Here is a 72,089-nt window from a genome sequence, read left to right as displayed (position 1 = left end):
ACTTACTTTCTTCTCGATGCACTAAACAATCCTACTATTTTTGTACCTTGAACTACAGATCATTATATACGAAATTTAAACAACCAGATTTAGTAGCCAATGAGGATATTTGAGACACTAAGGGCCAGATGTACAACCCTTTTTTGCGGCCGCAAAAGGGAGATCCGCCCGTTTGCGAATGCAAAAAAGGTTCCAGGCATATACAAATGCATAATAGCATTTGCGTCTCCCGCTATTAGGAAAGGGTGTTACTTCCTAATAGTGAGTCACCATGCCATGTACTGTTGTTTCGCAACCGCATTTGCGGTCGCAAAACACTTGCAGTTTACCACCTACTTCAAGTAGGTGGTAAACCACTCACAAACGGGAAGGAGTCCCCAGGGGATCCCTCCCCCTGTGTGAGTGTGTGCGTAAATATTTTTTAAGAACAACAGTGGTCCCAGGGACCACTGCCTCCCCTTAAAAAATGAAAATGAAAAGATTAATTTTAGTTTTTTAAATGCATACCGTTTTCCTTTAAGGAAAAAGGGCTGCATTTAAAAAAGCAGTCAAAGACATGGGGTCTGCTGACCCCAGCAGGCCACCATCCCGGTGAGCATGAGCCATTCCCAATGGGGTCGCAAATTGTGACAGCCTCATGAATATTAATGAGGCATACAATTTGCTACCCATTGGAATCGCAAACAGTGTCTGGGACACTGTTGTACATTCATTTTTGCAAGTCGCGTTTTGACGCAATTTGCGACTCGCAAAAATGAAGGGTTTTACATCTGGCCCCATACTTTGTATCTGTAAAAACACTTGAATGCAACTAGAGAAACCTGTGTACAGGAGAATGCAAAGTAGCACTGAATACTGCCTGTTGAGGACTTCCTCCTGCTCATGAGAAACATATTTATCATTTAGTTGTGCTGCCCTTGCACCACGCAAGGGGACGCAAAGACAACACAACCTACTAGGTCAGATTTATCAAGTCACGCAAGGCCACCTTTCATTGGGTGCATTACTCTGCCCCAGGGAGGCATTCCAAGTGTTCCCCTTGCATCCACCTATGGATTTTGGTACATTCCATGATTTACCATTAGTAGTAGACATGGGAATGCATCAAAATGCAACACCTCCCCAAGTGAGGCGTAACAAAGAGAAATATCTTTATTCCTCCTCGTTATTTCCTCTTTGTATGTGTGATGCTTTCTGCATAGAAAGAGGAAAATGCCTGTGAGGATTGCTTTTGTGCAGGAAGATGTCTCTTTCTGTCCAAAAACAATTCTGCCTGCAATGCAGGCACCCTTGCACCACAAAGCAAGGGTGCCCTGTGTTAGCACTAGTCAGCACATTGTCCACCAGTGCAACGAAAGGGCAGGAATGCACGTATAATGTTAAATATGGCACATTACTAACCTTTCCCTTTCATGTGGGGCAGTGCAGCAAGGTGCATTGCGCCAAAGCTTCATAAAGATGCCCAAAGTATATTGTTAACCTTCTACACTTCTGCTGATGACTGTGATTGAGATGTGTACTAAGGGTTCTATTAAGATGGTGGGCGGATCCCCACCGCCAGCATGACGGTGGCAATCTGCCCTACATCATACCCCGCCCGTCACCCATTTCCCCCCGCCATATTAGTATGGCGGGGGTGACCCCGGCGGACGGAAAGACCGTCCGCCGGTTTTCTACTGGTTGACCAGTCGACTAGGCGGAAAAGGGGCTGGATATGGTGGCGGTGTCTGCTAGACACCGCCATCCATATTAGAATGGGCAGCGGTGCAGGGCTTTCCATGCCGGAGACACCGCCATGGAAAGCCAGGCGGAATTAGCTTTCGGGGGCCCATTGCGGGCCCCCAGGGTATTGGGGGTGGAGGGTGCACATGGGGGTACCATACCCCCTACATTGTCACAGACAAGGTGGCAGGTATGCACGGTGCCTGTCACCTTGTGCATGGCAATGCACAACGTGCATTCCCAGCATTGTGGCGGGCGCTGCTGTGAGCACCGCCTGCCACAATGCTGAGAATAGAGGATGCAACAGTGGCATCCTAATTGCCGGTGCGGGACCGCCCCACCACTGGTGGCCGGTCCCAGCACCGCTAGGCCATCCTAATCGGCCCCTTAATATTCAATAATGTTTCTCTTCACAATTGAATTTCCAGTGTGCTCCAAAAACCTGCTTGTGGAATATACAATTACCAATTTTCCTAAAGCCATCTAGCACCTGAATATGTATTTTATTGATGAGAGAAATCAAGGTATAGCTACAAGCAACAGTCTTCAGGAGAACCCTAGCCTGTCTATATAATTTAAAGTTATATATTTGTCAGTACAGCCAGGTTTAGTTTCAGACCAAGCAGAAAGAATTGTATAGTAGAGGTTTGTTTATGCATGGAAGGCTAAAGTATTCTGAACGTTTCACAATGATATGTTAGTATCTGAGCAGAATTGTGAGGCATTGTGTTGACTGGTAAGGCTTGCGTCTCTAGCCTAGGGCTTGTGGTCAGGATCTTTAACAACTAGTATGGAGCAGCAGGGAAGAAGGCTATATTAGAAAAATGGAATGTTGAGAGCTCCATTGAAAATAATTTAGTGGTTCAGGACCAATAATGGCTGGCATAAGCCTTCTGCTCCAACATTTTGATGATTATCTTTCTGTTTCTACATTTTTAATCTAGAACATTCAATCATCAGTGGGTGGAATGTACTAATAGCTTCTAATAGGTTGCAGCTCAGGTCTATAATTATGATTCTGGTCCTTTAACAATGAAGTACTGGGGTATTTAGGACCCCAGCGGTGCCAGGGGTAGCACCCTATGACTTCGAGTTCTTCCTGTCTTGGACCACAGAAACACAGAGTCTTGTGGTGGCATCAAAGATCGATTTTATTATGACTGCAGTCAGTAACAGGTATCCTAGAAGTACACACGAGTATGTTCTCAGGAGACTGCTCCAAGAAACAAAACTAGTCTTCTCCTTATATACAAAATATCATGCTTCAGGCACACATTCCTCGTTTTACGATATGGTTATTCATATGTATTCATTACAAACGAAAAGGCAGAGTCATGATGACCATCCCACATTTCAGTTCAGCCAGCCCACAATTATTTACCCAGCGAGGCTCAGATCCCTCATCAGATATCAGCAGACCCCAATAAACACGGGCACCTCCTCCTCGTAAAACAGGCGATAAAGCAGGAAGCAGAGTCAGGTGTGAAAGAGATTAGTCGGGGCTTGTGTGGGATGAAAGGCTTTATGGTGTGTCAAACCCTGATGCTAATCACAGGTGGCCGTAGGAAGGGGAGCTCGTGAGACCAGACTGACCTCGGGCAGTGGAGCCAGTTCGCACAGGTCACAGAGAAGTCAATAGAAGGTACATGTGTTCTGAAGGCCTGTGCATGTCCTTAATGTGCAGCCTATGTGAAGGCAACCATAAGATGGCTACCGCTCTAAAATGGAACCCACGAAGTCAATGTGTAATATCGTATACAAAGTGAATTTATCGAATGAAACGTTATGCAAAACACTTGTACATACCGCATTGGCCATTCGCGGTTCGCTGATACCGAAATAGGCAGGGTAGGGCCGTGCCTCCTACGTGGTCCCAAAATTTAAAGTACCACAGACCCTCCTTTTGCCCTTACATAGGCAATTACTATACTCATATTAATCCGAGTCCAGGTCTATATTCATAAGGTCATGGAGATGTTGCTGTAGCATCATCCTATTGCTTAGCTCGTCCCTCGATACAGGTTTCCTTATACACGATGTAGCACAGGAGCCACACACTGTAGGAGCACACTGTACACACAGACAGACCAGGAAAAGAATGGCTAAGATCATTCCAATGACCATCAGAATCTTCCATCCCCAGGCAGATATCAGTTCCCAGAACCACCCCATCAGTGACCAATCTCCTTTATCCATGTGAATAGATTCAGATATTTTATGCAGTTTGGAGATGGCTTGATAAACTGTTGGAGTGTTATCTGGTATGAAAATGCAACAGCTAGATTGGATGACCTTACATACCCCACCACGGTCTGCAAGTATGACGTCTAGAACCATACGGTTCTGCAAAGTCATGAGGCGATCCGCTTGGAGCTCAGCTGTCAAATTACCAAGGGCACCAGCCGTTACATTAACAGTGGATTCAACCACACGAGTCAGTTGTCTTAGGTTCCCACTATTGACCATCGGTCCCCAAAACGGCAGGAAACCCATAAAGAAGTCTCCCGCTTCCTGACCGGCAGTATCCTCCTGACTAACAACGCCTCTCACAACTCTGGTCTTGTGATAATCAGAGGCAGCAGTAAATGTTGGCGGTAGCAAGTTTGCAATATAACATGTGCCCGAGAAATCAGGGGGCAACCATGTATGTGCTCGGTCATTGCAGACAAAATATGTACCCTTGGCAGCCAAAAACGCAGGGGAAAACTGTGATGAAAAAGTGTACGTATCAGTACAGTCACTTTTCCCCAGTTGAGCTCTTGGATTCTGACCATTGCCTTGTAAACAGAACCGACCTATGTGGGGTACGACCCAAATTGGGGATGAAATTTTGCGCTGCTTTTCGGCCAGACTAATGCTATACCCCGTCGCGTTCCAACCTACATAAGCTCGGAATTCATTCTTGGGAATAGATGATTATGCGTCGATATCTCTGCTCATATCAGCAACTCTATTAAGGCCTTATTGTTTGTGCTAGGTCTGATGGAACGCGGTTGTCGCGGGGAGTAGGCATCTAATGCAAAAAGAAACATAGTCTGGAATGCCCATGACGATCCATTATAGCTAAACGGCAGCACTAGATATGGGATACCCTTATTAATGGTATGTGGCATTAAACCACACACCCAACAATTGGTTGTATTCATAATTAGTTGGTGCTGGTGCAGGAGTTGAATAAACGAGTTGTTTACGAACTCAGACCGTCTAGCTTGTTCGTGTTCAGGCAGAGGGTGGAAAGAGTGTAAGGAGACAGTAGGAGGAGGTATAGGCTGTACAGTGGGTGCAAATGGCACTTGAGAGGACAATAATACATAGCCCACAGTAAACATCATCATACTAACTAGTGCAAACAGACATAATAATACAAAACGTTTGCTTTTCATTATTTTACATATTTTTTTCTTAAAGTTCATTTCCTCAGCGGGTCTCTCCATCTTGAAAAACTCCATCCTCTAATCGTGCTGTTTGCGGCGGGTGAGTTTCTTCTGCTTAGGAATACACCTGTCAGTCCAGGGAACGCCCCAGACTAACCAGAACCGTTGACCTAACGTCTCCGGCTTGTACCCCAAAGTCTTGGCACCGCGACCCTACAGCTGAACCCGGATGGTGGTTCGAAAAAGAAAAACCAAAAATAAGAAAGTTTCTCAGATGAGAGAGAGCTGTACTGTCAAAAATATCAAAGAAAAATAATTTTTATTTGTCCATAGTTCTAGGCCTCAAGTTATAGCGTTCTCGTCCGGGTACTGTCTGATCTTGAAACAAAAGTTCAGGCTCTGTAGTATCCAATCGGATTGACGGTGGCACAGCTTCTTGCAGAATATTGTCACTTTCTTGCTCAGAGCTTGTTCCTTTCACACGCGCATCGCTAAAAGGCAGAAAACGAGGCACGGTCTCAGTTTCAGAATCAGCGATCCCCTCCTGGACCCACCGGTCGTATGGCAAAGGCAAAGGGACTCTTTTACAGTGGACACCGTGGATCCAGTTCTTCTTTCCTTTTACTCGGACAGCCGATCTTGTAGAAAGAAGGACGAGATGGGGGCCGGTCCAACGGGGCTCATCATTCTTTGCCCGTTGAAAATTCTTCACCAGCACCCACGTTCCAGGATTGATAGGGTGTCCTGGAGCTTCAGAGGCTTGAGGCAGAGTATCGTGCACCTGTTGGTGTAAAACACGCAATTTAGCCATCAATTCATGCAGATAATCAAGCAGTATTGGATGTTCGATTTCACTGAATTTTGTAGGCCTTGGCACTCCCCATATATTGGCCGGGCGGCCAAACACTATTTCATACGGACTAAGTCCCATTCGTGAGTGCACAGTCATTCTTGTTGACAGGAGTGCTAAAGGCAGCGCGTCAGGCCATTTAAGACCAGAGCTTGCTTGAATCTTAGCCAATTTAAGTTTTAAGGTGCCGTTATAGCACTCTACTAATCCAGCTGATTGGGGGTGATTTGCAGCGTGAAATTTCTGCTGAATCCCTAGCCCCTCACATACTTCTTTCATCACTCGACCCACAAATTCACTCCCATTATCACTCCAGACCATTCTCGGCATTCCAAACCTAGGGAAAAATTCTTTGACAAGGGCTTTAGCTGTGGACAAGGCAGTATTGTCTTTTAAGGGGTATGCTTCTATCCACTTTGAGAAGGCACAGACAACAACGAGTACATATTTTAGATTGTTGCACCTTTCCATGTGGATGAAATCTAGCTGCAAAACCTCGAACGGATACGTTGGAGGTGCAAAATGACCAGCTGGAGTTGGGGTTCCCCTACCAGGATTGTATTTCAGACACACCATGCAATTCTTGACCACATTCTCTGCACATTTGGGAATTCCAGCATTTTGCCATACTGGAGCCAACAACTTGCAAATCCCTTTTACACTAATATGGGCCATTCCATGAGCCATCGTCACCACTGCAAGCACATACGCATCGGGTAACAACCAACGCTGATGTTCTGACAAATCGACCCAACAACCTTTTTCATCCAATCTACCCGTACTTTCTCTCCACTTGCTCAATTCTTTCTCTGTGGCTTCAGCTTGAAGGGACTTCACGCTCTCTATCGTGTCTTCACAAATTCCAACATCACCAACCCATCTTGCAGGGCCTGCAACATACATTCGATTATTTACATTCTTTGCTGTTTCTTTCGCAACTTCATCAGCAAATGCATTACCACGACCGACATCATCTGTAACTTTCTTGTGTGCACTGCATTTTACAATCGCAACTTGTAGCGGCAAGGTCAGTGACTCAAGGAGATCATTCACCAACTGACCATTCTGAATTTTGGTTCCATGCGAAGTCAGGAATCCACGTTCTTTCCACAAGCGCCCAAAACTATGGGCCACGCCAAAAACATACTGACTATCTGTGTATATGTTCACCCTCATACCTTTCGACAACACACATGCTCTCGTGAGTGCAATTAGCTCTGCTGCTTGAGCCGAGTAATGTGGTATACGTGCGGTTTCAACAACCGTGTGCAAAGTCGTGACAGCATATGCAGCAGTTGTATCACCATTCGGAAGCTTGAAGCATGAACCATCCACCCATAAGGTACCATCACACTCAGTCAAGGCAGTATCTTTAAGATCCACTCTCCCTTTTGTTTCTTCTTCTGTTCTAAACAGACAATCATGCTGTTCAATCTCATCTGTGTCTGCTGCAATTGGCAATAAGGTAGCTGGATTCAATGTGTTGCATCTTTTTATGTGTACATGACTCACTAATAGTGTCAACTCATAACCTGACAATCGAGCACTAGTTAAGTGCTGTGTCTTGGTGCTGTTCAACAACGTGTCCACTGCGTGCGGAACCATCACAATTAACGTGTTATTCATTACTAACCCAGCAGACTGTCGAATAGAGACAGCTGTTGCCGCTGTGGCTCTCAAACAACTTGGCAAGGCCTTAGCTACCGGATCCAAGGTCGATGAAAAATACGCACATGGGCGCTGTTTGTCTCCAAAAGACTGTGTCAACACTGACAATGCACAACCTTCTTTCTCGTGAACATACAATGTAAAAGGCTTGCTGTAGTCGGGAGTGCCCAACACAGGAGCTGAACATAATGCCTCACGCAATTCAGAAAAACTTTTCTGACACTCTTCAGACCATGGGACGAGATTTGGTGTATCTTTACATGTCAATGCTATTAAAGGTTTTGCCAGCAAAGAAAAACTCGGGATCCACTGCCTACAGTAGGAAGTAATACCCAAGAAAGCACGCACTTCTCTCTGTGTTCTTGGCACGCTCAGTTTTGCAATGGCCTGAATTCTTTCTGGGGTCAGTTTCCTTCCCTCCTTCGAAAAGAGATGACCTAAGTAGGTCACTTCTTGTCGACAATATTGCAGTTTTGAGAGAGACACTTTGTGATGGAAGGCAGACAAATGACGCAACAATGACACCGTAGCTTCTTTACAAATCTCCTCAGTATCCGCGGCGATTAGTAAATCGTCAACATACTGGATAAGGGTGGCACCACTAGGTAAAACAATTGCATCGAGCTGTGCTTTTAAAGCTTGGCTGTATATTGATGGGCTTTCACAGTAGCCTTGAGGAGCGCGTTTAAAACGGAAGCTACGACCTCCTAGGCTAAAACCAAAAATGTCCCTACTTTCCTCTGCAATCGGGATGCTAAAGAAAGCATTCTTTAAATCAACCACTGAGAACCAAGCAGCGGACGCTGGAATCATAGTTAACAAGGCAGTTATATCAGGGACAACTGGAAACTGTGGCACAACAATCTTATTTACCTCTCTAAGATCGATCACAAATCTGTAAACAGGTGGCTGTGAAGGGTCAGTACGTTTTAAAACAGGCAAAACAGGGCTATTGCAAACGTTACCTCTTGTCTCTTCAATTACATCCTTTTCAATCAGATCATAGATAATCGCTAGCAACGCTTTTTCACCTTCATTAGAGATCTTGTACTGGGGAATGCGTGGCAATTTAACATTGGCTTTCAAAGTTACCACGCATGGCGGTATTTCCAAAAGGCCCACATCATTAAGACCAGAAGCTCAAAGAGCATCCGGAAGAGACAACAATTCAGCTGGCAGTTCATTCCTTGACAAATACATTGGAGAAATCACCTCCCTACCAAGTGTAAGTTGTACTCCCGAGGGGGAACAATATAATGTCGCATGTAATCTCTTCAACAAATCTAATCCTAACAGGTTTTCACCACAACCTGTCGTTAGGATAAGGGGTGCTTTCAGCTCACAAGGTCCAACAGAAAGGGGCATAGGACTAGAGATCGGGTTCCTAACCGGGGCGCCAGAAAAACCTACTGAAACATTCATGTCGCCAGACAAAGGTGCGCCAGGGAGTTTTGAATGCATAATTGAACTTTTTGCAGCACCAGTATCCAACAGAAAAGGTTCTGACACGCCCGCTGTAGTCACCTTGACATACGGTCCACTCTGATCCACTGGCACTGAAACAACTCCCTCTCTTTGTCTACGGCTATCCTAGTAATCATTACTTTCTGCATTTTCATCTTCTGTATAATAGTCATTGTTATAGTACTGACCTGTCCTACCAGTTGCATTGCCTTGCTGATCAAAACTATTAATCGTATTTTGAGATGGAAGAGGACGCGCGTTCTGGGGAACATTCCCGCGTCCCCTACCTCTAGGAGCTTGTTGACCACCTCTACCTCTGGTGCTAAAAGCGCCATTAGCGCGCTGTAACAGAATAGGACAACTATACTTGAAATGACCCTCTTCCTTGCAATATGAACATTGATTAGGGCCTACAGGAACACGTGGTTGAGAATACTCGTACCTTTGCACGTTTCTCTGAAACTGTGGCTGTTGCTGATAATTACTCTGGCCACCACGTGGCGGGTAAGCTTGCTGTAAAAGAACCTTCGTTTTTAATTCTTTCGTTTTCTTGTCTGATTTATCTTTTTCATCCTTATCTCTATTTTCGTAATACTGTGCAGTAGCCAGTATTTGCGCTGATGAGGAAACAGCCCAAGAACTCTCTGAATCTTTTAACTTCTTACACAACTCGGGAAGCAAATTATGCACAAATTTATCAACAAATAATCGTTGACCACCTTCCGTACTCATATCTTGACCACTGTGGTCAATAAACGTTTCCTCAAACCTGGTGCAGAAATCAGACACTGTTTCATCTTTCTTCTGCTTACACGCAGACAATTTATCCCAATTCACACGCATCGCGGGCATTAAAGTCTTCATGTAAGCAATGATTCTAGCAGGGAGTTCTGCTACCAAAGGGTCAGGCTTGGCACCACCATCTTGTCCATCATTAGCAATAATAATATTAGCCCATGTGTCACCTAACTCTGCAGCATGATCTGCATTACGAATCAATCCCCACAAAGGCTGTGGAACAACATTTCCAAACAACATATCTATGTCAGCTAGATTCATGATACATGTTCCTGCCGTCTGTGACAACTCCTTATAATATCCTGCAGGGTTTTTACGGGGATCAGGCAATGTCTGTTTAAGCGCTATAACTTCAGATCGTTTCCAAGGGACTTGCACCCAAACACGCTGGAAATGAGCTGGAGCAGCAAGAATACCGTTATTGGGATCAGCCGCAACGGCTTCTTTCCATACCGGAGGGACTTCTCTCATAGGGTATTGTCACACTTTTTTACCATAGGGGTCATGCTCAAACAGTTGCTGGGAACGATCCTCAATCCTAAAAGACAACAATGCCACAACTGCTTTTTCGACTTCAGAACCCACAATCGTGCCTTTTTCGAATTCAAACCGTAAACGACACAACTCCTGTGGAATTGCTTCTAAGCCATTATCCTCTAATTCCTGACAAAGGAAAGCACACATCTGTTCAAAAACGTATCTCTGCTTTGGTGCTTCCCATTGATGAAAAACACTTAGAACAGATTCCACATCATATCTCGAAGGGTAAACAATCCATCTATGTGCCATGCGGTCTAATGCTTCTCTCTCTTCAGAACCAGGCAGCTGACTACGCAACTGCTTTCGTTGTGAGCCAGGGATCACACTAGATAACCCAAGGAGAGGCGACACAAAACTAGTAACCGCACTAGTTATGCGTTGTCGTGCAGAAGGAGAATCTGACATAAGAACAGGGGAGAAAACAGAGGGAAGCACAGTAGGTGTAGATGCAGATGCAAGGACAGTATCGGGAAGAGCACCAAGGGAGGCAGTTGGTGGGGCAGGCAAAGTCGCACAAGGCAAAGGGGATGCTGGCAGCAAAGTCGGCGGCCCTTGAGGGGGCTGCACCACAAGAGCAGGCGCCGGCTGAGGAGGAGCTGGCGGCTGCAAGAAAGCTTGCGGCACATTAACTGGAGGCTGTGCATTCAAGGGTTGCGGAGGTGCTGTAGCACTCTGCGCATACGGAGGTGGCGAACTCAGCAAATGTGACATTAGGGGATCTTTCTCCTTTTCTTTTAACACATTTTGTTGAAGGTGCGGTAAAACTGGGTACTATTTATCGATCCCTAGTTTACGCTGTCTATGTAACTGCTCATTCATTTGTTCCTCCTCATTATCTTTAAATTGTACAGCTGCTTGCATTATCGACATACCTTTTTCTCTCTTATTTCTTTTTGCTAATTTAATTTCTTTCTGTTTGGCTTCCTTTCGCCATAGGCGGAAAGAATCAAACATGCCCTGCCCGTTTATGATCCATAAACACCTCTTATCCTACATTTCAATCCCTTGCACCTGGCTCTGCTCTTTTCTTTCTGGGCTTTTACAATGGGGAGGTTACGATTTTTATGACGGGGAGGATCAAGTAGAGAATGAAGAACTGACAAGAGAGCCTGATCGAATACCGAAAACCTACAACTAATCATTGTTTGATATTTATTTATTATCTATTTGGGATACCGGGTTGGGCATGAGAAATATTCGTGTAATGTTGCCCCAAGACATTTTTCTTGTATTTAAGAAACAACCCACTTAATGCAATTCGAACAGTCTCCTAGATTCTGCCTCTGTGTGGTTCCTATGATTTCTGTGTCCCTGCAGTAAATAAACCTTGGTCTTCGACGCCGCCATCGAGAAGCCCGTGTCTCTGTTTATTTGTGCACCGGGACAGGGGGAACTCAGGGGTCTTCGGGTGTTGTTTCCCTGACACCTCTGGACTCTTAAAAGTCCAGAACCTCAAATTGGCGCCCAACGTGGGGCGACGTCATCCGGTACCGGTCAAAAGCCTGAAAAGTTCGAGAAGTTTCGTGTGAAGATTCCGGAGGGAGGTACCCCGCTTCATCGATCCCTGCATGTCGTAAAAGTGGCCCGACGATCTCTTCCCAGACGGCTACAGAGGACCGCTGCCTTGACTGTCGCCCTGTCTTGGACCCGAGGTGCAGACCTTAGTACGGCGAGACGTAGACGGGTTCTCCTTGGTGACGTCTTCCACATTTCAGTTAAGTATTAAGTGGGTTGTGCTCAGTTTGGTTATTTGGATACGTTTGTTTTGGATTTGTAGATTATCATTGGTTGCTCTTGTTAAGATAATCTTTGTATTTGGTATTGGTTCATTTTGGTAGGCCTAAGTTCTCTGCGCATTTTGGTTGGAATTTGTCTTTGTTGTCATGACTAAGGGTAACAATTGTTTTTTGTCCTGGTTACGTTGCAACGGGGATTCACGGTTGGAGGATTCGTGTTCGGTTCCTCCGATTGGGACTCCAACATATGAGCTCTATTGTAAACATGGTGTGGGTCCTATTACGTATAATGAAGTATGGGTCCGTTATACCAAGAAGGATGGTGTCCTTAGTTGGCCACCGCATGGTAGTTTCGAAACGGAAATTCTAGATAATTTAGAAATGAAGTTGTTTAAGAGAAAAGCCCGGCCGGCGATGTTTGATTCTTTTCGCGTATGGCGCAAAGAAGCCAAACAGAGAGAAATTAGGAAAACAAAGAAAGAACAGAAAGAGAAAGGGTTGACTTTAATGGAGTCTGCTAGGCAGATGCATGTCAACGAGACCGAGAAAGCAATGGAGATGGCGAATAGAAAACATAATTTGGCAATTGATAAATGTTACCCTGTATTGCCATCTTGTCCTGCTAAGCCGATAGAGGACCCTGAAAAGGATCCTCTGTTGTCTTACCTGTTGAGTTCACCTCCACCGTATGCACAGGGTATTACAGCACCACAGTTACTACCTGTTGTACAGCCAGCTGCTGGTCAGCCTGGGATAGGTGCTCCACTTCCTTTGAATCCAGCTCCTGTCTTTCCCGTGATCAATGATCCTACGGCACCCCCTCTTCCTGGGTCGCCTATTCCGCCTTTGCCTATCGTTTCGCAAACTGCTTTACCTGCTACTCCTACCCTTACTATATCATCTGCTCCAGCTGCACTGTCCCCAAGCCCTGTCATTCTGACTCCGCTTTCCGTTCGTCAGAAAATAACCGACTCTGTAACTAATATCTTAACCCCTCTTTACAGGTCCTTAATTGGGACCCCCGTTTCTGACTCTATACAGAGACGTAGCCAGCTTCCTGGTCCCGAGGAACGAGAGACGTTAGATTCGACAGCTCTTAGGTGGATGTCGAAAGCTGCGAAGTATGATGCACGAAGAGTGTTAGACACATTTATGCAGTGGAATGAACCAACTCAACGTTATGTTTTTGACGTGATGTGTTCTCTTGTGCGTGAGGAATGGGAAGATGATGACTTAGATTCCGTCCCTTCTGATTTAATAAATATTCAGCAGAAATTTGCCGCAGGAATGGTGATAGGTTCAGAAGTAGGGAGAGCGATAGAATTAATTTTAGCTTATAGGGATGAGTCCCCTTTTCGGGCGACAAGAGACCCTGATGGTACACCGATAACTAGGAAAAGACGAGGTCAGTATCCGATGAGAGAAGTTCCGCCCATATGGCGCGAAGCAGTTGCCGCTGATGGGAACTTGGGTATTGCAGCTGCTCCAGCACAATTCCAGAGAGTGTGGATACACATTCCTTGGAAACGGGCTGAAGTATTAGCAGTAAAACAAGCATTACCAGACCCTCGTAAAAATCCTGCTGGTTATTACAAAGAATTAACACAGACAGTCCAAGCGTGTATCATGAATTTGGCAGACATTGAAATGCTATTTGGTAATGTAGTGCCACAGCCTATATGGGCCAAGATTCGGCAAGAGAACCACCCAGTCGCCTTAGGAGGTGATTGGCCAGCTATCGTAGCGGCAGACGCACAGCAGGTTGGTGGAGCTAAACCTGAACCTCTGATTGCTGACTTACCTGGCAGAATAATTAATCTGATGAAAACGCTGATGCCAGCGTTACGAGTAAATTGGGATAAACTATCAGCATGCAAGCAAAAGAAGGACGAAAGCGTCTCTGACTTCTTCACTAGATTTGAAGAGACCTTCGTAGACCACAGTGGGCAAGATATGAGTACCGAGGGAGGTCAGAGATTGTTTGTTGATAAGTTCGTGTTTAATTTACTACCTGAGCTTAGTAACAAGTTAAAGGATTCTGAAAGTGCATGGGCAGTGTCGACGACAGCACAGATACTTGCAACTGCCCAGTATTACGAGAATAGAGAGAAAGAAGAGAAGGAAAAATCAGAAAAGAAAACGAAAGATTTAAAAACCAAAGTTCTTTTGCAACAGGCATATCCGCCTCGTTCGAATCAGTCAGATTCACAGCAGCGACCCCAGTTTCAGCCACAACCACAATTCCAGCAAGGGACGGCCCAGAGATTTAATTATAGTTTTCCACGACAACAGTTAGCATGGAATCAGTGTGCCTATTGTAAAAAGGAGGGTCATTATAAGAATGAGTGTCCAGTACTACACCCACAAACTAGTGGTGTCCCAGCTCAGAGAGGTAATGTTGGGTTTATGCAAGCTCCTAGAGGTAGAGGGCGTGGTACGATGACACCACAGGCTGATCGCCAATCGAATTATTTCGACCAGCGAAATATACAACCTACGCAGCCAGGTAGATCTCCACAGTATCATGTTGCAGATTACTATGATCATAATGAAGAGATTCAAAGAAGCGAACAATAGGACAGCCGCAGGCAGAGAGAGGGAGTAGTATCAGTTCCAGTTGATCAGAGTGGACCTTATGTCACAGTAGTTACCTCAGGCGTGGTCGAACCGTTTCTGTTGGATACTGGTGCGGCAAAAAGTTCAATCATGCGCGCGAAACTCCCTGGCGCACCTTTGTCCGGCTTAACGAACACTTCAGTAGGTTTCTCAGGCGCCCCTGTTCACAATCCTGTGTCCAGTCCTTTATCTATCACTGTTGGGCCATGCGAGCTAGAAGCACCCCTCATCTTAACAACCGGTTGTAATGAGAATCTGCTTGGTTTAGAACTGCTGAAACGCCTGCATGCGACGTTGTACTGTTCTCCTTCGGGAGTACAGCTCACATTAGGTAAAGGAGTCATCTCTCCGATGTACATGTCGATGGACAAGCTCCCACCGGAGCTGCGTTCTCTCCCTGATACTCTTTGGGCAACTGGTCCCAACGATGTAGGCCTCTTGGAAATTCCCCCTTACGTGGTAAGTCTAAAAGCGAATGTTAAATTTCCACGAATCCCACAGTATCGGATTTCGAATGAAGGTGAACAAGCACTCTTGCTGATTGTAAAAGACTTGATACAGAAAGATGTGATAGAGGAAACTAGAGGAAACGTCTGCAATAGTCCTGTTCTGCCGATTCTGAAACGTACTGACCCTTCCAAACCTCCAATTTACGGATTTGTGATTGACCTCAGAGAGGTAAATAAAATTGTGATTCCACAATTCCCAGTGGTACCAGATATCACTGCATTATTGACGTTGATTCCTGCATCGGCATCATGGTTTACGGTGATCGACTTGAAAAATGCATTTTTCAGCATTCCCATAGCAGAAGAAAGTAGAGACATTTTTGGTTTCTCCTTAGGAGGACGCAGTTTCAGATTCAAACGCGCTCCACAAGGTTATTGTGAAAGCCCTTCAATTTATAGCCAAGCATTAAAAAGTCAATTAGACGCTCTTGCACTTCCTCATGGTGTTGCTCTGATCCAATACGTAGACGATCTTTTACTGGCTGCTGATGACAAGGAAACTTGCAAAGCAGCTACAATTTCTTTATTGCGTCATTTGTCAGACTTACATCACAAGGTGTCACCTTCTAAACTGCAATATTGTTGCCAAGAAGTGACCTACTTAGGTCATCTTTTGTCAAAGGAGGGAAGAAGGTTGACCCCAGAGAGAATCAAAGCAATTTCACAGATGACTGTACCAAGCACACAGAGAGAAGTGCGTGCGTTTTTGGGTATTACGTCATACTGTAGGCAATGGATCCCAAACTTTTCTCTCATGGCAAAACCGTTGGTAGCCCTGACTGGAAAAGGTGTTCCGAGCCCTTTGCCATGGTCTGATGAATGTCAACAGAGCTTCTCCGACTTACGTGATGCGCTGTGTTCAGCTCCTGTGTTGGGTACTCCTGACTACAGTAAGCCATTTACACTATATGTCCATGAAAGAGAAGGTTGTGCATTAAGTGTATTAACACAACAATTCGGCGACAAACAACGGCCTTGTGCGTACTTTTCATCCACATTAGATCCGGTAGCCAGAGCATTGCCAAGTTGTTTAAGAGCCACGGCAGCAGCCGCAGTGTCTATTCGACAGTCTGCTGGACTAGTCATGAACAACATGTTAGTAGTCATGGTTCCACATGCTGTGGATACACTCATGAATCGAACGAAAACTCAGCACCTCACCAGTGCTAGATTATCAGGCTATGAGCTGACGCTTTTGGCAAGTCACATTCAGATCAAGCGATGTAACATATTGAATCCAGCAACACTGTTGCCGACTACTCAGGAGTCGAGTGATTCAGAGTCCCATGATTGTTGTTTCAGAACTGAGGAAGAGACAAAAGGTAGAATTGATTTAAAAGATACTCCGTTATCAGACCCAGACGGCACGTTATATGTCGATGGGTCCTGTTTTAAACTACAGAATGGTGATGTGACGGCCGCGTATGCAGTTACGACTTTGAGTACGATTGTTGAGACTGCAAGAGTGAGTCAGAATTCTGCCCAAGCAGCAGAATTAATTGCATTGACAAGAGCGTGTGTTTTAGCTGAGGGAAAGAGAGTGAATGTGTTTACTGATAGCCAGTACGCCTTTGGCGTCGCACACAATTTTGGGCGTCTCTGGAAAGAAAGAGGTTTTCTCACGTCCCATGGAACTAAGATCCAGCATGGACAGTTAGTCAACGATCTATTAGAATCCCTGACCCTACCGAATGAAGTTGCGATTGTGAAGTGCAGTGCACATCGAAAGATTACGGATGATGTTGGCCGAGGGAATGCGTTTGCTGATGAGGTCGCTAAAGAAACGGTCAAGAACATGACGAGCCGAATGTATGTTGCAACGTCTGCAAGATGGATTGCTGGATCAGGAATGTGTGAGAATACGATTGACAGTGTGAAAGCAATCCAAAATGAGGCAACTGAAAATGAGAAGAATGAATGGAAGGAGAAAACGGGTAAAATGGATCCAAGTGGATGTTGGATTGATCTGTCTGAGCAGCAACGTTGGATGTTACCTGATGCGTATGTACTTGCAGTAGTCACGATGGCGCATGGAGCGGCCCACATCAGTTCGAAAGGGATTTGTAAAATGTTAGCTCCAGTATGGAAGAATGATGGAATTACTAAGTGTGCGGAAAGAGTGGTGAAAAAATGCATGGTATGCCTGATGCATAATCCTGGCAAGGGAACCCCAACCCCAACTGGTCATTTTGCTCCCCCTTCTTGTCCCTTTGAAGTGATTCAATTGGATTATATCCATATGGACAGGTGTAACAATCTTAAGTATTTCCTAGTGGTAGTATGTGCCTTTTCAAGATGGATTGAGGCATACCCATTAAAGGATAACACTGCCATGTCCACTGCCAAAATCCTCCTCAAAGAATACTTCCCTAGGTATGGTATGCCACGGATTGTTTGGTCAGACAACGGAAGTGAGTTTGTAGGGAAAGTTATGAAGAGTGTGTGTGCAGGTCTAGGAATCGTACAAAAATTCCACAGTGCGAATCATCCACAGTCAGCAGGTTTGGTGGAAGGGTACAATGGCACCCTGAAGCTGAAGCTTGCGAAAATTCAAGCTTCCACTGGTCTCTCTTGGCCAGACGCACTGCCTCTAGCTTTACTGTCCACCAGAGCGACTGTACACTCTCGAGTAGGGCTTAGCCCATATGAGATTGTGTTCGGCCGCCCTGCTAATGTTTGGGGAGTCCCTAGGCCAAAGGAATTCAAACAGATAGAATACCCAATGTTGATTGATTACCTTCATGATCTGACTGCTAAACTGAGCCTTATTCATCAACAGGTATTCGAATCCTTGCCTAAACTGCCGGAGAGTCCAGGTCATACGTTGAAACCCGGCGACCAGGTTGTAGTGCGGAACTTTGAACGTACTCGAAACCTTCAGCCAAGATTCGTGGGCCCGCTCCAGGTCCTCCTCGTAACCAGAACTGCAGTACGCCTAGCTGGCAGGAAAAATTGGGTGCACGCCAGGCACACGAAGCGTGTCCCTCTCCCACTCCCATATGACAACTGGGTTAGACAGGGAATTGGTGTATCCGAGACAGAACCTGTTCCTAGGCACATCCCTTTCAGTGATGCAGAGTACCTAACGGACCATCCACGAACTAAAACGCAGAACTTTGACACCTCAGCAGAAACCGCTCCTTTGAATCCTGAACCGAGTATTGTACAAAGTGAACACTTGTCGCCTGTGGAATCGAACATTTCTGCACCTGTGGACCAGATATTTCAAGACCAAACAAGACCTGGAAAGTACAGATATAATCTACGTTCTCATGTGATGAACTGATGACATTGCATTATTACATTTCTGTTTGATAACTGTAAAACTGTTTTGATCGTATTGCATCCCGTACAGTCAGGAAGTTTGCTTTTATTTTTGCTATCCTCTTACCTTGCCGTCTGGGTTACCGTAGGGTCGTAACGTGTGCCTTGTTTTAATTTACAGGGAATCAGACATTAGGTCGGTTTCTTCTGTTCGTCTTGGGAACTCCCAGGATAAACAGAGGTAAGTTTTTAACAGGTACAAACCACCCGTTTGCGAACGGTTGTAGAAGATGGAGCTTCCTGAATTACGACGGGTTAAAGTCATAAATGTGCACAAGACAAAATTATATGACATATTGTACAGTAAATGTTTCCTAATGCAATGTGCCCTGACACTTCTGATTGTTTTTATAACTCTGGTAGGCGGAATTATTTTTGGTATTTAATTGATCTTTGCACCTGTTACGTCTACAGTATCTCCCCATATTTATGTTTCCCCGACTATTGGTTCTATGCATTCTTTTCATCCTTTTCCTGCCCACGAGCAAGCTCGACGCTCTGAGTTTATAAATAACACTTTCATTCAGCTCTTGCACCAACATCAACTAGTGGTTAACACAACAAACTGCTGGGTATGTGGCCTGATACCACATACCATGGACAAAGGCATCCCTTATTTGGTTCTGCCTTTCAGTTATAATGGATCATTCTGGGCATTTCAGACCATGTTCGCCTATGCTCTAGAGACCTACCCTCCACGACCTCCGCGTTCCACCCGGTATAACTCTGCTAATAGAGCCTTGGTAAAAGGAATCACTGATATGGTGAGAGATGTCAATAATACTCCGTACATTCCCAAGGATGAGTTGCGAGTTTACATGGGTTGGAATATTACAGAATACGGCATTACTCTGGGTGAGAACAAACGTAAGAGCTCAACTCCGATCTGGGTCGTACCCCACCAAGGTCAGGTCTGTTTGCAAGGAAATGGGAGGAATCCGAAAGCTCGACTAGGGAAGAGTGACTGTATTGAAACATACGTGTTCCCGTCACAATCTTCCCCTGCATTCTTAGCCGCTAAGGGTACCTATTTTGTTTGTCAAGACAGAGCATATACATGGCTGCCCGCTGACTTCTCAGGCTCATGTTATATCGCTCAACTGTTACCTCCGACATACACTGCTGCACCGGACTATCACAAAACGAGAGTTGTGAGAGGTGTATTCAGTAAAGAGGATACTGCTGGCCAAGAAGCAGGAGACTTTTTCAAAGGTTTCCTCCCGTTCTGGGGGCCTATGGCCAACAGTAGAAACCTGCGTCAACTAACACGAGTAGTTGAATCCACCATTATCGAAACTACAGGTGCCCTTAGTAACCTGACAGCTGAGCTTCAAGCGGATCGCCTCATGACGTTACAGAACCGTATGGTTCTTGACGTGTTACTTGCAGATCGAGGTGGGGTATGCAAGATGATCCAATCAAGTTGCTGCGTTTTTATCCCAGATAATGCGCCAACAGTATACAAGGCCATCTCTAAGTTACACAAAATCTCCGACTCCATTCACGTAGAGGAAGGTGACTGGTCACTAATGGGATGGTTCTGGAATCTGTTATCTGCATGGGGGTGGAAGGTTCTAATGGTCATTGGTGTTACGTTAGTATTTTTATTTTCGTGCTGTCTCATTATTCAGTGTGGCCCTGCCTTATGTAGCGTTTGTGTTTCATCGTGCGTAAGAGGATCACCTGTTTTCGGAGATGCACCACGAGATAAAGTAATGCTACAACAACATATCAGTGACCTAATGAACATAGAAATGGACTCTGACATAGAGTGAGTTATTGCCTATGTAAGGGCAAAAGGACGGTCAGAGGTTCTGTAGCGATCCAAACCCGTGAATTCGGTATCGTAGTACTGACACGATTTTAGTACCAATGAACCGCAAATGATCCATTATATACATGACAGTGTTTTCGCTGCGCAACTAGCATGAATTCACTGGAAAATAGGGCATTCTGTCACTAAAGTCATGGCACCCATTTTAGTTACGGCATCCATTTTGTTTCTTGCCCTCACATAGTCAATGAACGGACGATGACCCCGGCAGGATCACCTTGTTAAGGACACGTAAGCTCGAGCCCCGAGAAAGGCTGACGCTACATGACTAGGCAGAATCAAGCTGCCTCCCTTGCCTGAGGCCAGTCCTGCTATACTGGTTCTCGTGTCCGTTGTCCTGACTGAAAGGCCGAAGACGATTGCCCTGCCCGTTTATGATCCATAAACACCTCTTATCCTACATTTCAATCCCTTGCACCTGGCTCTGCTCTTTTCTTTCTGGGCTGATCGAATACCGAAAACCTACAACTAATCATTGTTTGATATTTATTTATTATCTATTTGGGATACCGGGTTGGGCATGAGAAATATTCGTGTAATGTTGCCCCAAGACATTTTTCTTGTATTTAAGAAACAACCCACTTAATGCAATTCGAACAGTCTCCTAGATTCTGCCTCTGTGTGGTTCCTATGATTTCTGTGTCCCTGCAGTAAATAAACCTTGGTCTTCGACGCCGCCATTGAGAAGCCCGTGTCTCTGTTTATTTGTGCACCGGGACAGGGGGAACTCAGGGGTCTTCGGGTGTTGTTTCCCTGACACCTCTGGACTCTTAAAAGTCCAGAACCTCAGGCCGGGCTTTCTTTTTAAATAATTTAACTTCCAAATTGTCTAAGATATCTGTATTGAAACTACCATTTTGGGGCCATTTTAAAACACCGTCCTTCCTGGTGTATCGGATCCATACTTCATTATATGCAATGGGGCCCACGCCATGTTTTACATAAAGCTCATAAGTTGGAGTTCCAATTGGAGGAACCGGACACAAATCCTCTAATTGGGAATCCCTTTTACAACCCAAACAAAACAAGTTTCCAACTATACTAGAACCAGGCATCTTTGCTCACTAGTCTAGTTTCAAACTTCAAAGGATTATCAAAACGCGATAGTCTCGTGAATACACGAGTCCTTCGGCTTTGGCGCTTGCAAGCTCCAAATCAAAGCGATCCCGAAGGGATACCAAAACTAAGAACCAAACTAAGAATTAGGAGATGCTCCACTTATACTTAACTGAGGTATCGATGACGTCACCAGAAGACTCGGTTAATCGTTTCGCTCTACCAAATTATCAAGGGTCCAAAACAGGGCGATAGTCAGGGCAGCAGTCCTTTGTAGCCGTCAGCAAGCGGGGAACCTCGCAGCAAAGACTTTTGGACCACGTCGACATGCAGGGGTCGATGAAGTGGCGGCCTTCCTCCAGAATTTCCACCCGAAGCTCCTCACGAACTTCTGGCTTGGACCAGTACCGCTGAAATCGCCCCGTGTTGGGCGCCAACTTAAGTACTGGGGTATTTAGGACCCCAGCGGTGCCAGGGGCAGCACCCTATGACTTCGAGTTCTTCCTGTCTTGGACCACAGAAACACAGAGTCTTGTGGTGGCGTCAAAGATCGATTTTATTATGACTGCAGTCAGTAACAGCTATCCTAGAAGTACACACAAGTATGTTCTCAGGAGACTTCTCCAAGAAACAAAACCAGTCTTCTCCTTATATACAAAATATCATGCTTCAGGCACACATTCCTCATTTTACGATATGGTTATTCATTGTATTCATTACAAACGAAAAGGCAGAGTCATGATGACCATCCCACATTTCAGTTCAGCCAGCCCACAATTATTTACCCAGCGAGGCTCAGATCCCTCATCAGATATCAGCAGACCCCAATAAACACGGGCACCTCCTCCTCGTAAAACAGGCGATAAAGCAGGAAGCAGAGTCAGGTGTGAAAGAGATTAGTCGGGGCTTGTGTGGGATGAAAGGCTTTATGGTGTGTCAAACCCTGATGCTAATCACAGGTGGCCGTAGGAAGGGGAGCTCGTGAGACCGGACTGACCTCGGGCAGTGGAGTCAGTTCGCACAGGTCACAGAGAAGTCAATAGAAGGTACATGTGTTCTGAAGGCCTGTGCATGTCCTTAATGTGCAGCCAATGTGAGGGCAACCATAAGATGGCTACCGCTCTAAAATGGAACCCACGAAGTCAATGTGTAATATCGTATACAAAGTGAATTTATCGAATGAAACGTTATGCAAAACACTTGTACATACCGCATTGGCCATTCGCGGTTCGCTGATACCGAAATAGGCAGGGTAGGGCCGTGCCTCCTACGTGGTCCCAAAATTTAAAGTACCACAACAACCAATATAGCCCTTTCCAGCGGGATGTAATGCTAATTTAGAAGACTGGAATGTTGGGAGCTCCACTGAAAACAAAGGATTGGTGCAGGGTCGATAATGGCAAGTATAAGCCTTCTTTTCCAACATTCAAATGTTTGTCTTTCTGTATCTCCCTTTTTATTTTATAATATTTTACTCTCAGTGGGTGGAATGTTCTGTTAGCATTTTAATTCTTCTGCCTCATGTTGTTCTTCTCCTTGTTATAGACTCTGTATCATCTGTGACTCAGGACAGTAACTCGGGTTTAAGAGATTTAACAACAGGTATAGCCATCTGCTGTTGCTATAAAGCTACAAGAGCTGAGCATTGTTATGCCTGCCCCCGTTCTTGTGAGTGTTGCAGTAGTCTACCACCCACTGTGTGCAAAAGACGCATTTATTAATTCTTTCCTTTATTTTATGCCACTGATGCCTTTATTTTACTCCAATTTGCTGGTAGTAGGTGATTTTAATTTATGGGTTGAATCTGTCATCTCACCTAGCTCTATTGCAAGCTAAAGAGAAATGATGGCCTCTATAGAATTATTCCAGAAGGTGACTGACCCTACACATCAGAAAGGTCATACACTGGATTTTTTTTATGGTCTGTGCAATTTGGTTGAATCTGGGGAAATCTTATCCCAGGCTGGTCGGAGCCTCCTATGATTACATTTTCTTTCAAAATTGTACCTAAAGGAACCAGGGACAAGTTAGCTCTCAATTACCCCAGCTGAAACATCCTCGGAGTAAGTTCTCTACCACTGAGTTTGTCAATTAGCTGTCCAGGATTAACAGGCCTCAGCACTTTGATCTAATTGAGCATGTGTATATGAGGTACTCCCTATTGGTGGATACAGCTCTGGATGATGTTCTGCATCTAAAAAGGTTTATTCGCAAACGAGCCAGACACTCTTCTCCCTTGTATACTTCTGCCTTAATGGAAGCAATAGGTGGTTGTAACAAACCACAACGTGGATGGTGTCAGGACTACCCCAATAGGCTAAAATTAAACTAAAGCTGGCACTGAGGAAATGCAAGTGGATTTTAGTCTCTAGAGCTGAATATTTTTTTAACAAAATTCTAGTGGTAGGCAACTCATCCAGAGAAATATTCTCCATAGTTAGGTCTTTAGCCTCTCCCATCTTTGCTGTCTCAGCTATTACACCTTCTCAAGATCTTGTAGAGAGACTTTCCATCACTTTGAATACATAATCAGTACCATATGTAATTCAGTAGGCTTTTAATCCCAAAACATCTGCCTGCATGTCCAGTCTGACTCTCCTGCTCTGTTTGATAAGGCTCATTCTCTTGTCAATGATGCAAGATGTTCAAGTTCTCCCGTTGAACCACATCCTATGTTGGGGCTTAGCCAGCTTGACTGTTCTACAGGTAAACATCTGGATACAGCAGCAGGGCTCTTAAGCCAGGCTCCATACTGTATCCGTCAAAAAGTTTGGCTTCTGGCTAACTCTGTTCTTTTACAACCTTGTTGAAGGTGTGCAATGGCTCACTTACTAATCCTTGGATTCCTATAAAGTGGAAAAAGGACTTAATTGTTCCTCTGCTGAAAAAACGAATGCAGACCAAGCTGTACTTTCGAACTTCTAGTGCGTATCTCTCCTTTCATTTGCAGAAAAAATTATGGAGAATCATATTGACCAACTGTTATCGAGCCATCTAGAACAACATCATATTTTAGAACCCGTACAGTCTAGCTTTCGGCCAGCACACAACACAGAAAGTGCTCTATTGTCGATCTTTGATGACCTGGGACTGTCGGATGACAAGGTAGAACCAGCTGCTTTGGTTCTACTTCATATGTTAGCCGTGTTTGATTCCATTCTTCTTACCAGACTAGTGGAGGTTGGAAATGGAGGAAGAGCACTTTGTTGGTGCAAATCCAATCTTGAGGATTGGCAACAAGGAGTCTATCTCCCCCTGTATTTGTCAGGCTGTAACTCCTTACACCATGGGGTACCACAGGGGTCAGCCCAACCCTGTTCATCATATGTATTCATCCTTTGATTACTTTGGGCAGGTCTTATGGTGTCGTCCGCATGAATTATGCAGACGATACCTAGCTGATCATTACTTTAGATAGAGCAGGGAGGGCATCTTTTGACACATTCCATTAGTGCAAGACAGCGGTTGTTGCATGGTTGCAACTGAACTCAATGAAGTTCAATTTGAGTAAGACTGAGGTTGCTCTGAACTCTTATACGGCTTTTGCCAGACCTTTTCCCTCTACATTCGCACCTTTTCTTGGTTAGATTCACCAAGTCCAGCAAAGTCTGTTAATAATCTCAGCTTCTTTTTAGAATGCAATTTGTCTTTCTAGAGACAAACCAATCACCTGACTTAAACCTGCTTCCACCTGTTGAGGGTGCTGAGACCTCTGTCCCACAAATGCTCGTCGGATGGTGATTTAAGTTACTATTCTTGTTTGTCTTGACTGGGGCAGAGACAGAATATCGAGTACAAAATATCGAGTTGCACAAATATTGAGTAATTAATATTGTGGGTCAGAACTATCGACAGCAAGAATATCTTGGTCAAGAATATCAACTTAAGGTATGTGATATCGATTTTAAAAATACCAAAGTCTTTAATATCGTTTGCAAAAATATAGTTGTTAAAAATATTGTTTTTATTATTGTTATGTATTTTAGTATATATTTTATATGCGTGTGATGTATGTTTTTTTGTATAAGAATTGTTTGTATTTTTAATATATGTGTTAAATTTTAGTAATTATTACATTTTTTTATTTGAATTTTGCGCTTTTAGTTCCTTAGCAGGTTGTGGGTTTATAGGGGAATAGGGTGGGAAGTAATTTGTTTATATTAAATGTATAACATTTTTTTATTAGAATTTTGCATATTTACCTCCAGCCGTACAATCAACACACTGGCGGTGCACTCTGGGACTAGTATTTTCAATTGAGTCACGTGAGTTTGTAGAACTTTAAAACACGCAGCTGAATGCAATGTGCGTTTGAATTATTGACCTTCTACCTGTGAACAAGGCTGAAAAGGCAGAAACGTTAGGTGAAAGAAGGAACCTGCAGTGTTTGTACGATGAATAAACGCTGTATCACGTGCCCCAGCCTACCAAGGAGAGGCCAATGTGGCGAATGGGCACGCGTGTTGGAATGGATTCGGTGTGTAGGACCGTCACCCACGATCGTGCTGGCTGGATTTGTGTTAATTCTCGTCATGCAAAGAATTACAGCAATGTGCTAATGACGGTGTACTCACCTGACTTTCTAAAGTATTTTCCATTCAAGAGTGGCACCGCAATGAAGACATTGTTTTTACGAACTTTGAATATTGTGGACCTCCAGCCGTACAATCAACACACTGGCAGTGCACTCTAGGACTAGTATTTTCAATTGAGTCACGTGAGTTTGTAGAACTTTAAAACACGCAGCTGAATGCAATGTGCGTTTGAATTATTGACCTTCTACCTGAGAAAAAGGCTGAAAAGGCAGAAACGTTAGGTGAAAGAAGGAACCTGCAGTGTTTGGACGATGAATAAACACTGTATCTGTGCCAGTATTGAGCCTCTTGTTGTTTTGCTGTGTTAAAGAGATGGGCTGCTCCGTGCCCATTGTGAAGAGGCTACCATGAAGGGTCGGGGGCTCCGGTAACAGGAGGCTTGTTTGTTGATTTAGATTGAGGAGCATGACCCACTCACGCGCCCCAGCCTACCAAGGAGAGGCCAATGTGGCGAATGGGCACGCGTGGTGGAATGGATTCGGTGTGTAGGACCGTCACCCACGATCGTGCTGGCTGGATTTGTGTTAATTCTCGTCATGCAAAGAATTACAGCAATGTGCTAATGACGGTGTACTCACCTGACTTTCTAAAGTATTTTCCATTCAAGAGTGGCACCGCAATGAAGACATTGTTTTTACGAACTTTGAATATTGTGGACCTCCAGCCGTACAATCAACACACTGGCGGTGCACTCTAGGACTAGTATTTTCAATTGAGTCACGTGAGTTTGTAGAACTTTAAAACACGCAGCTGAATGCAATGTGCGTTTGAATTATTGACCTTCTACCTGTGAAAAAGGCTGAAAAGGCAGAAACGTTAGGTGAAAGAAGGAACCTGCAGTGTTTGGACGATGAATAAACGCTGTATCTGTGCCAGTATTGAGCCTCTTGTTGTTTTGCTGTGTTAAAGAGATGGGCTGCTCCGTGCCCATTGTGAAGAGGCTACCATGAAGGGTCGGGGGCTCCGGTAACAGGAGGCTTGTTTGTTGATTTAGATTGAGGAGCATGACCCACTCACGCGCCCCAGCCTACCAAGGAGAGGCCAATGTGGCGAATGGGCACGCGTGTTGGAATGGATTCGGGGTGTAGGACTTTCACCCACGATCGTGCTGGCTGAATTTGTGTTAATTCTCGTCATGCAAAGAATTACAGCAATGTGCTAATGACGGTGTACTCACCTGACTTTCTAAAGTATTTTCCATGCAAGAGTGGCACCGCAATGAAGACATTGTTTTTACGAACTTTGAATATTGTGGACCTCCAGCCGTACAATCAACACACTGGCGGTGCACTCTGGGACTAGTATTTTCAATTGAGTCACGTGAGTTTGTAGAACTTTAAAACACGCAGCTGAATGCAATGTGCGTTTGAATTATTGACCTTCTACCTGTGAACAAGGCTGAAAAGGCAGAAACGTTAGGTGAAAGAAGGAGCCTGCAGTGTTTGGACGATGAATAAACGCTGTATCTGTGCCAGTATTGAGCCTCTTGTTGTTTTGCTATATATATATATATATATATATCAGTCAGTTTTCGGCCCAAATGTTTGACGCTGGCGCTGCAATCATGAGGGGCGGTGCATTTCTTTCCGGCAGAGCCACGCCGGTATACATGAAACAATTCTCGCCTTTCAGCAAGGTGAAGAACGCACTCACTCGTTTTCAGGAATAATCAGGCGGATTTATTGGATATTTGCCATACCCTACGCGCTTCGGTCAAGTTCCTTTGACCTTGTTCATGGGATAATGTGATACAGAGAAAGATCTTCTTTTATTTCTATCTGCACACAGTTACTTCCTGTTCTATATTATGGTGCATTGTGGTTAATGTGGTATATACATTTAAAACAAACATAGTGATATATATATATACATATATATATATATATATATACATATATATATATATATATATATATATATATATTCACTTAAAAAACCATAGGTTTCACACATGTTATAGTTAGGTGGATATTTCACTCGTAAAAAACCAATGAAATTCCCCCGTTATAGGTAGTTCAGATAACTATAACTCGCGCGCCCGCAATCCTGCTCATGACGTCACATATTACATCACTCATGACATGGTCAGTGGCATCACTCATGACATCACTCATGACATCATCCTTGTGATAGAGTGGCGGTCGCGCGAGTTATAGTTATCTGAACTAACTATAACGGGGGAATTTCATTGGTTTTTTACGAGTGAAATATCCACCTAACTATAACATGTGTGAAACCTATGTTTTTTTAAGTGAATTTGCAAGGTTTTTTAAATGCTAATTCCTAACTATAACGTGTGTGAAACCTATGGTTTTTTCAGTGAATTTGTACGTTTTTTTAAATGCTAAGTTATGTATGTATTATTATTTTTTTTATATATTTATTTTACAATAAACTACGTATTAAATGATTATTTTTTTTTTGGTTTTTCACCGTGCGCGCATGGTGCGCGCATCCCCGCCATTTTTATTTTAAAAAATTTAAATGTTTTTTTCTGCCTTCGGGGTCCTTCAGGGACCCCCTGACAAAGGCTAGGGGGTCAGGAACTCTCTACCCTGCCCCCTTTTCACGTTCGCCACCTTCCTTCTTCACTCTCGCACTGAAAACAAACAAAATGGCGGCCGACACTTCCTGATTTCGACTGATTCGAACGTTGACTAACATGTAACCACCAATCAGAATTACGCTCGCGAACGTTAGGGTGCTCGCACGGTGCTCGCACGGTGCGCGCACGGTGCGCGGCTATAGATATGTATGTGTTTTTAACTGCAATTTTCTCAGGAACTACTGAACAGATTGACTCCATATATGCAAAAGGCACATCCCTGACCTGAGGACTACCTCTCTGCCAAATTTCAAGTAATTCTGTTCAGCCGTTCGGGCTGTACCTTCGACTAAAGGTCCTATGGGAAAATGCATGGGGAAAACGCGTTTTGGGACCCTCCTTTTTTCTCGGCCCCCGTTTGACGAATCCCCCCGAGACTTTCAGGGTAGGAGCTGAGCGGAGCGCCCCATTAGTTTTGAAAATTTCGTGAAGATTCGTCAACCGGTGCCAAAGTTATTCAAAATAGAATTTTCAGATTTCCTATGGAAACACGGTCCTAACTATAACTATCTACTGGCGACCGCCAGTAGATAATATATATATGTATATATATATATATATATATATATATATATTACCTACTGGTGGTCGCCATTAAGTAGTTATAGATAGGACCTTGTTTCTAATCAAAAAGCGTTGTTTTCTTTTGCCGATATCTTTGGCACCGTTTGATGAATCTTTGCAAAATTTTTAAAACTAATGGGGTGCCCAGGTCAACTCCAGTCTTGAAAGTTTCAGGGTGATTCGTCCAGCGGCGGCTGAGAAAAAAGGGAGGGTCCCAAAACGTGTTTTCTCCATGTTAATTTCCATAGAAAACTTGATGCAGATACAGCCCGACCCGCTGAACGGAATTACACCAAATTTGTCAGAAAGGTAGCTCTTGGTCCAGAGTGCCATATTTCTGTAAAATGGTATAAATCCATTCAGTAGTTTTTGAGAAAATGTAATGTTTACACATATATATTTATGGATGCAAAGCCTTACAATGTGATTGACTGCCAACACTTTAAACCAGAAAGTGTTGGCAGCCATTTTGTGACCTGGTTGAACCGAGTCACAAGACAAAATGTGAAAAAACTAGAAAAGGGAGCATGGTAGAAACATCCTGACATGCTGGGCCTATTCAGGGGGTCCCACAGGGACCCTGAGGGCCCAAAAAAGCATTAAAAAACGTTTTTGGGCAGGATTGCGTAGGGTCAGTGAATCTTTGTGAAAACGTTAAACAAAATGATGTGTGGTCTACCGCGTTTTGTTTTCTTTCTGCCCTTGGGTGGGGCAGGTCCCGGGATAATACTCCACAGGCCCCCGCAGCCCCGGGGACCGCCAACTCCTGGGGCTTTTTAAAAAAAATATGTGGGAGGGTTCTTGCCCCTCCCATGCTGCCCGGGGCCCATCACCTTCACGGGTCTTTAATTATTAAAGGTTGAGGCCTCATGGGCCCCCCAAGCCCTGAGGACTGCCACCGGAGTTTTGACTTATTAAATTGAGTGTGGGGGGCTCCTGCCCCCTACTCTGCCCCAGGACCACCACCTCCCTGGGGCTTATTTTAAAAATTAAGTGTGGGGGGCTCAAGCTCTCCCACACTGCCTCAGGGACCACCACCTCCCTGTGGTATTAAATATTCAAATGTGGGGGTCTGTTGCAGACCCCCGGTCCTGGGGACCACCACCTCCCTGGGGCTACACACATGTTGGAGGGGGGCCGTGTGGCCCCCCTTGTGTAGCCCTCTGTGGCCCTGGGGACTGCCCCCCAGGGCCGGCTCCAGCAATGTCACAGGGTGCCCATTCCCAGGACATTGCAGTTTGCTATGGCATGGCAGGAGCACTGCTCTCGCCATACCATAGCAAACACTGGTTCGCTTCATGGAAGCCAAAGCAGGAAAACTGCTCTTGCTTCCATGATGTGAAGCAGAAGTGCTTTTGGGCAAAGAGAACTGCATGTCAGCAGGTCTCTTTGCCCAAAAGCAGTGCTGGCTCCCGCAGGAGGGGGGGAGCTGGCAGGGACCACGGGGGCATTGGGGCTCCCCCCTTTTGTCCCCAACCAGAGGCCTAGCCCCAGGGGATGGGGTCCCTAGGCTCAAAATGGCACAGGAAGGAGGGCCGTGCAGGCCCCCTACCCATTTAAAAAAAATAAAAAAAATAAAGGATTGGGCATGCCTCGGGGATGGGGTCCCCGGGGCCAAAAATGGCCCGGGATTGGGGGCCAAACGCCCCCATTTCCCTTTTAGTTTTTTTTTTTTAAATGGTCAGGCCCCGGCAGATGGGGTCCCCAGGGCCGATATCAGGCAATGGCACTGGGGGGCAATAATCATTTTTTGTTCTCTCGTGATAGTAGTCACAACCCTATTGCGGCACTCAGCGCACCCCCCAATGTAAAATCGCAGTGCATTCACGGATCCATCTTAAATAATAATTGAAGGTAGTGTTTGCATTTGTGAACTTTTTTACAGAGCTAGTGAGATTGAAGTTAATAATCACAAAATTTGATAGAATTAGAAATATTATAAGAAAAATAATTTAAAGTTAAAATTGAAAAGTGTATTGTGTTGTAGTACATTGAATTTGTGCTTTTTTTAGCAAATTCGCAAGAGTTTCACGAATCCGAAAAATATTTAAAAAGAGCATGCATGTTAAAAAAAAAAGTTTCACTGTTGGGTAATACGGTGTCTCTAAAAAGAGCCTATGTTTTCATTATGACTTTGTTGGAGCTACATGTAAGTACAGATGCACAGCTTAAGGTTGTTGAGAAATACTCTGTTTCCTTCATCTGTGAAATGAACTCCATCACTTCTGTAGATGTCATGCATATCAAAACGTAGATTGTTGTTATAGATGGAGCCCATCCTATGGCCTCTGAGGTAAGCAGAAACAGCTTTATTGACATTCTTCCTAGCCATTTCAATCAGTGGACAGAATTGATTTGGCCACTTACATTTCTGTCTTTGGCATATATTAGAGTATAGAAAGAAAGTTTGAGAGAAAAGCAACATCAATTGTGCAAAGGTATCCTTCATTAGAATTTCCAGCCCTAACCCTGTCAATGTACCTAGGTCATTGCCACCACAGTGCACAATCATGAGGTCAGGGGGTTGTAGATGCAAAAAGGTTTTAACCAAAGGCATCAATTGATGCCACTTTAATCCTCTCTGTGCAAACCATTTAATATCCACATTTTGCAAACCTAGGTCTTTGTCAATACCTCTGTGTTCAGCATACCTTTTCCCCTAGAAAACATAGCTGTGCCCTACAATCCATACTGTAAGCATTTTGAAGGGATTTGTGGAAGGAATCAAAAGACATCTGTAGCTGAGTAAGTCAGATGGTGGAATGAGAGGTATCTAAAATGGTGGAGATGGTGCTGTTTTAGAAAAAGCAGATACGTGATTGGTTGGTCATAAACACTGTGTACTTAAAAAATAGGATGCATTTTACTTTCCTGAAGAAGCATGTCTCTGATTGGTTATTGAAAAATGTTTGAAAGATAAAGTAGATAGGATAAAGTAATATTTAGCAAAAGTCAACCACACCTGCTATTTGCATTTGTAAGCTATTTTACTTAAGCCATTTTCGCACCCTAAAGCCACCACCACACACACTATCTACCCCCTCCCTGCATTACCACCCCCACCATCGACCCGCACCAGTACTCCCAGCACCCCATTCACACCACTTAGCCAATCCATCACACATCCTCATAGCGCAAATCATCTCCCCCATTCCTACTACTCCCCCAACAACAATAATAGGCACAAGGTCCCAACCACACTTATAATCCCTACCTTCCATAACCCTGATGTCCCAACTGTCCCTTCTATCCTCATATATACCACCACAATCCCCTACACAACCCACATCCAGACCCCTCCACACCAAGCCTCAACACTCCCCCTCCCCATTGACAAACACATAGAAAGAGCTCAACACAATGATCCCGAGTACGACTCCCCCTCAAACTGCACACAAGGCATAACTTCTCCTCCTTCACCCACAGTTCATCCATCAAATATGGCAACTCTCACTCCAGACCCTAGACTAGACGAGATATTATTATCCCTTCAACAATTCAAAGCTGACATCCAAACATTACATGATTTGATTCTGCAGCAACCCAAGATCGCGCGCCATAAGCAGGAATCCAGAAAATACCCACACAGTAAAAATTCCAATCTCACCCAACAACTACACTTATGCTCCCAAAATCATGAGCCCCCAAGATGGAGTGCAGTACCCTACCCCAATGCCTAATCACGCCCAAGCAGGATGAAAAACCCCTTCTCTCCTAAAGAATTAGGTTCCCTACTCCGCTCTTACGAACTATCTTACCTCCCACATAACTCTGTGCACCCAGATAACTTATATATAGATTCCTTAATCCAGACTATCCCTATCAACACACACAGAGCTACAAGACACAATCCCAGAGGCATAGTTAAAAATAACCTCACGCGAATCCCTCTCACACTTGAACCCACCATATTACCCAACAAGACGCCACTAAAATGTATACTCCTAAACTGCAGATCCGCATCTAGACATGCATCTGATATAGCTGACCTTCTACTCGCTAACGAACAAGACATTCTAATCCAGACAGAAACACGGCTTAATAAATCCTGGACATACTAGTACCCCATAACTATAATATTATCAGACTAGACAGAATTGATAGGTAGGTTGGTGGGATCGCTTGTATACATCAGAGCAATGTAACAGTGACCAACGACAATGCCCCTGCACCATCCTCCTGTGAATACCTTCACTTAAACATCTCTAGTAATAACAAACAAATATGTTCATTACACACATTTTACCACCTTCCAGGAGATAGCCTCACATTCATAGAACACCTCATGGATATTCTAGCTACAAATGATGGTCAACAAAGTATGCAAATATTCCTGGGTGATTTTAACCTTCACTGGGATGACCAGAACGACCCAGGGGTCAACAGCCTCAAAGCTTTCCTATCAGACCTCAATCTTAACCAAATCTGCAACAGCCCCACACACGACAAAGGCGCAACCCTCAACCTAGTAATCTCCAAAGTTGACTCCACTCAGCTCGACTCGATCCTCCCCTGTGATTGGTCTGACCATTTCATCATCACATTCCAAGTCATGGAATCAGTTAAACGACTTTCCACACAACCCCCAAGAACAAAGATCTAGAAGAGAAATCTGAAAAACATCGACACCAACCTACTAGCATCCTCTATTCCAAATAGCCTATGTCCCCCAGAAGACCTAGCCGATGTGCAAGGTCTGACCAACCACTACTTCCACTCCATTAACAGCCTACTAGATAAAATAACCCCTCTACAATTGAAGAGAACCACCACAAAAGACTCAAAACCCTGGTATGATGTGATGGTAGGCTAAATGAAGACAGACGTTCACTTAGAGTAATTGAACGACGGTGGAGATCCGCACCTTCAGCTGACCACCTCAAGTTACTAAGAACCACCCAGAAACGCCTACTTTAGAAAGATCAGAAGATCTAAAACCGACTTCTTCAGTAATCAACTAGACCAAGCCAAGAACCGTCCCAAAAAACTATTCAATCTAATCAAAGCCCGAACCAAGAGTGCACCCACCCACCCCAAGGCTATCTCTGTTTCGCTACCCAACTGTGAGGAATTTGCCTCCCTTTCACTACGAAATCAGAATCCATACAACCGACTTATTCAATGACCCTTTATCCCTTACAAACTTACTCAAGAACTCCTCACTGCCCCTGACAGGTGCCCCAGTCAAATGCTCCACAAAATTCAACCTAAAAAATAACGCAACATGGTCCTACTTCAACACTTACAGTGAAGATACTATACTAATGACTCTAACCGCCTTGAATCCCTCCAACCACTTCACAGACCCTCTTCCTGTTAACAACTTAAAAGTCTTCATTCCAGTTTTACTACCACTCTGGGCCAAGATTATAAATATCTCCCTCCTTCAAGGAACCATCCCAGAAATCCTGAAACCAGGTCAGGTATCCCCTATCCTAAAGAAACCAACAGCTGACCTATTGGACTTAAATAACTATGGCCCGATATCCAACATCCCCACTCTAGCCAAGCTCCTGGAAAAATGTGTTCACACGCAGCTTAACAGCCACATTGAACAATTTAACCTGCTTAACCAATACCAATCAGGCTTCTGTGCAAGTCACAGTACTGAATCAGTCATGACTCACATAATTGACGACGCTCCAAAAATTCTGGACCAAAACGAAGCCTGTTTACTAATCTTACTTGACCTGTCATCGGCATTTGACACCGTCAAACATGACAACTTGCTAGAGCTCCTAAAACACAGAATGGGATTATCTGGATCTGTGCTTACCTGGTTTACCTCTTTCCTCCAAAATAGATCTCAAAGATTCAAGGTCAATCAATCCTTGTCCAACCCCGTTCCAGTCACGTTAGGAGTGCCGCAAGGCTCTTCCCTACCACCCACACTTTTCAACCTTTTCATGGAACCACTCTCCGAACTTCTCAGTCTCGTCAAGATCCATTTCCATATGTATGCAAATGACACCCAACTCTACATCAAGATCCATTCACTTGAGGACATCAAAGCTCTCAACACAATGCTACAAAAAACTCAAACATGGTTGGCCGAAAACAATTTGAAACTAAACCCCCTCAAAACAGATTTCCTCTTTATCGCCCCCCAAAAAAATCATCCACCATCCTTGACTGGATGAGGCACCTAACAGCACTCAAAGGGCAACCTCTCATTGCCGAATCAGCGAAATCGCTAGGTGTGACAATGGACAGAAACCTAAAGATACAGAAGCATATCAGCACCTCCACAAAAGGAGCAAATTTCCACATGAACACCCTGTGAAAACTGAAACCCTTCCTGCCAGCAAACAACTTCAAACAAGCAGTTCAAGCCCTAATAATCCCAAGATTGGAATATAGGGCTGTAACCCTTTGCGGCCTCCCCAGACCGACAACAGCCCCGCTAAGAGCCGCTATCAATTCAGCTGCGAGACTCATCACAGGTTCAAAAAGAACATCGCACATCTCTCCAGACCTTAGAGCACTCAACTGGCTACCGTTTGAAGATAGAATTAATCTGAAAATCGCATGTATGACACACAAGGCCTTACATCACAGCTCTCCGAGCTACCTAGCTCAGAAACTGGTACTCTCCGCTGGTAACAGAGCATCCAGGAGCACCAAGATCTTCTACTGAAACCACAATGATTTGCCAAGAAAAAACTTACAACCGGACATTCTCGGGAATGGCTCCCAGGATCTGGAAGGCTTTGTCGACAGAAACAAGGCTGAACCCTTCCACTGCCTCCTTCAAAAAAGAAGTGAAAGCAATTCTCATGGCTAAATTCACGTGAACTACTTACTTATTACTGTTATTTGAATTACTAGTATGTATTATTGAACACCTTATATCTGAATCACCTATATCTGTACTTCACCAGGCTTATACTTGTTTCAAACATCTGACATGTAAAGCGCTCGGATACCCACAAGGGTCTTGTTGGCGCTATATAAAACCTTCAAAATAAATAAATAAATAAGCTAGTGCGCTGAATTTGAAAATATGCTGAACTTGCGGCGTTCTGGTACAGTTGAATGTTGCAGAAAGTGTTACTATGGAAACTAGGATTAAACAGAATGGGGGATGGGTTGAGACTTAACTGTGGATTTAAAATATGAAATGCTAACTTATATGTAAGTGATGTGCTACTAAATTAAGTTTTCCCAAATCAGTAGTATATTTAGAATTAGTGTGTTGTTAAATAATAATACTAGCATTATTGGAAATAGGTGTTTGAACTCCTGTAAGGGTTTGCGGCTCCATAGCGACGCTACACTGTGGCACCGAGAAGGAGTCACATTACAGAACCAGTTTGTGCACTTTTAGAAGACACTAATAAAGGGTTAATATGTCTAAATCAATAGAAATGAGTTTCAGAATTTGAAATAATGAAGGAAGCATTTTGATATGTTACTTACATTTATATGTGCGCAGAAAGAGAGGGATGGTTTGCCATTACTGGTTTTACCTTGTTGAGAGTGGTGCATTACATTTATTGTGTGAAAATGAATTTTTTTTATGAGTTTCTGATATTTCATAGTCTTCAATACTATTCGAGAGGTGAGTTACAAATTTGTAAGGTGTGTTATGTATTGTGTAGTAGTTTTTCAGTCTTTGAAAAGAATTATTTTTAAAGTATGCAAATTATTAGAGAGGTGTGATGTTTGAAATATGTTACGAAATGCACAAAAGTGTATTGTAGTTTGTTTTATTGTACTGAAATGAAGTTTGAAATAGGTTGTAAATAGTAATACGTATGCATCCCAAGTCTCTAATGAAAGTAGTACAGAAAACTGATGTTTGATTTATATTGACAGCTGTATTAAACTATATCACAGTCTATATAACGCTATACTCATGTTCCTTGTATTATGATCAGAAAGAAATACATACACTTTCTTCTACATACATTTAGAGAGTATGTGGTCTGATAGACAGATACTCAAGTATTCTGTTTCTTTTTATGTATCATGTCACTAGCAAAAGACACAGGCATACCCATGCATACATTCAGAAATATGGTGAGACTTACAACACAGACATGGGAAGAATTGCTGTTTTAAATTTTGGTAGGCCCAAAATTCTCAGGAGTCAGTGAAAACTGAAACTGCAAAAGAAAAGTGACGTTTAAGACATGTTAGTAGAGGGATTATTGATTAGGGTATTTTGTATGAGTCTCTGGAAAGGAACACTTGAAGTACGCCATATACATTTTGGTGTCTGCTTCAAATGGGGAAAGCAGTCTGTCAAGTTTAAAAGTCTTTGTGGTCTTGTGACAGAGGTATGTCTCTACTTGTACATGTATTCTCACATGTGTTATGCATCTGAAGTTGCTAAACGTGTGAAAGACAGGATATATCTATTTGTATGTTACTTTTATGTATGATGCCACTAATAAAAGGCCCAAACACATGCATGCATGCTTTCAGGAACATGGTGAGACTTACAACAGTAACTTGGGAAGGATTGCTGTTTTAAATTTGGTAGCTCTAACATTCTGGGCAGTCGGTGGGAAATGAAGGTGCAGCAGAAAAGTGAGGTTTCAGACATGTTGACAGAGGGATTAGTGATTAGGGTAATTTGTACGAATCTCTGGAAAGGTACACTAGAAGTAGGCTGCATAAATGTAGGTGTCTGCTTGAAATGGGAAGTGCAGTCTGCCAAGTTTAAAGGTCTGTGTGGTCTTGTGACTGAGATATGTATCTACTTGTACATGTGTTCTCGCATATGTTATGCATCTAAAGATCAAGAGATCTGAAACACAGATATACAACTATTTGTATGTTTCTTTTATGTATGATGCCACTAACAAAAGGCATAAACATATGCATGCGTGCTTTAAAAAATATGGTGAAACTCACAACAGTGACATAGGAAGGATTAGTGTTTTACATTTCTGGAGTTCTCGTGGCTCTTTCTGTACTTGTCTTGCCTCTTTGTGCACCTCTGTTGCTTTTTTTGTGCAGGTCTGTTGGCTCTTTCTGCATTTCTGTTGCTTCTTTCTGCACTCCTCTTTCTGCACCATTATTTCCTCTTTCTCCACCTCTGTTGCCTGGTTGTGCACCTCTCTTGCCTCTTTCTGTACCTCTCTTGCCTCTTTCTGCAACTCTCCTGTCTCTTTCTGCATCCTCCCATACCTCTTTCGGCACCTCTCTTGCCAATTTCTGGACCTCTCTTGCTTCTTTCTGCACGTCTCTTGGTCCTTTTTCTACATCTCTTACTTTTGTATGTATCTTTTTGCCTCTATCTGCACCTCTCTTGCCTTTTTCTGCACCTCTGTTGCTTCTTTTTGCATTCCTCTTGCCTCTTTCTGTACCCTTCTTCTCTCTTGCTGCACCTCTGTTGCCTCTTTGTGCACCTATGTTGCTTCTTTGTGCATCCCTTTTGCCTCTTTCTGTACCACTTTCTCCTCTTTATTCCCTTTTTGTTGCCTCTTTCTGTGCTTCACTTGCTTCTTTTTGTACCTCTTTTGCCTCTTTTTGCACCTCTCCTGGTTCTTTCTGCACCTCATTTGGTTGTTTCTGCAGTTCACTTGATTCCTTCTGTAGTTCGCTTGCTTCTTTATACATGTCTTTTGCCTCTTTCTGCACCTCCCTCACCAATTTCTATATGTCTCTTGCTTCTTTCTGCATGTCTTTTGTCCGTTTTAACACCTCTCTTGGCTTTTTTGCACCTCTGTTGCTTCTTTCTACACTCTTCTTCCCTACTTTTGTACCTCTGTTGACTCTTTATTCGTCTCCCTCACCTCTTTCTGCAACTCTCTTGTAAATTTCTGCACCTCTCTTGCTTCTTTTTGTATGTGTCTTGTCTTTTTCTGAAGCTCTCTAGCCTTTTTCTGCAGCTATTTTCCTCTATCTGCACCTCTCTTGCCTTTTTCTACACCTCTGTTGCATGTTTCTGCACTCCTCTTGCCTATATCTGCACTCTTCTTGCCTGTTTCTGCTCATCTGTTGCATGTTTGTGCACCTCTATTGGCTCTTTCTGTACCCTTTTGTCTCTTTCTGCACCTTCCTTGCCACTTTGTGCACTTCTTTTGCCTCTTTCTGCACTTTTCCTGTCTGTTTCTACACTTCTCTTGCTTCTTTCTCTACCTCTTGTGCCTCTTTTTGTACCTCTGTTAGTTCTTTTTGCACATCAGTTTCTTCTTTCTGCAGCTCACTTGTCTCTTTCTGCACTTTTCTTCCCTCTTTCCGAACCTCTTTTGCCTCTTTGTTTACTTTTCTTGCCTGTTTCTGTACTTTTCTTGGTGTTTTTGCACTTCTGTTTGTTCTTTCTACACTTCTTTTGCTTCTTTCTGCTGTTGTCTTGCCTCTTTATGCACCTCTCTTGCCTCTTTCTGCACTTCATTTGCTTCTTTCTGCACTTCTCTTGCCTCATTCTGTACGTTTCTTGCTTCTTTCTGTACTTCTCTTTCTTCTTTCTCTACCTCTTTTGACTGTTTTTGCACCTCTACATCTCACTTGCTTGTTTCTGGAAGCTCACTGGCTTCTTTCTGCACTTCTCATGCTTCTTTCTATACCTCCATTACCTCTTTCTTTACCTCTCATGTCCTTTTTTGTACCTCTCTGGCTTCTTTCTGTACGTCTCTTGTCCCTTTTTCACATCTCTTTCCTTTTTTACACCACTGTTGCTTCTTTGTGCACTCCTCTTGCCTCCTTTTGTACTCTTCTTCCCTGTTTCTGTACCTCTGTTGCCTGTTTCTGTACCTCTGTTGCCTCTTTCTGTATCCCTCTTCCCTCTTTCTGCACCTCTCGCACCTGTTTCTGCACTTCTCTTGTCAATTTCTGCACTTCTCTTGTTTCCTTTTTGTACGTCTCTTGTCCCTTTCTGAACCTCTCTTACCTTTTCCTTAACCTTTTTGCGCACCTCTGTTGCTTCTTTCTGTACTCCTCTTGCCTCTTTCTTCTCCCTTCTTTCCTCTTTTTGCACTTCTGTTGCCTCTTTCTGCACCTCTCTTGCCTCTTCCTGCACTTTTCTTGCCTCTTTCTGCATATTTCTTTCTTTTTATGCAGTTCTCTTGCCTTTTTCTGCACTTTTCTTGCTTGTTTTTGCATATCAGTTTCTTTTTTATACACCTGTCTTTTTTTCTGCACCTCTCTTGCTTCTTTCTACATCTCTCTTGCCTTTTTCTGCATTAGTCCTGTCTCTTTTGCAGCTCTCTTGCCTCTTTCTGCATCTCTATTACCTCTTTGTACACTTCTCGAGCATGTTTGTGCCCCTCTGTTGCCTCTTTCTCACTTCTCACATTTTTCTGTAGCTGTTTGCCTCTTTGTGCATTTTTCTTGGCTCTTTCTGAAGCTTTCCTTTTTCTTTCTGCACCTTTTTATTTGTTATGAAGAGAATAGCAATGTAATTGTAAGTAATTGCTTAGTGGTTATTATGAATATTGACATGTAATTAATTTAAAATTGTTAATTGTAATTAATTACAAAAATGTAATTGTTGTAACAAACTATTGAAACTGTTCTTTGTTTTTTAGATATTTATTTTATTTGGAGCACAATTTGAAGATGGCAGGAAAACATGAAAAGAGAAGAGAACAAAGAAAACAGTACTACTTAAAGAAAAGTAAAGAGGGTGCATTAGAAAAAGAGCAAAATGTTACTCAGGATAAAATCTCTTCTGGTAAGTAGAGTAATTCATAATGTATTAAAAGATTGTAGAAAGTATAAAAGAAGATCAGCAGTGTAAAAGAAGAAGCAACACATTGCAAGTGTAGTAGATACTGCTTTTAAATTGAAACGAAAATTATTTATAATAATATTTAAGAGAATGAGAACATTGGATAAAAAAATGGTGTTTATGAAATAGAAAAGAAAAAGAAAAAGATTTGTTAATAGAAGTAACTTTTGTAAAACTTTTACTGGTGAACGGACACACACTTCTAGTACTGAGCCTTTCTTTAATGAAGAAAGCTATTTTCAAGTGAACACACTAGTACATGCAGTTAATACTAGTGGCCGATGCTATAAGATGAAAGATGGTTGTCCCATTCCAAAAGAAAAATGTTTGTTAGGAATGTGGAAAAAGTAATAGCTGAAGAAGTTCAAGGGAGACCTACACTAGCTCTTGTATATAAGTGGGATTGTAGCAGTATTTGCAGTATTCAACAGGAATCTATTGACATATTATGATTTTTTACAAGAATATGCAAAAGATTGTGTTAAACAGATGATTAAGATGTTACAAGGACTAGATCCATGTAAAATAAGAAAATATACTAACTTGCAGGGTCATTCTCTGGCTTGTCTTTCAAGAAAAGTGTACGAAAGTACTTTTCACCATTCAAGAATGTTAGCAGTACACCACTCTGAAATGCGGAAGTTAGTAAGGTGACTCTTCTATGTAAAAACTCCTGCATTATGTTTAAGTGAAATGAACACAGCTCTTTTGCACGGTGCAGTATCAGATGTACAATAAGTTTGTGATGATATACTGTTTAGTTGTTTTGGTTCACAAGAGGAGCGTAGAGAAAGTGAGAGTTTGATAAGTGAAGGTGTTGAAGAACACAGGAAAGAGTTAGTATTGATGAGTTTGCAGAAGAAATTACAAAGTTATAGACAGTTTCGTCTGAAAAACTAAACTATGGGGGTCATTATGATGACGGTGGTGGCCCTTCCGCAATCAAACCATGATTTTCCCCCGCAACAATACTATGGCGGGGAGATCCAGACTGCGACCGTGGCGGACGCAAAGACCGTCCACCATGGAACTTCCACAGGCAATCGTTCTGATTGCCTGGCGGAGCTGTCTGCATTCATAAAATGGTGGCAGTGCCTAGCAGGCAACATCCGCCAAATTAGGATGCTGGCTTTAGCCAACCTTTCCGTGGCGGGTAAACTGCCATTGAAAGGCTGGCGTGGATTGGTTTTGGGGGCCTGTTGCCGGCCCCCCTTGTGTCTGGGGGTGGTGTTTGTGCACTGGGGGGACCCATGGGACCCCCCTCCATTTCACTGCACCAAGTGGCAGGCACCGTGTGGTGCCTGACACATAGTGCAGTGAAATGCACAACATGTATTTTTAAAATCGCGGCGGGTGCTGCAGTCAGCACCACCTGCTGCAATGTTAAAGTGCAAAATACGACTGCAGTGGTGGCGGTCGCATCCTAATTGGGTGTGTGGGACCTCCGCATGCATGGCGGACGGTCCCGATTCCCACCACAATGTCGGGTCGACATACTTACTATAGAAGTCAAACTAGGAATGTTGATTTATATTTAAAAAGTGAAAAGGAAAACAATGATAAGTGGCAGCAATTTGGTGCTTATTTTTTGGTAGAGGGTCAGTTTGAGTTGGCTACTGATCAAGTTATTTGTGAATACTGTTACAACAAATTAGAAGAGAACAAAATGCCAGCTAGTGCAGTACATAACAACTTGGAGTTGGTAGCTATTCCTCAGGAACTGGCATATTTGAATGCATATGAGTCTATTCTTGTTCAATCAGTACACCCATTTCAGGCCATGGTTAGTATGGAGCCTACAACAGGTAAGCTGCCACCAACAGATTTACAAAGAGGTCTGAAAGGAAGAGTTGTGTACTTGCCTTTAGATTTTAAGAAAAACATTGAAACTGTTGGTGTAGACTGGGTTCATTCACCCAACTTGTTATAGGGCAGTTTGACAACTGGTGCGGCAGTAGCATCACCGCCACTGTGGGTTTGGCAGTCCATCACATCGCCTTCTCAAAAAAAGTCCATTAGTGTATTTTGACATGTATGTTTGCTGTTGTTTCCTCTTAGTATTTTATTGGTTATTTAATCAGGAGTATTAGAGTCTCATTTAGAAATTCTTTCTGTACAACCCTCTCCACTTAACTGTGCACTTTATATGATTGCTGCTGTTTGCTGTGAAATTAACTTAGGCTATTTTTCTGCATTATTACTGTTGTTGCTTAACGCAATGTACCATGCAATGTATGATTTTATCTTACTTAGTTTTCATCATGATTGTTTTTACTTTTTGTATGATGATTTTAATTTTAATGGCTTTTCTTTTATCTTATATGGCCAGATGGGCCGAATAAATATTCTTTGAATTGATAAAAAATATTAGTAAAATGAATAGGTATTCCATAAATTACATAATTAAAAATCAATAGCATCATTAATTAAGAATTGATCATGAATTGTTTATTAATTATTACTTAACTAACTTCCCACCCTATACCGCTACAAAACTAAAAGCCCACAAATACCATATAACAAAAATAAACCACTATTACATAAATTACATAATAAATATCAATCATATTATAAAATTAAATGTATTAAATAATTTTTAATTATTTATTACCTAATTAAATTCCCACCCTATCACCCTAAAAACCAGCAACCCGCTACGACACTAATAATTACTATGAAAAATTGATTAAAAAAATGTTTTGTAAAACTTTTTTTTATTGATGACAAGTTAAAACAATTCAAGTACAATTCCAAGCTGTATGTTACGACATTAACTTACACAGTATCATGCAATGTGTAACTATCCCTAACTTCTTGCTATGTATAGATTCACATAACCCTTTAGTACCACTGTTAATCAATGTCAGAATCAGGCTTCTGTGCTGCTTGAGGAGGCTTGCAGATGTTCCCTCTATACTCATTCCATTTACCCCACACTTTTGACCATTTCTTGGGACATCCACGTGATTCATATATGGTTTCTCCCTCACCATGCACCAGTCCATGTCTTTCTTCCAAATACCCAGTGTTGAAGTGCCAGGCGCTTTCCACAATTGTGCCACATTTTGCTTAACCACTATCATCCCAAGTGTCACCCAGGTTGTCTCTTCCCCAATCAAGTCGGTGGGGTCCCACACATTTAAAATACAAAGTTTCATCTTGGGCTCTACTCGCTTTCACAACACCCTTGTCAGTCACGTCCGCCCAGTATAGTTGGATGCGACCACATTCCCATATGGTGTGAATAAAAGTGCCTTTCTGACCACATCCTCGATAATAACGGGGGTCGTCTCTGTATTCCATCTTAACTAGGGTATTACTTGACACATAAACTCTATGTAGTATTTTAAGCTGAACTAACCTCAGCCGGGACGAGATTGCTACCTCTTTGGGAGATGCGAGTGCGTCTTGCCAGTCGTCATCCTCCAATTCCACCACATCCGTTTCCCACTGACTACTAAGTTGTAAGAGGGGAGCCAGGCATGTTATTAATTCATTTTCTGTATGTCAATGAGATCGCCCTTGTGGGCATGTATTCGTCTAGAATTCTGTCTTCTAGTGGTGAGGACTCAGGGAGTGCCTGGCCTTTTGAAATGGCCGATTGTAGGGCATGTCTGACCTGGATGTAATGAAATGTTTCCGTCTCCGCCATTTCGTATTCTTTGTGAAGCTGTGCAAACAGGACCACTCCCCCTTTCTTCCATAAATCACCCACTCTGGAGATCACAATCATGTCCCAACCCGCGAAGCCACTGGAATTTCCCAGCATGCCCAATATCTCGGTATCCCACAGGGGTGTAGCTTGCGTTATCTTCCCCGCCCAGCCCATACTATTATTTACCGTATGCCATATTTGTACAGTGTTCCTGGTCGGGCCCGTCAGAGATTTTGCGGGCTTGTTTGCATAGAGTGCCCTAGAAAAGCTCCCATTTGGGAGAAGTCACCGGTCCATTCTGTACCCCGGGTCGTCAATGGGTCTGCAATCTTTTGTTCAAAAATAATTAATAACATTTATATAAACAATACTAGCACTTAAAATTAATATATCATCTTCAATGCATTAAAAAAATTTAAAAAACATATTTAAAAAAAACATATTAGTGAAAACAATATTGAAAACAATGAAATTTAAAAAAATATTACTTAGCTCAAAAAACAATATTCTTGTCAAAGATACCATCTGTGTGTAATGATATTTTATTTCCGATATTTCTGTCTTTCGATATTTTTTAAATTATATTTTGTCCAAACACCATCTAGGTCTGTAGTGTGTCTGTAGTTTGGAAGTGGTGGAATAAAGAGAGATGAGCTAAGGTTAAGGGGGTGACATCAACCGAGGAGAAAGCTTGGGGGTAGCAGGAATGAGGTGAAAGTGGGTAGCGGTAATGGAAAGAGTTACATTTTCCATTCTACTTGTGCATTATAAAGAGGCTTTGTTGTTGAAAAGATTACAGATACATTTGTTAATTTAATATGACATTATGCTTACATTATCTGTATGGTCCTTCTGTCCATTGTGATATTTTTTGTTATCGTATATTTGTCTTGTTATGTTTCTCTCTTCAAAAACAGGAGGTGCGTTGTGTTTTCAGCCTATATCTGAGTTTTTTTTTATTGTGTTAGGAGTGTTTTAGAACGTTGGAGAGGAGATGTGACCTATTTGACAAAGCTGCAGACCTTGGAATTGGTGAACCAGGTTTGAGTCCTGCCTTTGGCTCAATATCCTGTGATTCTGGGCAGATCATATCCTGTGCCTTAAAAAATTAATCTAACCTTGTGTAACATAATCTGGTTCACAATAAATGTTACTTTTTATTTACCTGCAAATCGCTGAAAACCTCTGGATCTAAAGACATATACTGGAGTAAGAGTGAAAGGAGGTGTCATGTTATAGGCTCTATTACCCTACTAACTATGCATTAGTAAGAGTATTAACTGTATAACTGTACCTTAAGGCTGAAATTCTGAGACCCACTATAAAGAACTCTAATCAGCCATGGCCGGTGTAGGTAAGCGCAGTGGGTGGTGGGGCAGGTGGGGCAGGAGGTGGGAAGTCAACAGAGGATGTAATAGGGAATATAAATAAATAACTAAATCGTATTCGGTTGTCTGTCGACATCCGCCCGCGCCCCCGCTCCACTGCACTTACCTGTACCGGCCGCGACTGACTCTAATTAACAATTAAAGTTCTTAGCCTTTTTCAACATTGATCATTTTCCTCCTACCAATTCACAAACTAGTTGAAAAAATATAGATTGAAGTTATAAAAAAATCTGTGATTCTTGAAAATAATTTATTATATTGTCGTAATTATATGGAGGAGCATCATCATCTACAATGATACAAATATGTTATTATCACTACTGCTCTCACAGTCATGAGCATGTCTGATTGCTGTAAAATGTTGGATGTCTAATCCTGTGATTACTAAGTAATTGAGCAGTAACACCACTGTATAAGTCTTTAAGATTTATAAAGTTATGCTGCCTATGGCCTGAGATTAGGAAGTCTGTAGGTTTGCTAGCTTTCTTTCCCTTCAGAATAGAATATCAGTTATTACATATTCCAGTGAGTGTACTTATAAGGTTCAAGATGAAAAAAAGAAGTGCAAAAAGATGCTATTTCAATTTTGAATTTTTTTAGCCTATGTGAACTTGTATGCAAAACTTTTCTTAACATTGTTAAATCAATATATCTCCTTAGAATTTCTTTAAGGGTGATTGTGCTGAAACACACTGCTTTGCTTCCATTTCTCAAAGCTCTCTTTGCAAGGGTGTGTCCTAACATCACTGGGGGCAGGGAAAATCCTTATGAACACCTATTGAACTTGGCCCTTTTTGCCGGTTCATCCCTAAACTTTTTGAATTCACGTTCCTGTTTTCTGAATCTATTTTTGTTTGCTTTTTAGGACTCTGCAAACCTTACCACTGTTCACCAGTCGAAACGTGCTTGCGCTCTCTCTTTTAAACATGATGTAATTGGCTTACACTCAATTGGCACAATAAATTTACGTGTGAGTCCCTAGTAGACTGGTACTACATGTAGCCAGGGCCTGCAGCACTGATCGTGCCACCCACTTAAGTAGCCCTTTAAACATGTCTCAGGCCTGCCATTTCAGGCTGTGTGTGCAGTTTAAACTGCCATTCCGACCTGGCAATGTAAACTGTTACAAAGATGGTCTGCAGGCAGAAGAAGCAGACTCCAGATAGGTTCAGGTAAGCTTTATTCACCATCTCCACTGCTCCACTCCTGCCACAGCCTTGGTGCCTCACAAGCATAACTGAACATTCTAAGGCAGCCTCCAGAACCCACAGATGGAACGTTCCAATTAACATAGGAAGGGGGGGGAGGAAGGTACTAAGTGGAAAGACTAAAATTATAGCACATCTTTCCCCTTAGGAAAACAAAGGTAGGAGGAGAAAAGGGAAACACAGAAAGGAAAGAGAAAAAGTCCAGAAGGAAGAAGAGCAAAGTGAGGATAGCCAAAAAGAAGGTAAACAATCATAAGGAAACAGTCTTTATTTCTACCGCCACAATTCCACATCCAGCGGCTGCTCTGCCATGAACAGGTTCTGTCACCAACATTCTAAAGTAGCCTCTCGCCCAACAGTAGGGTTGTACCTACCGTGGGGAAAGAAGGAGGGGGGAAGAGAGAGAGAGGGAAGGAAGGAAAGAGGAAGATACCAATGCAAGAGATAAAGGAAGAGCGAAAGGGGAGAACAATAGAAGGATATAAAATACAACAGTAGTCTTTATGCCAGACAGGCGTTTTGGATTCTCGGAGAGTAGTGAACTCTCTGCTACGGGAGTTTGACTCGCTCCCACTTGAAGAACTCTCCCTGGAGTGCAGTTGTCGAGGATCATGGCGAACCAGTCTGTCCATGCTCCAACATTTATCCTTTATCCATAATGGCTACATTTTGTTTAGTTACAGCAATGCGCATAGGTTGAGAGAATTTAGACAATGACCCTTCACGGCCGATGGGCCTCTTTACATACACCCAGTCCCCTACATTCCATAGTTGACTTTTTGTGCCATGTTTTACATTGTATTTACTTTCATACTTGGCTTAATGGAGTGCAATTTTGTCTCTGGCCAGGTTGGGGTCATGGATAACTCTGTCCCCTCCACCCAACCAACCCAGAAATATTTTGGTACAGGGTTTTTTTCCCTTGAGGGCAGTGAAGGGTGAGACCCCTGTTACAGAGTTGGGAGTGGTATGGTAAGCCCATAACATTTACTGCACAGCAATTTCTACATCCAAGTGGTTAGCACAGGCCAACTGGATGCATTCCTTGAACATACGGTTGATTCTCTCCACCAACCCATTGGCCCTGGGGCTGTATAAGGCAGTTTTAACATGGCAAATATTGAGCTGTATTCCAAAAAGAAAGGGCACACCTGTTTCATCCACTTTTCATAATGACGTTTTATTCTCTTTTGATCCTTTCACGTGCAAGCCCGGGAGCATGGTCTGCCCCAAAACCACGTGCTTGTATGAACACATTCAAATATTGGGGCGACATCTCACCCCAATGCCGGACGCACAGCGTATTCCCGCGTATTTAACACAGATGCCACGAAGTTATACCAATGTTATCAATCCTTATTCCAATGTGATCCAAAATTTTCGTTATTTTTTATACAATGTTCATCCTTTGTCACTTGAGAGGCCTCCAATGCTATCAATATCCTTAATGCAGGGGAAATGCCTAATTCCCAAGCATGGAGTAAACATACGTATTCCTCATTAATTCATCTTTAACACCCAATGCATTTTGGGTCTTTTCTGGCCCTTCGTCAGGGGTACTCTATAAATTCAAAACATTACAGTTAGACTGTGTATTTTAACCACTTGAGCATATAAATTACTGCACTTAAATACCAAAAGGCCATTTTTAAACCAAACAGTTCACCCCACAATCAGCGTGTTCCTGCTAAAAACATAGCGCTACACTACTCCTAAGTCGATATTTTAGCCCACCTCCTACAAAAAACATCCTTTTTTATATTTCTTATGCCCACATGTTTAAACCTCGCAGGTCATTCCCCTTAATCATACGAACAAAAACCCTCAATCTACTCTAGTTGTTGCCAAAAAAAGAATCATGATTTTTACTCAGGTACCTTCAAAATCTATTGTGGTAGTCACCTTCCCGCCAAGCTGATAACCATCCAAATCCTACATTCTTTCTATGAGCTGCGTTTTGAAGGTCTTTGATGTGACCCCGCCCATATCTGTAATATTGAGATGTGCCAGAAACTCCACCATGGCAGTAGACGTAAATTGCACTCCGTTATCTGTTACACTAGTGGCCGGGATTCCTTCACTGTAAAAGGAGTCTTTAAGAAATGTTAATATGTGCTCAGTGGTTATTCGGGGAACCATTTTTTTAACCACCCAGTGAGAACTGTAATCAACCATGACAAGTGCAAAACGTTTGGTCACCCCTGCCTTGTTGATTGGACCAATGGTGTCTAGGGCTACTTTCTCCCAAGGTTAGTCGGGACCTGTACAGCTGATATGGGTGTACGATGGATAACCTTGGTTTTGTTGCTGTAGGCACATATAGTGCAGTCTTTAACCTTGGCCTCAACCATGCTCTCCATACACAGAAACCAGAAGCGCTCCCCCACCCGTGATTTGGTGAGGCTCCTAACCAAGTGACCTTCATGGGCGAGATTGATAACTAGGTCTCTTAGCCGGAGATATGATTTTGTCTATCCTGAGTATTAGTTTATTGCTGAAAATTATTTTGTGTCCCACCTCCCAAAACGCTTTCAACTCTTCTTCAATCTCTCTCCTGCTGTTAGGCCATCCCTGAAAAGCATAGGCTTTGATTTTGGCCAGTACTCCATCCTCTCCAATGGCTGTGTTCCACTCTTCCATCGGTGAGTGCCGGGAGGTTGATGGCTAATATTGGGTATTCGTATGTTTCAAATTCTTCCATTTCCTCTAAGGGGGATCTGTAGGGGAAATCCACGGCCTTGTTTTGTTTCCCAGGGACGTATTCCAGTTTGCTCCTTACGCAAGCCAGCTCGTCGCCAGTGTTACAAAGATGGTCTGCAGGCAGAAGAAGCACAGACTCCAGATGGGTTCAGGTAAGCTTTATTTACCGTCTCCACTGCTCCACTCCTGTCACAGCCTCAATGCCTTACAAGCACCCTCCAGAACCCGCAGATGGAATGTTCCACTTAACATAGGAAGAGAGAGGGAGGAGGAAGGTACCAAGTGGAAAGAATACAATTATAACATAAAACTTAAAAAAAATAATGAGTCCATGCACACCCTTTTGCCAGGCCTAAACCTTCCTTTTTAATACATATAGTTCACCACTAGGGTAGGTCCATAACATACCATACAGGAAGGTGCAGTGTATTTGAAAAGGTGAATATGTACTTTTAATTTTACATGTCCTGGCAGTGAAAAACTCTGTAATTCGTTTTCCACCACTGTAAGGCCTACCTCTACCATATAATAACATTGGGTAGCATTATTACGTTTAATAAGTGCTGACGTTTGATTGGGAACACATAAATGTTTCATGTTTAATGTGTGAGAAATTGTAATAAAAAATGTCCTTTAATTATAAAGTCGGATTTTAAATTACAATTTTGAAAATGGCACATTTAGAAGGTTTACATTTTCCTGCCCTGACTATTTGGTGCCTGCAGCATGTTCCTGGTCACATGACTTGGTGTAGTTGATACATGAACTTTTTTTTTTTCCTCCCAGACAGCCACACAATAGGGGGATTACTTGTGCCTGGATGGGCCATCAACTGACAGGATGGGGGCGCAGAGGTGAGCACAGCCTCACTCACAACTGAATAGGCCTTGCCTTGCCTTGCCTTCCCCCAAGGGACTTGTCACCACTTCATTGTTTATGGAGCCAGATTGGAGCTGGGGCAGCGGAAAAAAGAAACTTCAAGGACTTCAAAGAGAACTCTCTAGAAACTTCTCCTACTTCAAAGTGGGCACCAGGTATAAATATTGGATCCTCAGATGCAACACTTCAGTACACTCCTTGACCCGTGGATGCTACAGAAGAAGGACTGCTGTGCTGTGTTGCTACCAGAAGGACTTACACTCTGCTGCCTTTCAACTCTGCAGCTCTGTGGCCCGCTGCTCTGCTTGCCGAGAAGGAAGAAAGGACCTGCAATCTTCAACTCAGGCTGCAGTGACTCCAAGGGTTGCCTGTGTTGCCTGTTGGGGACTGAGTGCCACTTCATTGCCCACAATCCAGCATGCCCCTAAGGGGGAGTAGGCACTCCTAGGAACTTGCACTTTTTAAGCGCTGGACTTTCCTCGCTGTGCAAGGAGCCTGTGTTCCCTGTTGGCAGCTGAGTGGGACTTCATTGTCCAAAATCCAGCTAAGCCCATGAGGAGGAGGGTCACATGTGAACTCATGCTGTTTAAGTGCTCGACTTTCCCCGCTGCGACGGATGCTTGTGTTGCCTTTTGGGGGCTGAGTGGGACTTGATTACCCACAATCCAGCCGGGCCCCTAAGAAAGAAAGAGGGGCTACTACAAACTTGTGCTTTTTAAGGGCTGGACTTTCTCCACTGCACGGGATGCCTCTGTTGCCTGTTGAGGGCTGAATGGGACTCCATTGCCCACAATCCAGCTGAGTCTCTAAGGGGGAGGGGCTTCTACAAACTCACACTGTTTAAGCACTGGACTTTCCCTGTGGTATGCCATGCACCTGGGGCACAGCCGAGAGCATGCCCTGGTGAAGACCAGGCCAAGAGAAGGCAAGTCTTCACGCAGCATCGATCGCAAGAGGCTGGGCCTCCCCGCTTTAGCCACCAATATTGTGTGGGCTTTTAATGTACTGAATAATTATTTAGTTATTTTTCCTTGTTTCTTTGCAAGTACCCATTCATGGGTTGGATTAGCCAATCAGAATTGGGGAACTCAAGCCCTCTGCAAATTTGCCCAAATCTCAGACAGGTTCTTTACTCGATGGGTTCCTCCAGCATGCCACAGAAGTTATCAGTAAGTAAATTGAACTTGCTGAACATCATCTGTCTCTTGCTCTTACTCTTCCAGGGCACACTCACTGTCAATCAGCCAAGGCTCTTGCACCTGGGGACTCTTCCACTATTATTATTGAGTTGGAGCTCCACCACCTCTTCCCCAGTGAACACCGAGATATTACTAAAAGCATCCTGTTCTACAACTAATGGCCAGCCAGCAAAAATGAAGAGGGTTTAATCATCCACTAAAGGTAAATCTAAAATTGTCTGCACATCATCTGCTAGCCCGAAAAGGAATTCTGTTGGCTATGGTGAAGCATTTACTGCCAAGGCAGTAACAGTCTTCTGTAGCAAAATATCAGACATTCTGGAGGCCAGATTGAAGCCAATCTATGAATGTTTGGGGGCCATAGAGGCCGAACTTTGTAAGTTGAACCTAGCCACGCCACTGCAGATCCCAAATCATACTCCCCTCACACCCTCTGGTGCAGGTACACACCCTCCCTATTATTGTTTGGCAAATGATAATGAGAATACAGGATTGGTGTTATGTTGCCCCCCCAGTTGGGACAGGGTCCAGGATGCAGAACCCGGCCAACTTTGTCAGCCTAGGTGGACAGCGGAATAACCCCCATGCCAGAGGAAGAGAAAGAGAAGGAAGGCAGTTGGGGGAATGGAAAGTCCATTACCCCAAGAAGTGCATCTCCCTATGGTCAATCATCCTCCTGGAGCTCGCCCTTATGTGGCAGTATTAGCAAATGTTCCTCGTCTGACACAAAAAAGCATTGTACCCTTTGTTCAGTTACAAAAGAAAGTACTGCACTATTTTCACACCACTGTCAACCTCCATATTCAGCAGCTTCTGATATTGTGATGGTGCGCCGGTTGGAATGGGTGGTCCCTGTGGACCATAGCTTGACAGGCAATTGTTTGATTGCTAATTTTAACCACCCTACCATTGTTCAGAAATTTCTGATTAATTACCAATCTTTTTGTCTGTATCAATCTACCATAACTCTTCTTCTGTTGGGCTATTTAGATTGATATTTGCAGCCGGTATCTGTGGCTTTTACTTACCAATTTAGACTTCCTCCTTCAAGTAGTCTAGCTCCCAGCAGTCAATTAGAGCCGTCTGTTTTAATTGATGTTGACAAACTAGAGATACATTGTAACAATAGGCTGCCAATCTTTTCCCACTCCAACCTGCTGCATTTCTTTACATGGGTGTCTAATGCCAGCTTTTGACACAAATAATGTCCATTCTGTTGGAGGTTTGCTATCTTCATCTCCTGGTCTTACTCTAGAGTCTCACACAAAAAGAGGGGAGGAGGAAAAAAAGCCCTTACTTTGCCCTCCTCTGGGTTAACCTTATCACACACAGAGAAGTAAGGATGTATGAATCGCTTTTCCTGAGAAGTAAAAAAACCAGCAAAGTGCAAAGCTTTGAAAAAACTGCCCGGGTCCACAAAAGTTTGTGGCATGCTTCATCCTAGGACTGCTACTAACACATCTGCGCAGACCAATGCATGAGGTGGATCAATAGGGTGGGGAAGACAATAAAAACATAAAGAAAAGGACATGATCTAAAGAATAATACGTGCAGACAAAAGAGTTAAAACTAACTGCGGGAAATCCCAATAATTTTATTAGCAGATTTTCTCGTTAGAGCTCAAAGGTATCTCCATACTAAAGGATGGTGGTGAAGGATGTGAATTATGCACCATTGATCCTCCATTCCACAAAGAAGCCGACATGTTTCAGCCGGATATCGTCTTCCTCCCAGCTTTCTTCAGGACTATTGGAGCACTAGTCTTATTCCCTTTCTAATATACTTCAATCTGTATATCGATTACTACACCTGTAATTTATAATCTTGTAAAGGTCCTGTAACCGTACGCCAAATTGGATCTGTAAGTGATAAAGTACGTGTGTACAAGTGAAAAGAACAAAGGAAAGCATAACACGTAAAATGCTTTGTGATTTCTTATTTGAAAAAAACATTGCTATCTTTGCCCTTCTCAACCCATTTGGTGTGATGCGGCTTGTTTAACATTCAATTTTAAACACCACTAGTGAGGGAAATGCCCTTATCTACTAGTGAGATCCACAATGCCTTCACGGATCTTCAACAATATTTAAAACTGTTGTATATACACACCTATCAATATCTATCACAACCTAACTCAGTGAGAGACATGTGCATACCCTTACTGGTAGAGCTCGGGTATTGGGGCAATAGCACGGTTATTCTTACTGAGTTTACTGCGGAACCTGATGGAACTGGTGCAGGAGTATAGGCAACCCCCTGTAGTCGCACACTATTTTAGGGAGTGGGGATAATGTATACATAGTTATAGAGCAATATAATCATACATGGTACAGTTTTTTCAACCATTGCCAGTATCTTTTTCACTTAGGGTGTAAATTCATGAGCCCCCGATGTTGGGAAATACCCTCAATGGACCACCCTCACCCGGGACCCCTGGTAGCAGCTCCTTATCCAATAAAAACAGAGCGACTCATTTTCAAACTCCCAATTGTCAACTTACCTGTCTTAGCCTCAAGCCCCCTGCTTACTTTATCAAGGTGGGTTCACCACTCTAGAGTGCCATACTAACACCCATGTTGATGTTTTTCAACTACCATATGTCATCCCTCACCAACCCAATATAACATAACGTGTATTCATAAAGCGCAAGTTTACCCAGAAGGGTATCTTGGTGTTAAATAACAGATGCTTATTGTTACCCAACTCAACTGTACTCATTTTATTGATCTCAGAAGGATGAAAGGCTGAGTGGACCCTGCCAGGATTTGAGCCTGTGACCATGAGGTTGAACACAGGCCCCTACAGTGGACGCATTGTCCACTAAGCCACCAGACTCGGCATATAGTACAGTCATGTACCGTGTGATCTGTCCAGAGACACCCAGCTACTCTTTTTGATTGGAACGTGGACAAAATATTAAGTTGCAAATATGGGGATACAGAAATATGAGGAAAAAATATTTTGATAGAAAAATATCGTGATTCATGATGCAGACACATCTTTGTCAGGAATATCAATTTTTTCAGGTAATTAATATTGTTGTTAAGAATATTGTTGTTAATATGATTTTCAATAATTTTCAATTATGTGTTAATATTGTTTGTATAATTGTTAATTATTTTAAATATAGTTTGTAATTTTAAGTGTTTTATAATTTTTAAGTGAATTGCTAATAGTAATTCATAGCGTCTTAGCGGGTTGCTAGGTTCATAGAGGTATAGGGTGGGAAGGTAATTAAGCAATAATGAATTAACAATGAATTATTAATTCATTATTTTATTATTAATTATGCAAATTACGTAAAAAGGACATTTTTGAGTTATATTTTAGATGGGAGCTGCTAGGTTTGTTTGGTATAGGGTGGGAAGTTAAATAAGCAATAATTAACTTTATATGTAAGTTATATTTTAGGTGTGGGATGTTGTGTTTGTAGGAAGGAAAGTTAAGTAATAATTAAATATCAATGATATATTTATTATTCATAAATGAATTGCAAATTAATTTTGTACATTATGTAATATTGATTTCTTTTAGTTATATTTTGGCACATTGTTGCTAGGTTTGCAGAGGTGTAGGTTCGGATGTTACTTAAGTAAAAATGAATTAACAAATAGTGAATAATTGTTAATTGATTAGCAATCATTTCAATTGTGATATACTTATTTATTTTTGTTATATTAAGTGCGGACTGCTAGGTAGGTGTTTGTATAGTATGGGAAATTAAGTAATTAATAAATGTATATTTTTAAAATGTATAATGAATTATTCAATTGTTTAATAATCATGTAAAATCTTTAATTGTCATTTTTATGTTTTATATAGATAATGTTTTTGGTTTACTAATAATGTTCATATTAAGAGTTTTATATGTGTTCTAATTCAAATTCAGATTAATCTTTATTTGATCTAATGAAAATAGATCATAAAAGACACATGAAAAAATGCAAAGAAACCATAATAAAACAGTTCAATGGAGAACTGAAAAGAATATAAGAGACAAAGTCAATTGATAAATGTCTGCAAAATCAATAATTAAAACAGCATAGATTTGCAAAAACAAAGTGCTTTTTTATGAAAGAAGACCACCACCTAACAAGTGAGAAGACCTTCAAGTTATTGGAGAAAAATCAACGCAGCTCTGCACCTACTAAACTTGTGCTTAAGTAAAAGAGGGAGTAAAAACTGTTTGGTAAAAGGTGCATAAAACCTGCAAATAAATACAAAAGTGTAATAAGGTCTGGGGCGGCGATTCATCACAGGGATAAAATACTATATCAGCAGGTGCAAATTGACCCTGATGGAAGCACAAAAGCCATCTAATAGAGCAAACATCTGTTCCCATGTACTCTGTGTGATGGAGAGGTAAAGGGCTACTGCTGCAGTGCTTTGAAGGACACAATAGTCTCTAACTGTTGATTTCATTATTTCATTCCCTTCTCTCTCTGTGTGCCCTTCTGTGGGTTATACAATAGTCCCTAATCCACCCTCTATTCTTCCCAGTTGGGATTTGCTCTTTTCGGACTACCTGTCCCATGATGCAGTAGTGTTCACTTCCTGTTCCACTGAAATAAAAGAGGGCATTTTGAGTAGACCATCTGTATGCCGTTTTGTTCTATAACTATAACTCGCGCGCCCGCAATGCACTGCTGATGACGTCACATATTACATCACTCATGACATGGTCAGTGACATCACTGATGACATCACTGATGACATCTCAAATGATATCACTGATGACATCATCCATGTGATAAATTACTGCATCTTCTCACACCCTAATTTAACTGTTGATACACCAACTCAAAATTTCAGACGTCCATTCTCAAAACCATAGGTACTCCAATACCAATAACTACATACCCACTTATTAACTCTTAGGTCTACAGACACCTCCACTCATTCACCTGTACAGTCACTCATACTTACAGTCACTCCGTACAAGACTATCATATGCATTTATACACCTACATAGACACTCACACACCACCAATCATCCATAGAGGTACTCTCACACCTAGTCAGTCATGCAAATAATTAATCACCCTCCCATTTACTCACCTATGCAGTTATACACACTCAAGTTCACTTACTCATAAAAATAGTACCACATTCTTACGCTCTTATACAATCATTGATACAAGCACACACTCATCCACACAGCCACTCTCACAATCACACACTCTCACATATACCCACTTATATACTCTTACAGGCATATATACTGCCTTTCACATATGTATTTAGTCACACATGTACCACTGAGATATACATTCAATCCCTAACACACCCATACATACACTCACTCAACCATACAGTTCATCACAGATGGACTCTTAAAACCATGCACCCATAGAATCACCCACTCACACATCTATGCATAGAGTCACTCACACCCCACCCACACAAACACTCAGGCACCCATACAGATACTCAGACAACCAATCAATAACCCATATAGACACTCATATAGCTATTCACAAAACCATGCAGCCACTTATACATGTACACACAGACACATACTGACATTCACACAGTTTAGTCACTAGTCTGCAGTAAGATACATTTAATGACTCACTTATAGAGTCAGTTACGCACCTAGAAAATCATCCATTCACACACTTGTACACCCACTCATTCTTCCACAGGCCTTTCACTATAAATATATAAAACATATTTAAACTTTACAGAAACACACAGTCAGTGGATGACATCATCAGTGATGTCAACAGTGATGTCATTTGAGATGTCATCAGTGATGTCATCAGTGATGTCACTGACCATGTCATGAGTGATGTAATATGTGACGTCATCAGCAGTGCATTGCGGGGGCGCGAGTTATAGTTAGCTGAACTAACTATAACAGGGGAATTTCTAGGGTTTTGTACGAGGAAAATGTCCAGCTAACTCTATAACACCCCTGAAACCTATGGTTTTTTCAGTGAATTTCTAAGGTTTTTTAAATGCCAATTCCTAACTATAACGCCCCTGAAACCTTTGGTTTTTTCAGTGAATTTCAAAGGTTTTTTAAATGCCAATTCCTAACTATAACGTGCATGAAACCTATGGTTTTTTTCTCAAAGGTGTTTTTTATTAAGATATGAAACAAGGGAAGGGAAAAAAAAGAAAGAAAAACACACGTGGCAATCCCGCAACAATTCCCACGCAGGGGAAATGCACAAATTGGGGGGGGCCGCTATGACTAGCAAATGTCCTGCTGTCCGGCCCAGCTAAGCTATAAGTCTAAAGGAAAATAAGAGGGTCCACGTCCAGGCCTCCAGCACAGATGCAATACGGGCGGCGGAATCCCACCCACCAAGAATGTACAACAGCATTGAAGGTACCGGGGCCGGACCAGCCAATCCCAGTACTGCGGGTTCTCCCCTCTTGTCGTTTAGGACTGTCACAGTAACCCAAAGAAAAACTAAAATGAAACCCGGGAAAAGGGGGAAAAAAAAACCCACCCCCCCAACACCCCCCCACACTCCCCCCTACCCTCCAGTGGTGGCAGCACACAGTCACACTTCAGCAATCATCCAATGATATTCAAACCTGAAACAGATGGAGGGCTCGGACCGATGGCGGGCACACAGCAGCTGGTAGCCCTCCAGACAGAAAGCGCACCAAGGGCCCCCAACGGAAAACACAATTTTTGAAGTCCCCCAGAAATATGTCCGCCATGCGCTCCATGCTCAACAACTTCCACAACCTCGCATGCCACAGAGAAATCGCTGGGGCTTCCCTCTTTTTCCAGGCCGCCGCCAGAGTGATTTTAGCCGCCCCTATGCAGAGCCAAAAGATCTTCTTGTCCGCTCGAGTCTGATGTTCTAGAAGCGGGTCCCGAAGGCCCAATAGCACATGCTCCAGGAAATCCCTGATTGGGTACCCCAAGATGTCCCTAATATGGGACAGGATCTCTTCTCAATAGGGGCGGATGACCGGGCTGTCCCACCAGATATTGCGGAAGTCCCCCAACAAGCCACATCCCCTCCAAGATCTGTCTGAGGAGCCGGGGAAGATGCGATGGAGCTTGGCAGGGGGGAGGTACCAATCCATCATAGTTTTAATATGCGCCTCTCAAAGTTCCATCGAGTGGCTATGTCTGGCCAGGTCCCGCCACAGGTGGGACCACTCCTCATCCGTGATGCCACGCCCAAGGAGGTCCTCCCGATGACCCATGTATCGTGGCCGAGGCGAGACCGCGGTGGTCAGGAGGTGGCTATAGATGAAAGAGATGGCCCCGTGCATGGTCGTGGTTCGAGAGAGAAAGGCCTCAAAGGGGGTGGGCGGCCGAGTAGCCACCTCTCGAACCGACGGAGATAGGGCCCAGTGGAGCAACTGAGCGTGGTGGAACTGCTCCGTTCCGTCCCGCCCACAATTCGGGAAAGTCAGCGGGGCATGGCCATGGAACAAATGCGTGAGGGCGAGGCAGCCTCCCTCCCTCCAGGCGTCAAAAGGGCCCTCCCGAAGTGCAGGCGGAAAGGCCGGGTTGTAATATATGGGAGTGAAAGGCGATGGGAAAGTAGTCCAGCGCTCGTCTCCTGAAACCGAGTCCCAGACCTTAAGGGTGGTGCCGGTAGGGGTGCTAATGTAAGCATTCTTGGGCCTATCCCCCTAGGCTTCCACACCAGGTCCCAGATCGTGCGACCCGACATACTCCTATCCATGTGGAGCCAATGCTTCTCCGAAAGGGGTTGGGTCCACTCCACCAAGACCCTCAATTGCGCTGCTTTATAGTAGAGATGCACGTCAGGGAGGCCCACCCCCCCTCCGCTCGCGGTCGCCAAAGTGTGGCAAGGGAAAAACGAGCCCGGCCCCCCTGCCACACGAAGCGAAGCATGAGGGTCTTTATGCAGCGAAAGAAATCCCTGTCGATGACAATAGGGAGGGCCTGAAATAAATATAAGAGCTTCGGTAGGAGCGTCATCTTGATCGCAGGGATCCTGCCCAGCCAGGAGATAAACAATGGCTTCCAGCACTGCAAATCAGTTTGGATAGTCGCCAAGAGCGGGGGGAAGTTGGCGGAATACAGCTTATCAACCGTGGGGGTCAAGCGAACCCCTAGATACAATATGGAAGAGTGGGACCACGGTAGGGGCGAGAGCGGTCGGAGACGGTCCACCTCTGCCGACAAGAGCGTGAGATTGAGGATATAAGACTTGCCGTAATTGACCCGAAACCCCGCCACCTCCTCAAAGTGCGCCAGGGCCCTCTGCACATGGGGGATGGAGTGCGCCGGATCTGCAAGGGATAGGAGGACATCGTCCGCAAACAAAGAAATCTTGTGTTGCTCCCCTGTGAAGAGCAGTCCCCGGATATCCGGGTGGTCCCGGATCGCCATTGCTAGGGGCTCGATACTCAGGGCGAACAACAAGGGGGAGAGAGGGCAACCCTGTTGCGTGCCCCGCGAATGCGAGAAGAAGGGGGACAAATACCCATTCACCGCGACTCTAGACCGGGGGCCGCTATAGTTGGCTTTAAGCATGGTCACAAACCTGTCCGAGAATCCAAAGGCTTGAAGGGTCCGGAACAGGAACTGCCAGTCCACCCGGTCAAATGCCTTCTCGGCATCCAGGCCAATCAATACCGCTGGGATGTTAAACCGGTTGGCCTTCTCAATAAGGTGGACCACCCTTCAAGTGTTATCATGAGTTTGCCGCCCCTTGATGAAACCCGATTGGTCAGGGTGAATTAACGCCGGCATCAGGTCTTGTAAGCGCGACGCGAGAATGGAAGAGTAAAGTTTAGCATCGAGGTTGAGAAGGGTTATCGGCCGGAATGACGAACAAACAAAGGGATCCTTGCCAGGTTTAGGGATCACCGAGATGACCGTCTCTGCCATGGAGACCGAGGACACCCCCGCGTCGGCCATTTCATTATACAGGCGAACCAGGAACTCACAGACATCCACAGCAAAGGTCTGATAGAAAAGGGCCGTGAACCCGTCCGCGCCAGGCGCCTTGTGGGGCTTCAGAGATTTAATGGCGCCCAACACTTCCTCCCTAGTAATGGGGGCCGAGAGCAGGTCATTCCACGAGGTAGACACACGGGGAGAGGAAGAGTGTGCAGGTAGTCCTCCTGGGCAGCGGGGTCCAGGGCGTTCCCCGAGTACAATGTCGCATAAAAGTCCCCAAAGATGCCTGCCTTGGTCGCATCGTTGTGCTGCAGCAGGCCGGCGGCGTCCCTCATGCCCCCTATGTACTCCTTCTCCTGTTTATGGCGTAGTTGGAAGGCTAGGTGCCTCCCCACCTTGTTCCCCTGGGAGTAAGAGAGATGGCGGAGCTTCAGGAGAGTGAACTCTGCCCTGTTATTATAGTGGGCCCGGAGCTTGCCCCTGAGAGCAGTAAGGGAGCGCAGCGTTTGCCGGGACGGATTGGCCTGATGCGCCTGCTCCAGCGTTGAGAGCTCCCGCTCCAGCGCTTCCCGTTCCGCCCTCCGCAGCCTATTGAGCGCTGCATTGAGGGCCAAGCAGCTACCCCGAATCGACGCCTTAAAGGCGTCCCAGGTAGTAAAGATCGAGGTGTCCTGCACCGGGTTGAGCTCAACGAAGTCCCGAATCGCCTTACGGAGGTCTTTACAGGAAGACTCGTCCTGCACCAGGGACGCCGGAAAGTACCATCGTCCCCTCCGGAGCCCACTGGAGGCCCAGCGCCAACAGACTATGATCAGAGACGGAGAGGGGAAAGATCTTTGCTTCCCTCAGAGACCCCTGGAGGGACTGGCCATAAAAAACATGGTCGAGTCGGGAGTAAGAGTGGTGCACATGAGAAAAGAAGGTGTAATCACGAGAGAGGGGGTGAAGAGAGCGCCACCTGTCCACCAGGCCCAGTTCCCCAAATCGCTGACGTGTCTCCTCAGAAAAGAGGCCGGTCTCGGCTCTCCGCTGGTGAGAACAGTCCAAGTCCCCATCCCAGACCAAATTAAAATCGCCCATTACGAAGAGGCCGCCCTCCACAAAGTCCTCCACCGAGCGCAACAAGTCCAGGAGAAACCTATTTTGCCCAGCGTTAGGGGCATACAACACCAGGAACGTGCAAGTCCTGCCGAGGAGTACTCCTTTAACAATGAGCCATCTGCCCTCCTTATCGCCACGCACCCCCAACGGCTGAAACTGAAGGGTCGAGCGGAACATCAGGGCCACTCCCCTGTGTTTCGACGCCGCCGCAGACCTATAAATAAGGGGGAATTGCCTATGTTTGAGACGGGACTCGTCCCTCCGGGTCAAGTGTGTCTCTTGAAGTCCCACCACATCCAGTTGGTGATCCAGGATGTATTTCCAGACCTTCTGGCGCAAAATATATTTTTTTTAACTATATGTGCAAAACTTTATTTTATATATTGTTTTCAATGTTTTTGGATCTGCGCACCCTAAGCGCACCGTTCCCGATCCCTACGCGATAGCATCCGCGCATGGTATGCGTTGGGTACGTGTTTAGTGCATGATCGCAATGCGACCGGTACGCGACTCCCAGCATATACGCGACACGTTTGATGTACGTAACGCGATGTTTACGCGCTTCCACGATGCTTCATCTGCGTCTATGACGCGGTAGGTGCGTGGATCCCGCAAAATATTTAACATTTAAAAAAACATATATATATGTATTTCATGTGAATATTAATTGAAGACAAACTCTAAACTAGTCTTAAAACTAATATATTTTTACATTTAATCCTATAATTTTTTTTAATTCAATTTCGCGGATACGCGCTCGGTGCGTGCTGCGCAAGTGCACGGAGCGCTGATCCCATGTGACCTGCAAAAAAAGAGATTTGATTGGTTCATTACACTTCCTCTTCTAACTATTGAAAAACCCCACCCATTTCAATCATTCTTCTTTGACCTTCTTTAGAGCACCATCTCTTTGGAGAGAAGATTTTTTAGACTAAGTTTACACTTAACTCTAACTTTTTTCAACCAAAAATGGCTTCAGGGCAGCAGGCATCACCTGCATCTCCTCATCCTTCTGAGGATGAATTTTTGGAGGAGGCACCACCCAAAGAACGTTTTTCTTCAGTGGTGTGGAAATTTTTTACTTTTCCCGAGGGGCAGAATAAGACCAATGCCACCTTGGTCACGTGCAAGATTTGCAAAAGAGTGCTGTCACGAGGGGATCCTAACAAGAAATACTCGTGCAGCACGGCAAGTATGATGAAGCACCTGAGGAGCCTTCATCCAAACAATCTTGCACGACAAGAGTGCAAACGGATGAGAAACACTCCTGCTCCTGCGCCTTCCACCTCATCGCAGCCGAGCACATCAAGAGTGCATTCATCAGCCCAAACCTTGGACATCCATCCTCAATTTCAATTTTTAAAAGTGCTCTGCACTAAGTGCAATAAGACTTTGTGCTATGGTGAGCAGTCGATCGATCTGATCTGCCACCGGCAAGAAAGTCACATTTGCTAGTTTTTTTAAATTTATCTTTATTGTTCCCTGAAGTTCATTGTTTGGTTTCTCCTGTTTTGTTTTTTGGTTTTTTTTTTTTGCAGAAAAAACAAAAAAAATTAAAAATTGTTCAGAAAACCCCAAAAAAATTATAAAAGAAGAAAGAAGAAAAAAAAAGTTCTTGTAAGAACTAACTTTCCTGGTTTAAAAAAAGAGCTACATTTCTTTGTTAGTGTTAGATTAGATGAATGTATGTGTAGTACGTAATTGACTGAATGAATGCATTAGTAGCGTATGGTGAATGTATAAGTGCAGAAGTATGAGGAAGTGCTGCAGCATCACACAGTAACCTCTTTAACTGCAGTGTGCTGTAGTACTTCCGAAGCACAGGGATGCAACATATGTACATAAATATGTTGCAAATCTATGCTTCTGTCTGCACGGCTGCTTAAACTGCAGCCATGTGGTGACACAGGCACCCTTGCATCATAGTGCAAGGATATCTGTGTCATGTGCTGTTTGTTTTTCTGCAGGAAGACACACCTTCCTGCACAAAAACAATGAGAAAATGCATTTTTCTCCTTCAATGTATGCTGAACATTTCAGCATGCATTGAAGATATAACAATGTGGAGAAATGAAAACAATTCTCCTTGTTGTGCTTTCCTACACCAATTTTAGAATGGTGCACCATTCACACACATATCGAGATTTCTGATTTCTGATAAATCTAGACATGTGTCTTGTTCTATGAGTATTCAGTGCAATAATGCACAACAACACTTATAGAACACCCTTTCAAAACAGAGTGGTCTGCATGATGAGGTTGTATTTACATGGAGTATAAAAAGTGCACAGAGTGCCTTTTCCTACCTTTGTAAATATGAAAGAATATCTTACACAATAACTATGTTACAAAAAGTGACATAGTTCCGTTTTTAAAATTCCTTGCGAATGATAAAAGGTAAGCACAGAGTTTTGTCTGCAAAGATGTTCAAAGAAGAATGATTGAAATAATTGCGGTCCTTCAATAGCTAAAATAGGAAATATTATGAACCCCTCAAATCTCTTTTTTTGCAGGTCACATGATATCTGATTATGGTCAGATTTCAAAACTACATAGGTATAAAGAGAGTGTTTTTAGAAACATGTTTCCACTTTGTAGCTTCTTGCAGACCTCCTCATTCTGCATATTGAGACTTAGTTAAACTTACCTTCACAGTAATAGGAATAAAAAATGGTACACATTTTTTTCACATTTTCATTCCAATCTAAATTCTTAAAAATTGCTTATTTTAAAATTTGGATCAGTGAAAGAAAAGGAAAAAAAAATTATAACATGTAATAATACATTTTTTACAACACAGCATAATTTCCACAAAGTAATTTTTTTGCCTTTTTTGCTGTTCTCAGAATATATTAAATTTCACTAAAAATAGTGATTTCAATCGTACTCATCACTTAACAGTGGGCAAAAAAACACACAATCTCAAAGATTGTTAAAAAAAAAACAACATGCTATTCTCAAAAAAAAAACAAGATACAAATCACAGATATATAAAATGCACACAGCTAACAACATTAACTTACAAAAACTGTAAACGATGTCGCTTTAAAATATTCACTGAATCTAAAGATGAATTTTTGGAGGATGCACCACGCCCATAACGTTTTCCTTCAGTGATGTGGAAATTTTCTACTTTTCTCGCGGGGCAAACAAAGACCAATGCCACCTTTCTCACGCGCAAAATTTTCAAAACAGTTCTGTTACGAGGGGATCCTAACAAAAAATACTCGTGCGGCACAGCAAGTATGATGAAACACCTAAGGACCCTTCATCCAAACAATCTTGCACGAGAAGAGTGCAAACAGATGAGAAACACTCCTGTTCTGTATCTGTAAAAAAGAATCACAAATAAGGTGCAGATTCCGATCCGTTAAAAATATTCCCCGTACGAATCGTATCCGGATTTTTTTATGTACGAATCGTACAATCCCGTACAAACTGGCAAGTACGATTCGTATGTGAAAAAATCCATATGAATCGCATTGGGAAAATTCCCTGACACGTCCTCGGGTCAGAAAAAGTGTCCGACACGTCCCCGGACAGTTTTACGTACGAATCGGGAAACTGAAGTCCGAGCGCGCAAGTACGATCCGTCCCATCCGTCCGAATGCACAACCGTATGGAAAAAACACCGTACGGAGCGAACTCCCATAGCAACCATGGAGACGTCCAAACATGTGCCCGCATACGCGCCGAACACCCCCCCAGCCCACTACCCCAAGTACGTGCCGTACCCCCAGCCCCCCATGTACGTGCCGTACCCCCACCCCACCCCCGTAGGCACGGAGCGTACCCCCACCACTGTAGGTACGGAGCGTACCCCCACCCCACCCCGTAGGTACGGAGCGCACCCCCACCCCCGTATGTACGGTGCGGACCCCCAGCGCGTACCTACGGGGGTGGGGGTATGCTCCATACCTACGGGGTGGGGGTACGCTCCGTACCTATGGGGTGGGGGTATGCTCCGTGCCTACGGGGTGGGGTGGGGGTACGCACCGTCCATAGGGGGGTGGGGATATGCACCGTCCATACGGGGGGCTGGGGGTACGGCATGTACATAGGGGGGCTGGGTGTACGACGCGTACATACGTGGACTGGGGGATACTGCACGTACCTACATACGGGGGCTGGGGGTACGCACTGTCCATATGGAGGTGGGGGTACGCACCGTCCATATGGGGGTGGGGATACACACCGTACCCCCAGCACCCCGTATGTACGCGCCGTACCCCCAGCACCCCCCGTATGTACGCGCCGTACCCTCGGTTCCCGTATGTACGGCATGTACCCCCAGGCCCCTACACCCTACCCGTGCCTGTACGCACCCTACCCCAGGCCCCTACACCAGCACCCTCACCCAGCATTGCGCATGTACGAGTCGTACCAAGCCATAGCAAATGTGAGCACTGTACAACAACATGGCCGATGTACGCACCTCACAGATGCGAAAAACACACGTACTGAACCAGGACACTGCAAATCACCACAAGGAGAGTCAATTTGAATCGCACAATACCACAAAACACGTCCAACAAGCCCAAATACATCCAATACACTGACCTGCACCAGCCAAACAGGTAAACAGAGGCCCAAAACACAACCACTCCTTATAACACACCCACCCAAAGTTCAAACACAGCCACACCCACAAATGGACCAATAAAAAGGGCCCACACACACAAACCATGAGCCTTTGCAACAGACCCACTGCTGCCAGACCCCAAAGACAACCCACAGCACCATACTTGAACCTTGACTACACCTTACACTTGCACACCTTCACACAACCACCTTCACAAACACCCCCTCATCACATTCACACACACACCTTCACAACCAAACACACACACCCACAACCATCCACACCCACACCCCACACCATGCCCACAGACAAGAATCCAAAGTTCACAACAGCGGAGCTGGAGATCCTTGTCAACGAAATCAACAGAGTCGAGCCACAGCTCTTTGGAACATTGGTCAGACAGACCAGCGTAGCAGCAAAATCAGCCATGTGGCAGAGGATCGTCGACAGGGTGAATGCTGTTGCGCCCATCAGAAGGACCAGGCATGAATGCCAAGCCAGGTGGTACGATCTGCGGAGGATGGTCCGCTGCAAAATGACTGACGAATATAACCAGGGGAACATCACTGGAGGTGGCCCGCCCCGCAGACTGGTACACTACCATCCCTGGGAGGAGAAGGTGATGCGCACGCTGCCGCCGGTGGGAGTACACAAACAACTCACCTCACATGGGGGGAACCGCATCAACAACCCAACTCACAATAATGCACGCAACTACCCCAAAGCCATCACCGGACACAACCACACTCCAAAAACACGCACATGCCACTAGCGGCTCCATGCACCAAGCAATGCCATGCCAAGTCACAGGCCACACAAAACACCAACACAAGACAGGATGTCCGTGATGCCGGGAGGGTGGGCCTCCAAAAAAACATTGTGGAACTCAGAAGCAGACACCAATGCCCTCAGCCCATATGGCCTAGGGCAGAGCTATACAAACAGTGTGTCCCAACACTCTACTGTGTCACCTGCAAATGGTGGCCGCGTCGCAGGATGACATGGGTATGAAGGCCCAATTTGCACATAACAGCAGCTAATGAAGAGGCATCACTGTGAAAGAGTGTCAGCACACACCGCCGCAGCAGCGCAGACTCAGAGACACTCTGCCCAATGGGGGCCGGGAGATTCTAAACAAAGCCACATGAACAAGCCAATGGCCTTTGAAAGACCTGCAAAGTGTGTGTGCCCAGGAAGCTGGGCTGAGGTGACAGAGGGTGACAGACAGACGGAGAGAGAGGGAGGGAGACAGAGGGCGACAGAGGGAGACAGACAGAGGGAGGAGGGTGACAGAGGGAGGGAGAGAGGGAGACAGAGGGAGGCAAAATCACCCTTGGGTGGTGTGGGCATGTCCGCTCGTCAGCAGGTGGACTGTGTGCATGTTGACAAGGTCTGGCAGTGCGTGAAACACCCCTTTTTCATTCGGAAATCATTGGGCCATGTGTCAAACTGTGCACGAGTAGATCCTTGCTGCAGGCACAAACCTAACCTTACACCCAGTATACCCACTCACTGTGTTTGTTAGAACCCAGTCACAAATGCATAAGTTACCTACTTGCATTCTCCAATAGATATGAAAATGCACCATTTGCCCATGTACAGTGCAACACGTAAGCCGGTTCTGCATCACTCGCTACGCACGCTCGCTACACTGCTCACTGCGTTAAAAAATCATGCAACAACAAAGAGTGTGTCACACATAGGAAAAGTGTTGAAAGCTGTGGCCAAGGGACATACCCATGCACCATGCACTATGCACAGGGACTTGCCAAGTACAGACAAGGTAGCTGACACATGGCCCTGCTGTAGACAGCACAAGGCAATCCTGTGACCACTGTACACTCAAACACCAACTCCACATGCCACCTACCTACCACAGGAACTCACATTCACTGTCATACCAGCATGCACCATGAGGGGATGGACACATCACCTGGTAGACCCAATGACAAATCACACCACACCCAACAGCATGCCCGGTCACACCTCCCCCCCCCTTACACAAGCACACACCCCCGGGGCAGCCAACGCAAATTGGCACTCCCACAATGGATATGTGACACAACAAGACCAATCCATAGCCAAATAAGCATCCCAACACTCATTAGACAGGCCAAATAACCAGGAGTACATATCAATCTGTCCTCCGCAACTTACCCATCCACAAGTGCACTGTGAGAGGAATGCTAGACATATCCAACTACCCAGAGGAACTGTGCCAACTTGAATATGTATGAAAAATGGATGACGCATGAAACGCCATTAACATTGTCTCTCTCTCACACACAGGGCAACGTCATTGATCTCCCCCCAACACTGGGGGGAAGAATCACAGGACCAGGCTCGGCGTGACGATGATCCCACCGGCAGCGACGACTCTCACCACTCCGTGGATGACCCCGACCAACCTGGCCCCTCTGGTGCCCAAGCACCTGCAGCACCTGCGTCAGGTACAACTGTGCCAACCACCACCCCCATTCCTGCCACATCCCAGAATACACACAGGAGCCATGCTCGCACACAACAACGCAGCCAGTCTGTCCAGGAGGGACAAGGTACTCCGGGCACCCAGGAGGAGGCAGGCGACCCCGCAAATGCCATCCCTCAGGGGTCCCGGAGACCCGATGTGCCCACAACAGCCAGGCTCAAGTGGGCAGGGGTGGTGGGAGTGGAGGACGGCGGAGGCGCGAACCTGACCAGACTGCTGAGGAACCCGTTATGTCACACGTCCGCAACATCCTGGACACATACCGGCATGACACCAGGGGCATCAGCCAGGTAGCGAAGACCCTCAATGAGATTAAGAACCTGCAGGCCGAGCAATATGCCAGTCAACAGCAACACCAAGGACGGATGGAGGCAAGACAGGCTGTGCTTGTGGCGGTGCTAACGGACATGAGCCGTTCACTCCGTCGGATTGCCGAAAACATGGGCAACCCTCCCTGTGCCACCAGGCGAAGATCAACACCAGCCATAGGGAGGGATCAGGAGGAGGAGGATTCGTCCGACGGAGCATCACAGACATCGTCACGGCCTGCTTCTGAGGGTACCCGGAGGAAGGTGGGTTGTCCACGCAAAAGACCGTGAGAGTCAGCGGACCATCACCATCTCCCAGGTCACCTGGCCTGGCACCTGGCCCTCTGGCGCAACAGCAGCTCCTCATCCAATGACATTCTCTGCCACATGGACTTGCTGGTCACTGTCTGACCAATGTTGACAAAGACTGTGGCATGGACTCTGATGACTTCCAATGGCAAGGATCCCAACTCCCCCTGTGAACTTTGGATTACAGACACACGGCGAGCACCTCTTTACATCCCCCCAAACACGTACCCCACCACTAATAAAAATCATAAAAATCACGAGATGATGCCGTCATTTTGAATTATTCCATAACATGTGTGTGTTGGAAAGTCAAACCATGCCTGAGTTTTGAAGTAACTCCAACCATGCATACCCTGGGGTCTGAGTCTGGCACAGGACACACATGGGTCACAATGTATCATCCAATACAGACATGGAGCACCATACTCACCCGTGATGGGCCCAACCAGCTGAGGGTTGCCTGCACAACTGTGCGGACAGACCTATTTTGAGGAGCAACAGTCATGCGCAGAGGTCAGGGATCATGTGGAGTGTCCTGGGGTGGGAGTCCCAGGTATGTGTAGCCAGGTGGGAGAACTATGTCCTGCATGCAGGAGTCAGGTGGATGTGGAGAATGGTGGCCAGGCCAAGGTTGGATGCATGGAGATGGCACAATGGGGTCTTAGATGACAGTGCCACAAGGTTGTGTTGGGGTCGTGGTCGTGGGCTGCATCCTGAGTGTGGGCATGGATTGTGAAGGTCATCCTGCAGCTGACAGTGATCCATTGATGCTATCTCTGTTGGATGGTGATGTGGCTGGGTTGCCGGATGTTGAAGCAGAGCTGTGCAGATGCACCCTGGATGTGGACAAGTATCATGGGAGTTGTAACGTACTTCTCCGTAGAGTGCAGGTTAGGATTAGACACGGATGTTGTAGTTGACCTGGGGGATGGTCTGTCTTGCCTTGAGGTGGATCGAACTGTGGATCTTGTGCATAATGCAGAGTGTGCTGAAGCCTGAGGTACAGATGCTGGTGATCAGCATAGCACATGTGAGCAAGCAATCCATGATGCACACCAGCTCGTGTGCATGGACACTGTGTGCCTGTGCAGGGCCCTTGCGGGTGGGACACAAGCAGTTGACCCAGCTGTAAGGGGACAATCCGCAGATGAACACCTCAGTCGTGTACAAGTCCAGCATCAGGTGGCCGATGTTCAGCCATCTGCCAATGGATACCATGCATTATTCAATATGAGAACTGGCAAGGACTGCGTCTTTGGGGAGGGTGAGGAGCACCTGGCTGGCAATGGGACACCAGATGATGATTAACCCTGGGCGTAGTTCGTGTAGTCGCGCTTCGCGAAGCTACGCGAAGATGTCATTGCACTACACGACCTTCGCGAAGCTTCGCGAGCTTGCGTAGTTGCTTGTGGCAACCTGTTCGCGATGGCTTTTTCTTGTTCGCGAGCGCGGTAAGCATGTTAGGGGAACTGTTTGCATGCTCGGGGGATATATCTCGCGATCTTACCCATGCGGTCGCCAATGGGCGCGGCCATCTTGTTTTTCTATAGTCCCGCCCGCTCGCGATGCCTTATTTCCTGTTCCGGGTCGCGGATAGCGTGTTCGCGATGTGCATTGACGTGTTCGGGAGCGCATTTTACTTGTTCGCGATAAATAGTACATGTTCGCGAGAAATATCGCGCGAACTTACCCACGCGGTCGCGAATGGGCGCGGCCATCTTGTTTTTCACTCTATGCCATGTTTCTGGGCCTACTTTTATATCCTCCCTTTATCGTAGCAATCCTTTGTCTTTAAAGCCTTTTTCCTGACTTTTTTTAGTTATTATCTATCTCTCTGTTTGCCTCAGTTTATATTTTGCATTTTATTTCTACTTTTACTGTGTTTTTGTTACTTTTATAAAGTTCTTTCTACCTTCTTCCTCCTAACTTTTTTTCCCCTTCGGACTTTTCTTTTCCGCCTCCCACCCACCCCAGAACCATGGCCAAGGGCACACCAAGTCCCAAGGGCAAGGGACCTGCAGGCGCAGAGAAGCGCCGCCTGCCTTGCGGCAGGATGCGTCCTGCAGGGGTGCAGGCCCGGCAACTGTTTGGGGAGGAGGAGGTGGCGGCTCTTGTTTTCTTCATCCAGCGCCTCCTCCCCTTGACCTTGGCAGCAGGCGGCAGACCCGGCTCCGGGTACGCTACCCAGGAGCGGCACCGTCGGTGGGCGAAGGTGCGCCGGGCCATGTTCCGGTGCACTGGGATCCGGCGCACCCACAACCAGCTAGCTCACCGGTGGTCCGACATCCTGGACCGGGAGCAGGACCTGTTGGACCTGCTAGGTGTCGAGGTCATCGGGCTTGGTGAGTAACTGATTGTGTATATTAAATTAGATGAACAACAAGATTACTGCTGCGTGCCAAGCGTTGCTGGTAAATTACGTTCCAAAAAGCAAAATGTTCTTTGATTTAAGGACCCAGGTGCACGGTGGTACTCTTACTTGT

This window comes from Triturus cristatus, chromosome 12 (assembly GCF_964204655.1).
Source record: "Triturus cristatus chromosome 12, aTriCri1.1, whole genome shotgun sequence".
Lineage (NCBI taxonomy): Eukaryota > Metazoa > Chordata > Amphibia > Caudata > Salamandridae > Triturus > Triturus cristatus.
Note: the sequence above shows the minus strand (reverse complement) of the source record.